The sequence below is a fragment of the Spermophilus citellus genome, assembly GCF_964194105.1.
Source record: "Spermophilus citellus genome assembly, chromosome: 14".
In the NCBI taxonomy this organism is placed as follows: Eukaryota; Metazoa; Chordata; class Mammalia; order Rodentia; family Sciuridae; genus Spermophilus; species Spermophilus citellus.
The window spans coordinates 6,567,440-6,639,528 of record NC_138194.1 but is presented as its reverse complement, the minus strand read 5'-3'; the positions used below and the strand labels follow the sequence as shown (position 1 = coordinate 6,639,528).

Sequence of the window (72,089 nt, the reverse complement as noted above, 5' to 3'; positions counted from 1 at the left end):
AAGCCAGGGCGCCGCAGTGAAGGTCAGCAGAGCTTTCCAGGCAGGGAGCAGCCTGGGGGACATGGTCTCGTTCTCCTGGGGCCTGAGAGAGATGTGCTGGGGCAGTGAGAGGTGGGTGATGCAGAGTGGCCCCGTTGGTCCCCAGGGGAGGTCGCGTGGGCGGGAGGGCATACCACCTGATGCCTGGGGAGGTCAAGGGTTGCCAAGATGGACCTGTGAGGATGCTCATGCCAGATGCCATGCAAGGGCAGCACCCCGTCAAGGCGAGGAGAGAACTCACAGGAGGAGCGCCACTCACCGATCAGGTTTGTTTCGGTGCACACCACCGCAGGAAGGCCTTTGCTGGTATGACCAAGATGGAGAACTCTGCCACACTAGACTGCTAGTCTCTCTCCCCTTGTGTCCCTCTGTGAAGGGTGATGTGCTCTCAGGGCTTGAGCCAGGCTCTCTGGAAATGCATCCCTTGACTGTGGGGTGCGTGTCACCGCGGCCCCAAGCTCACCTCCTGTGCATGTTGCTCTGACTTTGACCGTGGTTGCTGTCCCCTGGTTGTGTGGGTAGGTATGAGCCACTCGGTGACACAAGGAGGAAGGGGAGGCATCTCTCCGTCACGCGCTCCTCTCCTGCAGGGTGGAGTTTTATCACAGTGCATCCCACCATATCTGTATTTTACCTGCCGTGTGTCAGCTGCTATACTAAATCCTAAATCAGCCACATAGGAAAATAAGGGTGGATAGTACAGCCCAGCGTGTCCATTTCTATTACATATTTGCTGTGGTGATTCAGAGGCTTTGGCCTCTTAGGCACCGTGGAGCAGAGGTTAGACTCTCTTCACTATGGGTCAGGGTATTGCTGAGCTCTCGTTCAAGTTTGATACGATCAGTTTTTAAAATTAAAAAAATGTAAAGACTTCCTTTTTCTTGTGAAAGATACAATATATGTTTATTGCAAGCCATCATCCCCCACATGGTAATTTCTCCACCCCCAAGCTGACCGGGATCGGTTGGCTGCATGACGTGTTCCTGTCCCTGTGGACTCCTTGAAAGGGGACACTGCTCACGGATAAGTCTCCTGCTGTGGGCAACTGGGCGCCCTGTGGGTGCTTGCCTCCTCGCCCGTGTGCACATCTGAGCTGGTTTGTGGCTTTCCTGTTGTGAGTCTTTGAGGGACAAAATGCTCACCACACCCCCTTTTTCTTTCCTTGGAACAAAGTCTGAGGTCCGTGTTTGGTGCTGTAATCTGCACCCGTGTTAGGGTTCTTGACGTGTGCCTCCTTTCTGCACCACAAGAGAAAGCACCTTCTGCTCCTCTCACGGCCGATGTTGCCCTTCTTGGTCAAATTCTGTGGGTGTGAAACATTTCTCATTTTTTTCCCACGCTACCGCTTGAGCCACATCCCCAGCCCTAGAATCTCACTCTTTATGACTTAATCAAATCTACTATTTCCTGGATATCATACAGAAAATAAATAAATGATAGGCTTTGTATGACTTTACTTAGCTGTGTAGAATCCACCATTTGAGAAAATAATATCACAAAAGAACTACATGCAGTGAAAATGTAATAGAAAATAAATATGGCAGAACCTTTGCTATAAACAGATGAATAGAGGCTGTTTGTTTGTTTTTCTTAAAAACAAGGTGGAGTGGTATCATTTACTATTAGAAAAATTAATCTCTTAGACTAGAAGGTTAAAGTAATTGGTATTAAATATTAATAAAATTTTCCAAATTATCTGCCTTCCATTCATAACTTTCAGCATTGGAAACTGGTTGAATTGAATATAGTCTACTGAATTTTAATATTTTCCCCAGTTATATTCTTATCATCAATAGCCATAAAATGTGATTCATCTTTATGCATAGAAGTTAAAAAATAATAATAGCAAGAGAGTGATCATCTTGATAAATCGGTAATATGGAGATGATCTTTATTGTATGAATTGAGGAGATGAGGATAAAGGCCATTATGTATTAATGAATTTAGATCAGATGCCAAGTACTTTCTTTCCCCAGATCTTTTCATGGCTAGTGTTTTAGTAAGCTTTTTTGCTGTCATCACCAAAATACCTGACCAAGACTAGTTTTAAAGAGGAAAAGTTTATTTTGGGACCTATGGGTTTAAGAGGTCTTAGTCTATAGATGACCAGGTTCATTGCTGTGGATCCAAGGTAAAGCAGGAGATCATGGCTGAAGGGCAAGGAAGAGGAAAGCAGCTCAGGACATGGCACCAGGAAGCAGAGAGACTCTCCTCATCAAGAACATAATACAATCTGTATACGGGGTAAAAATGGGAGTTCATAACTCACTTGAATCAAATGTATGAAATATGATGTCAAGAGCTTTGTAATGTTTTGAACAACCAATAATAAAAAAAAAATTAAAAAAGAACAAAATATTTACCCCAAAGACAAATGCATAATGACCCATCTTCTCCAGCCACACCCTACCTGCCCAGTTAACTGGCCAGTTAATGCCTGTTAGGGGATAATGCACTGATTAGGTGAAGGCTCTCAACCCAAGCATTCCACCTCTAAACTTTATTGCTCACACATGAGCCTTTGGGGAACAATTCATATCTAAACTGTAATTTAGGACTTAGAACATCAACAGTGAGGACTTGGACCAGAGATACACCTAATATTGTGTCCCAAATATGCTTTGATCATGTGCTCTCTATGCCAATTCTGATTTTCTTTCTCTTATCATGGACTTATCTTACCTGAAAATAATTATATAATTATAATTGCACGTGATTTATTTTTCCTTTTCACATGAGAATATAAAATGAGAAAATGAAGAACTATTACCTTGGTAACCACAGTGTTTAAAATATAACAGAAATTTAATAATATTCATAGAATATATAAACAGTTTGAACAAAGAGCATAAACTGAGCAAAACTAAGTTTCATTTCCTATTTTAAAAGGCTCTATTAAGTGCAATATCTCATATATTAAATCCCTTGTGCTTATTAGAAATGTCATCTGCCTTAAACTGTGGAAGAACTAATCCTGTAGATCAAACAATTCTCAGATAGCTGCTATGATAAAAATACATATTTAAAGATTCAGAAACTAAAATCATGATTACAAATTTGCAATTCAGTTAAAATACAATCTGCCTTTAGTAAAAAATTAAAAATATTGTAGTTTTCCAAATGCATAAAATGATGCAACAATCTTGTCCTTACAAAGAAAATCACCTTTAGCAGTTAAAATTTACTAAACACATCTTCCTCACTGTCTTCCTAATTATTCCCACCTTCTACTTTTATTCTAACTGAAGACTAAAAGGAAAATATACATCTGCCTATAGCAAATAGACAGTGTAGCTTACAAACATAGCCTCTTGTGGAAACCAAACAAAAGGGAAATAGAAAGAAGAGTTTGTATATGTTAAATTTCTAATTAGAATAATTTACTTATTTCTACACATTCAGTCTCCTCATGAGTGCACTAGTTGATCTTTGCACTGTGGCCTTTTTCCATTCAGAAAATAAATTAGGGTCAGGGCTCCTAGAGTTTTCAGCTGTTTTTATTTTGCACCTCATGCTTCTTTCTCCTTTTAATTCTTATTTAATCATGCACTAGCTATTGTTTTCCATCGCTGTTACAAAGCCTTTATTGAGTACTGCCTAAGGCAACAGTGAATAAGATCTAAGTTTTTATTAGAATAAATATCCAAAACAAATGAGGGAAATTAATAAAAGGACATGATGCTTTCAAGAGCTTTGATTTTTTTGTTAAGAAAGCTAAGTCATTAAAAACATGTCCCAATGGTTGTTATGGAAACGGATTGAACTGGAGAATACAAAGGGGAGATTGATACTTCAAATATCACATCATGAGGAAAAATTAAATTTGCTGAGCAGCTTAAAGTAATGTATTAACTTTAATCATATAGTTACTGAACAATGTCAAAACATGATTATTCACAATAGCAATAATTGATCTAATATGTTTCTTACTCGAAGAAATCTTTTCCTCTAAGAAGTCAAGTCAGGAGATTACATTCATAGCTGCTCTTTAGCAAAGTGTGTCGTGTCTGTCTGCTTAATTTAGATATAAATTAAATTGTGAGCATCTCAGAAAAATACCTAGTTCTTAGTTAACCCTACAATCTGCATACTATTTAGAACACATTGGTTTTTAAATATTTCATTATCTGAGGTCTAATGGGAAGAATCTAAACCCCAAAAGGAGAGGCCCCTGGGTGTATGTGGAATTGAGGAATGTTGGTTTAAAAAAATATCAAGTTAATTGAAAAATATCAAGCAAAATATCAATTGATTTTGCTTCAGAATAAAAAATTGCAGCTGGAAATTAGTGGAAATGGCCAACAAAAGTCTGCTGAATCCAGAGTCTTTTCTGTGTAACAATCTTCTTATTCAAAAGATAAGTGGGATGAATTCATTAGAGTTCTCATATAAAATTATCTCTCTAAGCCCAATGTCAAAAAATATAATAGCATTTTAATGCCTATGTTATGCAAGGGTTTAGACGTATATCTCAAAAGTTCATAGTAACTTTGAAAGTATGTATTTCTGTCTCATTATATGGACAGGGAAAGTAAGGTTTTAGGAAGATTAGAAAAGTGACAGAACAGGAGTCCAGGGTTTCCCAGTCCTCTATGCTGCTCCTTAGAGAATACTTTTGTTCATTTGAATAGTTCATATTTGCATGATGTAACACAATGAACCTACCTGCAGTGCACAGTCTTATTAAGTTCATTATCAACCACCTTTCCAGATGGCACTGCCTAAGGAAGAAATAGCTTAGTATCCAGTGTTGTGCACTCTTAAGTTGCAACGTGGAGCTCCAGAGCTGCGTGTTATCATGAAAGAAAACAGGGATAAATGAATAACCAGGGAACTGAATGATTGAAACTAGTCTCACCTGAAAACATTTGAATCACAATCCTCATCCAGTTTAGGAAATATCTTCATATTTTTTTTCTATCTTTTATTGAGAGCCAGCTACATGCCAAACACTATTCTATAGGACAAATATACACGATTACAGAAAAATTTTTTTTAAAAATGTTTTTATCCTCAAGGACCTAATGAAGAAAACAAATAAATAGTTCAATAATAAGATGAAGAATAAATAAACAGTATTAGATATGGGTATTAGGATGGGTACTTACCCAAAGACCAGCAAATTTGGTGACATAGGGGGTGGAGGAGGAAGGGGCATTCTGTGACTTTATACAAACTATTTACCTCTATCATGTACAAATTAACTTCTGTGCTATTTAATTTGAAAGACATGTTTTACCCATTTGGTGTCATTAAGTAAAAGGAACAATCTTCAAGAATTATGATAGAGAAATTCACTTAAACAAACACAAGTTTTTACTTTCAACAAGTAGTATTTCATAGAATTTATTTTCTTTGGTATCTAAGAGGTGATCTTATATATGCAGTCTATAGTAACGCTTCTAATAACTTACTGATTCTATTGAGAGAACAAGGGTCTTCCCAGTTGAATAGTGAAGAGGAGCTGTGTGTCAAGCACCCTGGGAAGGAAAGAAGGACATATAAGAGTATTCAACTTTGCTCATTTGACAAAACAATGGAAAAATAATACAATGAAAGCCAATGTAATGGTTTGTATGTAATGATAACCTGGATTTGGCTAGGCAGTTGTTTTTGCTGTTAATTAGAAAGATAATAGCTTTTCTAATCTCCAATATCTTAATGTATACCTTCTATCTTTCATAAGGTAGAATTCCAGTAGTGGACCGAGCAAGGTGTTTAGAGTTGATTAGAATTGGGTGCAGATTTTGATCCTGCCACACATCAACTACCTGTTCCAGAACAGTTGTTTTAAATTCCACTTCGTCATCTGTAACATAAAGACAGTAACACCATCCATGCTGGGTAACTGTGCGATAGTCTTTGTAGAGTACCTGGCAAAGCAATTAAAATTGGAATTGTCAATCTGACACAATGTCAGATACAGTGTGCTTGTAGATATCTAAATTAAGGTGGAAGTATGAAAGAGTCTTCATTCATTCCCTTACTCTGAATTTTGATAGGCTAAAATTCTTAGGGTTTTATAATTAATATGAATACAGGAGGCATAAAATTAAACAAAATACAGTGGGACTGCATTGTTAGCAAAATAGATGTGAGAGTAGGTATAAAAAACAGGGGAGGGCTCTAAGTAGTTACAGTCTGAGAATCCATTGTTGTAACAGGGGTTTTCCATCAGATCCTATAGCGGACTTCAGGGCATTAGAGATGACTCCATGTTTCAGGTAGAATTGTACATGAAGTTGACTCTTCCGGAGGAAGGGGGTCACAGACTCCATGACATGTAAGTAATATCTTTGACTTTCACACACACAGCAAATGTTTTAAAAATTAATACCTCTTTTTTCATCTTATATAGTGGGTCAATAAATAGAAAGCATTGGTGTTTTTAATTATGAATCTTGCATCTCCCAAGTTATGTGTGCATGTTGGCAGAGAGTAGAAACAATTAGAGAGCAGGTGAATGTTAGAATAGAAGTTCAACAAGAAGAATAGGTGAGTCTTCTTTGTAATAAGCAAATTCTGTAACTCAATGCTCAGAGTAGGTGTTCATGAAAAGAAATGTAAACCCATGTACCTTTATAATGACATATTTCTTTGGGTTTCTATCTTAGAACTCAAATAACAAATGATTTATATCTAAAAATTTCAAAGATGAGGATGAGGTTTTAAAAAAAGAATAAATGAAAAGCATAGTCAATAAAAATTATGGCGAAACCTAAAAATCATACAGTTTGCTTTCATTCATTATATCTAATGACACTCTCATAGCCCCCTACATTTTCTTGCAAGCCTGTTGCCAGTGGCATAGGGGGAGGTGAAGTTGTTTGGGGAAACTTGCCTTATACTCTGTTTGGCCAAAGGAGCTTGTGTTCTGTGATGCTGGAGCCACAAATGGTGTTTTCTCATGGAGGTGGGTCTGTAACTCAGTTGCTCTATTTTTTGATCTAGTAAAAGAGACTCTTTCCCAGAGCCCTTGCAATATGTGAGAGATGTGAGAATTTGAAGCTTCCATTTTCCACTTTCCTGGTCTTTTGTTTCACAAGAGACAGTTTTTCCTTGATTTGTGGAATTAGTTCTAAATGAAATTGGGAAAGAAATGAAAAGTTAGAGGGAGCTAAAAATGAATTAATGCACATTTTAATCCTGTTAACCAAATTTTTATTATTGATTTTTAGTTTACATTCTTTGAACTTTCAAATATTTCTATCTCATGGTGTTTTTTATTTACCTCATCATGCATGATTTATTTTTCCACAGATTTATCAGTATGGACGACTGAAATGATTTATGTTTAGATTTAATGCTCTACAAATATTTACTAAATGCCTACTATTGCCAACTCTATCCTTGGCGTTAGCCACACACGGTTCTTGAATTCATGGTCTAATTGGAGAAATGTCACTAATAAAATAACCAAACATGCAAACAAACGTATGGAATTAAAATTTTGGTAGATGCTAGAAAGGAGTGGTGATTGTGCTAAAAGTGTATGCAAAGTAAAAACTTAAAATAAATGAATAAAAGAAAATAAGCCTATCTTGAGAAAGTACTTGTGTTGAATCTGAAGGTACGGAAGTGTGGCCCAGAAGGAGGAAGCCTGTGGAAGGACATACTCACTCGAACCTTTGCTGACAGTGTGTAGGAAAGCCTAGAAGACCATTAAGATTGGAGCAGTGGAAGGTGGTAAATTGCAGTTCAAGATGAAGCGGGAGAAGTAGGGCAGGAACAAGCTGGACGGAGCTTGGTTCATGAGCTTTCTTTTTATCCCCAACACAGTAAGGAATTTTAGACAGGTAGGTGGTGTGGTTACATTATATTTACATTTTAAAAAGCTCAGCTTGTCTTAAAAAGAATGAAGTGGAAAAAAAAAGATGTGGATAGAATACTTAGGAGGCTATTTCAATATCCCAGGAAAAGATGATGATAGCATTGACTAGAATCCATGCAGATGGTGTTTGGGTATAGAAAGAAGTAGATGCTTATGAAATTTATAAAGCTGACTTTATGAAATTAGTAATGAGTTAAAAGTAAAATGAGAGGGAAAGAGAGCTTTGAAACCACCCTAGCTTTGATAAATGAGTTCTGTTATTAGAAATGATGACTATGTGAGAGAGTGCATATAATGATTAGGTAGAGTTAGTTATTACATGATTTATATGTGCACCCAAACAATTATTATATTTGGTAAATCAAGTTCCATCTGTTGGTTTATTTTATAAAGAAGTAAAGAACACTGAGATGGAAAAGAGGCGTGGGTAGAATGTGAGGAAGATAGTAAAATTCATGTTAGTCATTATTTGTTTGAGGCCTTTTGAATATCCAAAATAAACTGTTACTAGTCTTTGAATAAGTGATGAGCACTTTAAAGATTGGTCTGAGTTTACATATATATACATGTATATGTACATATATACATGTACACATATACATGTATGTGTACATACACACACATGTATATATAAATACAAATGTATGTTGCACGTATATATATAATATACATATATAATGTGTGTATATGTAAACGTATTTATATGTCATGAATCTATGAGTATAAATGCTTTTTGAAAAGAGAGATGAGAAAATGTAAAGCTCTAAAATAAAATCTAGGAAATTTCACATGGCTGAGTAGAGAAGCATGCAGCTCTAAATGAGGCCTAGAAAGAGCAGTAGGGCAGTTAGAACGCAATGGGAAGATTGTGACATAAAGTTTATAAAACAAAGCACTTCAAAAAGACAAAGGAGTCAGCATTGTAGAATGCAGCTGAGAAGTAAGAAGAATGAGAATTATCTATTGGATTCAGAAATGTCAATGTTAGCACAGACCTTATCAAGAGTTGTTATCCCGGTGGAATGTTAGGAATTGAAGCCAGATTGGCATAATTTGGAGATGAGAAAATAGAGATGGTAGGCATAGATAACTCCTTAGGAAACTGGAATCTGAGGAGAGAAAATGTGGAATCAATACTTTTTAATTCCTTTATTCAGGGTTTTTAATGAAATTTTGTTTGTTTTTTTTGTTGTTGTTGTTGTTGTCTTACACAGATTGTGCCTTTTAAAAAATGATGGGAAGGAATCAGGTGAAAGGAAGAGGTCAAATATATAATTAAGCAAAGTTTTGTGATTTGGATATGATGTATCCCCCCAAAGTTCCTGTGTTTATGCAGGAATATTTGGAGGTAAAATGATATGATTGTGAGAGCTGTAAGCTAATCAGTCCATTCTAGTGGTATTTTGTAAGCATGTGGAGCGTGGCTGGAGGAAGTGGGTCACTGGGGTCATGCCAGGGAAAGGGTTCATCTTCCCGGTGACCACTTCCCCTTTCTCTCTCTGCTTCCTAGCTGCCATGAACAGAGCAATTCTCCTCCTTCACACCATTACCCCATGATGGCCTGCCATACCTTGGGCCCAGAGCGACAGAGTTGGCCCACCATACACTCAATCTTTGAAGTCCAGTATGATACCATTGAAGATTCCAATAGAGAAATAAAGGCATAGCAAAGCAGTAAGACAACGTTAAGACCCAAGAGGACTTTAAGAAGCTGGCTTACCAAATGTTACTGGAGGAAGCTCAAGTCTATGTCCAAGTTTTTGGCATCTTAAACAAAGAATTGAGCAAGACATATAGGAGAAGTGGCCAGAATGTAGATCTGTTGAAAGTGAAAGATTGGGCCAAGTGGGAGAGAATGGCTCAAGGTTCCCAACCAGGAACCCAGCAGCTTATATCTGCCTTCCCAAGGGGATACCCATATGGGGTGGTACTTTCCTTGTTCCTATCAATGCTCAGGTGGAAGTTCCCATAGAAACAGGTACATTGACCTGTGATGTGGATGACATCTTGGTATATTCTGCCATCTTGTTATTCCTAGTCTCCTCCTTCAGTGGGAGAGATGACACAAAGCATAGGTGTGTATACAAGTCAGTTTGTGTGATTCGTGCCATGCATAATTATAGCGAATTGGAGAGTTTTTCAGAAAAACAGAATAAGATTTACAGGGGGGTATTTCAAGGCTTTGTAGTTAGGTAATTATTAATTAATGATGGATCAAATCTAACCAGTTTTGAACCTTTCTCAAGCAGTGCTCTGCTGCTTTGTTAAAGGCACAGAGAAATTTGGTGTGTGTGGATCATTCAGCCTTATGGTTCATCTACACAATGCAAAAAGACATGTAGGTACACCTGAATTATGTCATTAAAATTTAAAAAAAAAACCTGGATTTCCAGCTTAATGAAAAGAGAAGTAAGGAAAGAAGTCTGATATACCAGGAAACATTAAGAGCAAGAGCACAGGACTAGGGAGTCCAATTATGTTTTAGAAATGGTTGTAAAATATATGTTGGTATAATAAAGGTGGAATTGGAAATATGGTCATTAGAAATGATGGCAAGTTTATTAGAGATACAGGGAAGATGGATAAAGCAGAGCAGGAGAGAAGGATACTGGGTGAGGTATTCTATTGTGATGATGGATCATTAAGGTGAATATTGGCATCAGAGAGATAAATATGAGCATTTGGTTGAAAAAGATTTTGAGCCTACTGCCACAGTCTTCAGTGAAAAAGGGCGAGTGGGCAGATGTTAATAACGAGTAGGTGCTCTATGTAATAGCATGTTTTTCAGAAAGAGAAGCAATCACGTGGGAGCTTTAGTGGGGAGCAAGAAGGATGACAATCTCTTCCTGACCATGAATTTCACAAGATGGTGAGAAAATAGCCAATGTTCAAGAGACTGGTATCCCAGACCAGAATTCAATTAAAATGTGGGGTTAAAGGAATATTCTGATAAAAGGTATGAGGCATGAATCTTTGCAGGTTTTGGTGGCAGTTGCAGAGGGTATCAGAAAGATTTGGAAAGTGGGATTAAGTAACAGGTTAATCCTTAAAAAGGAGACAGATTAAAACTTGCTCAATAACTGAAGTAAGAAAAAAAAATAATTGAAACATTTGTAAAATAAAGCAACCAAGGACAAACTAAAACATCTGAGCAATTATTTCATTATAAGTATCTTTCCAAGTACTTTTTAAAATGTATGTAAACCTTTAGCAGAAATGCCACCAAATTTTAAATTTTATTTTTAATTTGTGTAAATTTTATTTTTAATTTAACTGAGTGTATATACCATTGGGTGCTATCCTGTTGAAAATATTCTTGAGTGTAACAGATGAAATGTGTTTTACAATTTGTAACATTCTTATTATAGAGTATAAAGACACAGGAACAATTGTACACCAAAGACAGACGATGTGAAACATGAAAGATATATGTAAAATTGTTTCTCAGAAGGGAATCCAGACCCAAAGGGCAATGAAGTGTACAGCAGTATAATTGCAGAGACATGTTTCCAAGATAATTTTAAGTGAATTGTAACTATTGAAGACACATCTAGCTTTTTTTTTGTTTTTAGTTTTGTATTATGAATGTTTTTTAAATATTCTGGTATTTAACATCATAAAATATAAAATTTCAGAGAAGTAACTGAAAATATTCAAAACATGGTAGAAGACAGGATGGATAGGTCTGGGTCTTTATTATGGTCTCTATTCACCACTTAGTAGCTGAAGGTCTTAACTGAGATAGTTAGATCCTCTGAAGCACAGTTTCTCCATTTGTAAAATAAACATCAACATAGCTACTAGGAAGGTTGCTGGGAGGAGTTAAGTGAAATTATGCGGATAGTGTATGACAACGAATCCAACACCCAGGAACTGCCCAGGAACCTCTCCTGGGTTATGCAGTTATCACTGAGCATGGACTCAAGTAGCAAAGGTCCCAACTTTGCTACTTGATAGCTGTGTGGCTTTGTGGGGGTTATCCGCCCACCTCTCCTCTACAAAAGGAGATACAGGAATAGGAAGCAGCACTCTTTCATAGGACTGTTGTCTGAATGAAACAACACATATGTTTTAGAACCCAGGTTTTGCATCATAGTAAGTATGCAATACATATTTATTTGTAAGAGGTTCATTAAAATGATGTATTAACTAGAATATAGTATTGATAAGTTGCCATTATTATTAACAAATTGAGGATGTTTTGTTAGGGTTATCTATTCAAGAAGGTAAAAATATACGAAAGTAGAGTCCCAGTGGATCCACGGGCTATATTTTTTTTTAATCACTCCAAGGTACTGTTTCACTCTTTGTAGATGGTCTAAATGCTTTTTTTTTTGAAGATCAGTATAATTTAGGATAACGATCTGCCAAGAAACTCACCTAGGACTGTATGGAAAGTTCTCTCCTGCCTTTTGGTCAGCTTTAGGTCTTCTTCCCTTTTCTCTGCCAGGTTTTTCCAATGCCTGTGCAGCAGTTTAGCTGTAATTACAAACATCTGGTCCCACTGACTACTCCTTAATTTTACAGTTATTGCTCAAGCTCCCAACACTCCTTTTAGAAGTACCATTTTATTGTTCATTTAGAAGAAATCAGGCAACTCAGAGTGCAATATGGTTGCTGTGAAATAAGTAATTTCTGGCAACCCATAGAGACAATGTTTACTACTTTGTTCTTGGTAAATACATGTGCATTTTTTAGAACATATTACTTGGGGGTAGTATTTACTTTTTTCTCCAGTTATAAGAAGGGGAAAGAGAGAAGGTTAAGATTATTGGAAAAGACGTACAATTTTTATTTGGTTTGCTCATTTTCCCACGCCTGTATTAATTATTTAGTAGATAGTTCTCACAGTTTCAAGGAGGGAAAATAAATGATTTTCTAGAATAACTCTCACAATATTCTTATATCTTATATAATCTGCATAAAGTAGAAATTAAAATTATTAAAATCTTGAGAAGATTAGATATTCCCAAATCTTTCATCACCTTTGAAAAAGAGAGTCTCACTGACTGGAACAAGAAAAGCACAAAATATCAACTTAGTAGAATATGAAGAAACTGGACTTTGTCACTTGATACTTCAGGGTTGAAATCTTACCCCACTATATGATGAATATGTAATATTAAGGAATATCTTCTCTCTCAGCCTCTCTAAAGTAGAGGTAACAATACCCATCAAGGTATACTTTGAAAATTTAATGCAATCATAAGAATTATGTACAGAGTACAGTGCATTACTCATAAATTTTCCCAGAATTTTCCTTTACTTATTAATAGGCTTACTTGGCATTAAAAAATAAATAAAAACACATTTCATTTGTACATATGCATATTGATCATCACTGAGCAATTTGGGAGGTTTTAAGTCCTAATTTAAATGCATTATGAGGACATGCGATGGTTTAAAAAGTAGTTAAACCTTCTCTTATCTTAGAGCAAAAGTATTGCTCATGCAAGATTTAATGTAGAATGCCATCTTTTACTTTGCCATTCTAACCTAGCCATTAGTAAGCACTTCACTTTTCTGGACAAACAAGTCAACCATTTTCTGTTTTTATTAATATGTCTGAAGTTAGCAATTGCAGCCTTTTCTTTCTACCTTAATGTTTTTAATGATGCCGACTATTTTCTAACATAAATGCACTTTTACCAGTTTCAAAAGCCAGTAGAAAAAAATTTTCAACTTGTGTAAATTTACTGTATTCAAAAAAGAGATTCTGGGCTGGGGATGTGGCTCAAGCGGTAGCGCGCTCGCCTCGCATGCGTGCGGCCCGGGTTCGATCCTCAGCACCACATACCAACAAAGATGTTGTGTCCGCCGAGAACTAAAAAATAAATATTAAAATTCTGTCTCTCTCCCCTCTCTCTCCTCTCTCACTCTCTCTTTAAAAAAAAAAGAGATTCTAACATTTTATAATATTATAAAATTTTGATATAATTTCAACTTTTTAAATATAATTTCAATATGTCACAGTTATATAGTGTAGATAGGATTTTCTTTATTTTTTAGTTAGTTATATGTGATAATAGATGCACTTATATACATTGATATATCATACATAGATGGGATATAATTTCTCATTTTTCTGAGTATACATATTGTAGAATCACATTGGCCAGTCACCTACATACATACAGTAATAATATCTGTTTCATTCTACTATCTTTCTTATCCTCATATCCCCTGCCTTCCACTCTTTCACTTCCCTCTACCTAATCTAAGGTAATGCTATTCTTGGGTTTTTTTTTTTTTTTGCATTACAATTCTTAAAACACATATACACCACAATTTTTGTATCTCTGTATATAAAGTATGTTGACACCCAATTCAAGTCTTCATACATGTACTTTGTATAATGATGTCCACCACATTCCACAATCCTTGCTAATCCCCTGGCCCCTCCCTTTCCCTCCCACCCCTCTTCCCTATCTAGAATTCATCTATTCCTCCCATACTCTCCCTCCCAATCCCACTATGAGTCAACCTCTTTATATCAGAGAAAACATTCGGTGTTTGTTTTTTTGGGGATTGGCTGATTTCACTTAGCATTATCTTCTCCAACACCATCCATTTTCCTGCAAATGCCATGTTTTTTTTTCTTTTTTAATGCTGAGTAAAATTCCATTGTGTATATATGCCACATTTTTTATCCATTCATCTACTGAAGGATATGCTGGTGGGATTGCAAATTGGTGCAGCCAATTTGGAAAGCAATATGGAGATTCCTTGGAAAACTAGGTATGGAACCACCATTTGACCCAGCTATTCCTCTTCTCAGACTATACCCAAAAGACTTAAAAACAGTATACTACAGGGACACAGCTACATCAATGTTTATAGCAGTACAATTCACAATAGGTTTTTCTTTATAAACAAGACAACTGGAAAGAAAATAAATGGTTTGCACAAAGTTACATAATATCTTTAGACTATAAATGGATTCTGTTTTCTGACTTTTAGTTCATCACAATCTCTATTATGTGACAAAGTTTCTTCACTCTGAATGATATGTAACTACAGCAAACAATTTCATAGTTATGCTAAAAATATTTTCCCAATATTACTTATTGACCTCTAGGATGTGTAGTATTAGTGATTAGCTAGTTTATAAGTTGATTTTTAACTAAAACTGCTTAATAATCAGAATCTTGTGTATGAAAAAATCAAATGATTAAAAGGAATTTATGTATTCACATATGTGAATATAACATGCTTTTAGTTTTGTTCCTTTTTAAAAAACATTTTTAAAATATTTTTAAAGTTGTTTTGACCCCAGTGCCTCGCTTGTGCTAGGCTATGAGCACTCTACCATTCTACTGCTGAGCCACAATCCCAACCCCTCAGTTTTTCTCTTTACTCTCACTCTAAGTGCAATTGACTGCTGGGTGCAGTGGTGCATGCCTGTAATCTCAGTGATTTGAGAGGCTAAGGCAAGAGAATTGCAAGTTCAAAGCCAGCCTCAGCAACTTAGTGAGACCCTAAGCAACTGAGCAAGATCCTGTCTCTAAATGAAATATTAAAAAGGACTAGGGTATGGCTCAGTGGTTAAGCACCCCTGGGTTCAATCCTGGTACTGGAAAAAATACAATTAACTACTTACAGCTTTGTGAAATCAAATGTATCCTTCTGGTTGGGTTAATAAAAATGCAACTGTGTATTGTCCTGAGGAAATTGAAGGGCAGAAGGATAAGCTCATGGTTAATAATTCTTATTTACAAATGAACTACAAGAATAATAAAGTATTTGAGCAGAACTGAGGCAAGATAATTAATATACAGAGCAACTAAAATGAGAGGTTTAGAGTCAGTATTTTGGAGGGTCAAAGAGGGGTTTAAATTCCAGTTTCTCCACTGACTACCTCTATGATAATTGACCACTCTGGTTCTTAGATTCTTTCTCATTGAAACCATGGAAATTCATGGACTTGAAAATTATTTTGACTGTGTTCAAGACTCAAATACACAAATGATCAATCATGGAACTTTAAGCAAAACTAAGTCCCTAATCCTAAGTCTACAAAGTTCTGAAAACTCAATGATTTTCCTAGATCATGTGATCATAATACCCCACCCTTTTTGAGTTGACACAAACTCCTTACAGTTTTTACTTACCCACTTAGTATGAAGAATTCTGTTTTGCTGCTAATATCATCCTATATCTGGTTATATTCTTATCCAGTTTATGGCTCACGTATCATATTGCTTTCCCAAATAAAATAAATAAAAAATTCTGAATTTTAAAGTTCACTTAGTCTCAAAAGTTTTGAATCGAATACTGTAGCTCTATAGCTAGTATCTGTAAATCTGTAAACATGAGCATCTTCATTGAGGAAATGAAGGTAAAACTGCATGAGTGTATTAATCAAGTTTCAACAAGGAAATAGAGCCAATAGGTGATGTAGTATTATAGTCAGGTATTGACTCATGCTATTATGGAGACAGAGAGTCTTACCATCTGCCTTCTGTAACCTTAGAACCTAGGAAAGCTAATATAAATAGCATTGATTAGCATTTGGTTCTGAAGACCTGGGAGCCAAAAGTATCAAGAGTGCGAGAACATCACTATCCCCCCGCTAGCAGTCAGGCAGGACCATTCAACTTTCTTCCACGTAATGGATTGCATGATGTCCACTTATACTGGTGAGAACCATCTGCTTTTTCCTCAGCCCACCAATTCAAATGATAATATCTTCTGGAACCCTCTCCAGGACACCCATGAATAATGTTTAATCAGCTATCTAGGTATCCTGTGGCCCAATCAATTGACACATCAAATTGACCATCACGTTGATTACTAAATTGTTATGGAGAGAAAATGACATCATCTATGTGAAGCACAGTGCCTGGTAATGGTAAGTATTAATAAATATAAATCCTTATCATTACACTAAAGCTTTCTCAATTTCTAGGACTATAGATTCATTCTAATAAATTTTCTAGGCTTTACCTTTGTCTATAATTGAATTAAATTCATTTTTCCTCCCAATAAACCCTATCAGCCAAGGCAGCAGAAACTTGATTCTGCTGTTCCCCATCTCCCCTCTCTATTTGGTTAACATTGAAAATATTTAGAATTTTTCCTTTTGTTTTCTTTTATTCTTTGCAATCAGGACATCTCCAGAATAGCATGGTGGAAGAAGATGTTTTCAAAGTTACTTTTATCATGATTGTAATTACCTTTTAATTGTCTGTATGTTATATTTATCATCTACTAAAATAGTGAAGTATGAAAGACATTTTCTTAAAACACTCATGTTTTGTGTTTATAAAAGTAATACAATCAAAAATTTCCTTAATTTTTAATTTTGAATTCAAACAATATTTTGTGAATTTTTTTAAAGTTAATTATAGCCTAGAAAAAAAAATTTCTGCTATCAGAAATTATTGTCATATGAATAATGTGCTGAAGAATTTCAGGGACCAGCTAGCCATTATAAACCCAGAAAATTATAGGCTAGAGGGGAAGAGATGGATTCACCCACACACTTTGTTTCTTAGGGCTCAGAGAAGCAGTAGATCAGATAATTTTTGGATAAAACTTTGTATTTGCTACTTTTTTTATATACCAGGGATTGAACCTGGGGCCATTTAACCACTGAGCATATCCCTAGCCCTTTTTATTTTATTTTCTTTATTTAGAGGCATCGTCAGTAAAAGTCCATTAGGGCCTTGATAAGTTGCTGAGGCTGGATTTGAACTCACAATCTTCCTGCCTCAACCTTCCAAGCCACTGGTATATTTGATACTTTATAAGAGAAGATTAAAAGAAAAAAAATCATGAAAATTCAAAATATTGTTGGTCATTCTTAAATTTATTTATGATTAATAATTTTTTAAAATAATATTTAATTACAGATTGTAGAAAGCACCATTATCATTCTGAGCTTAATATTTCTAAGATCTTTAATTGGTTCAGAGTGGGGCATCCTGAGATTTGCACATTGAACTGTCCGGGATTCTCGTTTTTGTTTTTGTTTTTTCCCCTCCTCTTTCCCTTCACTTTGTACAACTTTGGCACCCTCACTTTCCTATATCACCAATGAGGTCTAAATTCACAAGGATAATCCTAGAAACGAATTCTAAAGGGCAAGGTTCCTAACATCAGTCTTTCCTAGTTATATCTTGGTGGTCAAACAACTGGAGTTGTTTCCCAGTCTAATTTTGCATAGAGATTCTCAAATAACACCATTTGCAAGACACATTACCAAAGGAATTTTGAAACTTAACAAAAGTGTGATTTGGGGGGAAGTCATTGAACAAACAAAGATTACAATGTGAGAGGACGAACTTCATTGAAATCTATAGCATTGCTTCTATTATTTCAATGTTTTTACTATACAAACCATCCTTAACATTTTATTTTGTTTTTATTTTAAAGTGCTTTCATTTTGACTACAAAATGACCACATATATATCACATATGTGTATTGCTTGACTTTTACATATATATATATATATATATATATATATATATATATATATTGGGTTAATATATTTATTTATTAACCCAATGTATGTTATATGAAAGAAATTATATCTTTTGTGCATAATAATATCCCCAGTGAGTAGTATTCATCTCCTGTAGTACTGGCTTTTCATATAAATTGTGACCTTTTCCTCTGACTTATTCTGAAATCATGGAAGACTTCATAATGGAAGAGAGTAGGACAAATAGCAATTTAATATTTTCAATTCTTGTGGAAATTTTCTCCTACCAAAGAGATGGGCAGAAATGGTATTTGTGAGTCAAGTACTATTTTGAAATAAATAGAAAAAGTGTGAAATATTATAGAAGCCATTATAAAATGCAAATAGTACAGCCGAGTGGATTAGACAAGGAGATCTCAGCTGAATTTTCTTGAACCTATTGCTTTATAAACACTGGTCAATGTTTTTCTTCTTACTCTCAGGAAGACACTTTGCACACGTCAGAGCTAGGCTAGTCTTAAACAAATCATGATCCTAAAGTTTCCCCAATTTTTAAAAGGCTTTAATAATCTCAAAGCATTGGAATTCTAAATTTCAAATTGTTTGTTGTTAATTGTCATGCAGGATAGGGTTAGGTAAAGAGAAGGAGGTGAAATGAACACTGAGACTCATACTGCAAAGGTATAAGAAGGAAAGAAAGAAAAGAAGGGAAGAAAGAGAAGGCTTGAGGTGTCTGAGTAGTAGAGATGATGCTAGGCTCTGAAGCCCCGAATTTCTACTAGATGGTTGAGCTATTCCACTCTGACCTCCAGCCAAACAACACAGTGCTAACATGGGCTTAAAATGCATCCCTATTGTTCTTTCTTTACAATGCCATTTCTCCATTCCACGCTTCATTTGTACTCATTTTAGCAATGCTATTTCTAACTCTGAAAAACATTTTTTTTTTTTGCGAATCAGTATTAAATTTCCAAAACATACATTGAAATGCCTTTCAATTAATATATTTAAAATTTTGTTGAAATGGAAGCATTTAAAATTCAGGCAAAAGAACTTAACACTAAATAAGGTCAGTCACACTGGGCAGGATTGCCGATTGTGTACTTGAATCAGAAATGCTTATCTAAGAAAGCCAGGTAGTTACCATGGAGAAAGGATGTTCCAGACAGCATGTGATTAGTGGAATGGACATTTTATTTTATGTGGGCAGGAGTTATTATTGGGTTTTGGTTAGCTGTGAATTTCTTTGCAATTATGTTGCCTCGTTGGAGATAAACTAATGTCACTTAGTATCTGCATGTAATTTTTTTTTCTCTCAAAATACTGTGTCACAAAACAGCACAACAAAGCTAGCAGCCCAGGAAATGTGTGTAGGAGTAAAAAGAAAGAATACTAGGGAAGAGCCTGATTTTTGCTATGATTACCAACATAATCTGTGAGTAATGACTAAAGACAATGCTGTAATTCAGAAACAAAAGTTTAGAAAATACTATTAGAAAAATGTTGATTCTTCACATGAAACAATTGAAAATGAAGCTAGCAAATAGTATGGAAAAAATACAGAAAAGCATTAAAAGTTTAAAAAAGAAATTCCACGTATGATTTCACTGTTTTGAATTGACTTAGTTAAGTACCATTTTATTTTATGCTTCTTTCCATTTTTGGTCGGCATTTTTATTTAATTAAAATAAATTTCATATATAAAATGCTCTACTTTTATTCTTTTTATGGAAATAAAGGCAATTCCATAAATTACGAATTCTCCATTAGTATCACTTTAATAGCTAAATAATATTTATCAAATGGGTATGTCAGGTTTTATTCCCCAATATTACTATTGTGAAATGTTTGGATCACTTTTACAAATATTTTTAGACATAAGAATTCTTTTGGTAATTTTTAATTATTTTCTTGCGCTAAATTTCTAGAAATGAAGTTATGCTAGATGGGATGAAAATGGTAAAAGTCATTTGGAAAAGAGTACTAAGTTCTTTCAAAATTGCAGTTTACATATTTGTAAAAAGCATATGAATACCCATTCCACAAGTGTGTTAGTTCATTTTTGTTACTCTTGACAGGTTCTACTGCTCTACTCTGAGGCATAAAAAAAAAGGCCTATTTGGCTCACAGCTGTAGAGGAAAAAATGGTGCCAGCTTCAGCTCAGCTCTGGTGAGGACCTCATGATACATGGGACCATAATGGCAGGAGCACATGTGGGGACAAGAGATCACATGGTCAGGAGGACACAGAGTAATGCAGAATTTCCAGCTTGTTCTTATAACTACTCCCGTTAGTGAACTAACTCAGAATCCCACAAGAACTATTATTCCCTTGGGTCTGGAGACATAGATCAGTGGTAGAGTGCTTGCCTAGTGCACAGAAGACCCTGGGTTTGATCCCAGGACCAACATACAAACAAATCCACACTCTCTCTCCACTGCCACAGTGAATACCAAGCCTTATTGGTCAAGTCAGATACAACACAGAGCAACATGAGTTTGTATATTTGTATATTTGACTATAAGCTAAAATTCATTTTGCATTTCATTTTATTTTATGTTTATTAGCCATTTACATTTTCTCCTTGGAAATTGTTCACGTGTTGCCCCATGTTGCTACTGACATTAGTGCTATTCTTTAAATAACCCCTTTGTGAAAATTTTAGCAAATATTATTCTAGATTTTTAAAGGATTTTATTTGAAAAACTGAAGCACTTGCTATTTGCTTTGTCCATCTTATGTGATATTTAATTAGTTGAGAATTTAATATTTCTTTAGTTGGGAATGTTTCCATTGTGAGTGACCACACTGTTTTGGACAAAGGTGGGTAGATCTGCTGGTCCATCAAGTTGGGAAGGGGACATACCTGGGCAGGAGAAGTTGAGACTGAATGCCACTAAGATGCTTTCTTCTCTCTCACCTCCCTTCCACTTGCCAGTTTCATTTTCTCCTTGCAGTCAGCAAGTGGTCAGCAGCCATTCATGCCCTCCCAGCACTGATTCTAGAGAGTACATCCCTCCCTTCTAGAGCCTTCTTAAGAATGGATTTCAGTTGTCACAGCATGGGAACATGCCAAAGGATAAGGTGGGTCTGATTATGCATATTAGAGGACTCCACTGGCACATATGGTTTCATGCGGGGGGCGGGGGGGGCATAGATATCCTCAAAAGGATCTAGGACATATCCTGTAATAAACACAGGGAAAAAAAGATACTGGATTGACAAAAAAGAAATTGGGACTCTGAGGTGGGTTGAGACTTTTCTTAAATGTTATGTTGGAATCTGTTTCCCTGTTTGGGGTTTACAGGGCTTCAAAAACATGCTTTCAACCCTCCAGCTCTTCCCTCTCACCAGAATGTGGAGCCAGCTGAGAAATACAGTAGGGCATCAGACAGATGGCAATTAACATATTGATTGTCTTGCTTATATAATGCTTTTTGGAGAAAACAGCACACTTATTGCCCAACAATTGGGTTCTTAATGTGGAACTTTTTAATTGAACTTATACCTTCCTGTTTCAGACCTGCACCTAGTAAGTGCAGGGCTTTTTTTTGTAAGATTAATACTGGATGAATGGCATATCTAAGTACCTCCCAAAGACAGGCAGATCCAAGTATAGAGGGCATCTCCCCTGAGAATGAATAGACTGAAACTGAAATTAAGATCTCTAGATATCACAGGATTGAGTGGTTGGTGCAAATAGATTTCTCAGAGTTCTTAAAACAAACAAAAACCTCTGGGTCAAACATTTTGACAAGGTAAGAGAAGAGCAAGGGAAAAGAGGCTTTTCTGTTGCTGAGCCTTGTGTCTGTGTATATGCTATGGCCATTTAAATCGATATCAGTGACCATCATTACTCGGCTCTGCCATCGTCACTGACATTCTGGCATAGGATATGCAACTACCTTAATTTTTAATGGGGCATCATGGTTCAATGTCTTCAAACCTATTTCCTCTACAGCATAAAGAAAATTTGGAGTCTGTCTTAGTCTGGTTTGTTGCATGAGGGAATATTTGAGACTGCATTTTTTAAAGGGATTTATTCAGCTCAAAGTTCCAGAAGCTGGAAAGTTAGGATCAGATTGCTACATCTGCTTCAACTCATGGCAGAATGCAGAAGGCAAGAGGACGTGTGGGGAAGAGGCAATAAACAGAAAACCTTGCTTATAACAACCCACTCTTGGGGTAACTGACCCAGTCCCATGAGAAAAGCTTTAGTCTATCCATGTGGGCTCTACCTTCATGACCCAACAGCTTCCCACTAGGCCCTGCCCTGCAATACTATTACATCAAGGATCAAACCCATCACAGATTTTGGTGGGAACAAGCCGTATTCAAACCACTGCAGAGCCAAATGAATGATCTATAGAGCCTGATGTCCTCATGTTTACTTTCATCTAGGACTATCAGATTGCAATTTAACACTATTTTTCATGTTGCCACAGCTGTGCACTAAAATAAAAATCTAAGTCTAATATTTGAGTTCAAAAATATCATTGCCAAAAAAAAATATCATTGCCAAATTTTGCCTTGCAACTTTGCTTTGGGGTTTAAACACATTTGCCTTTATATCTTTGAGAAGCCATGTCTTTTACAAAGTTGTTGTTTGCTTACAACTGAAATTGCATTTTTTTAAAAAAGTGGGTATGTATATTAATTGTATATATTAATTGCAGAAATCCATATTGCCTTATTTTTTTCTACCTTTCAATAATGGTCCAGACACATTAGCTAGATTAAACAACTAGCTAATGTGTCTGGACCATTATTGAAAGGTAGAAAAAAATAAGCTATTTAAAGGCTTCTTGGGTGGGCATAACTTTTTCACAGTCTCATCTCCAGGTTGGAATCATTGCAATTTCCAAAAGGGGCATAGTTTTCAAGTCAGTAATTTGAAAAATAGAAGACTAAGAGCAATGAGAGTTGGACATGCAGCCAAAAATGAAGACAAGACAGAGAGTAAAATAGGAGAGAATGCCTGGAAAAATGATGAGATGCAAATGAGACATGTCTACATTTTTGTGGCTTTAATGCACCAGAATATAGACATTAGCACACATTTTAGATCTTCATGAATGACTGATTCAACTTTGCATGAATGTCATTTTATTATACTTATAGGTCTTTGGAAGATAAAACCTCATCTATTTGACCCTCAATTATTCCCAGAAGAGGTGGAAAACCAGGAAAGTTTTAATAATATTGATTTAGTCTAGTGACTTTGCTTAATATATAGTGTAGTTATTGACTACTGATTTTCTTCCAGGTATTTTTAAAATTCTTTCAGTTCGATGTTCCTATTGAACAGTGGTCTCCAAACTTTCCTGTGCATCAGAATCCCCTGGAGAACTTATTAAAACATGGTGCTCTTTCCCAGTTCTAGTCTTTGATTGGAATAGGTCTGAGATGGAGCCTGAGAATTTGCATTTCTGTGAAGTTTCCGGATGATACTGCTGCTGGTCCAAGAATCAACTTCTCAATGCTGTAGAAAATTGGTTGTGATTTGGAACTGGAGGTACCTGATGTGTTCACTTGTCAGAAGTTTCAGTTTGGGGTTTTAAAGGGAGCTAAGTCTCTGAGTGGTGGCTGCTTATTCATGAAAATTTCTGAGATCTATGTGAATATGGTTTTATTAGCAGGTAAAGATGCCTTATGAGTATTCCTGTTGTGGTTCTATAGTGACCGTGCTGTAAACAGATCATTTATTCTACTGTAATCTCAGTTTGATTCAGGAGCTGATCTTCAAGGACTATCTTTTCTCAGTGTATCTTGCACCTTGAACATTGACTTGTGTAGAAAGGAATGACTGAGGAAAATAAATAAAAGCAAGTCTGTCATGTCAAGAAACACATTTTTATAAAGTAGCTATTGTTTCAGCTGCTGAAATCAGAAATTGAGTGCTTGGTTTACAAATGATTTCAAACAAGAAGATGGTCTCATATTTCTGTAAGTTTCTGAAGGCACCTATATAAAAACATACTGAAATATATTCTTGACTCTTCAATTGGGATCAGACACTAATTTACTTTTTTTCCTCTCCTAACCCCAAGGATTTGAAATGGAAAGATATGAAAGACTAGTACATTGAGGGAAAAATACCTGATTTCACTTTCAAGCAAAACGCCTACCATCACCATTCATTAACAATATAATCATCTCCTGCAGCTCTGTGCTTGAGCTGTATGTGTAATAGTACCAGAAAAAGTGTGTGGTGCAAAGCTAAAGGTCATTTAACACTCTCTGGATTTAATTAAAATGCAAAGCTTAAAGACACATATGGATTCAGATCAGGAAAGGGACTCTTTAAGTACATATTTTATATTGAGAAAATATTATTTTAAAACATTCAGAAATAACTTTCCAATGATGTCTAGCCACATGGACCCTCTTTCCAGAAATTTCATCTAGGGTATTTTAGCAAGAATTCAACAGACTTAATAGTACAGGCTGTCTGAGGAAATACTTGAAGATTAATTCGGATGAGTCAAGTAGCAAGTGGGTACCTTTACCTCTCCAACAGGTTGAATATGACCATCTCTGCCATGTGAGTGTGACAGGTCTAAGTCACCATTGGGATAGGCAGGATACTGACTCCCTAACACCGTGTTTATTGTGACTGTGACAAGACACAGGATAACTTTAACTGATCCACCCTTGGCGCTCTCACCAGAACACAGGGCTACATTTTGTTATTTATCTTTTCTTTTGTAAAAACAATGAGGCCTCCTCAGTAGCAATAGGTGCAAAGCTGCAGAGCACAGGCCCTGTGCAAATCAACTGAAATTTTGGTTAATTGTTTTCTCTCAAGAATTGAATGTGTTGAATGCATTTTCAAAATTACTTTTGCTTTCCAATTTCAAACCTTTTCTCGCTGATACAAAGAAATGTTCATAAAAATGCTCCTGTGGAAAACATAGCATTGCAGCAAATGTGGGTTTTTAAAAAGTAATGATTTTGGTAACCACAGTTATCTAAAAATACAAATATGCATACATTAATTAATGAGTTAATATCATTAAATAAGTAAATTACAGTCTTTTCAAGTGTATCTGGTTTTGTTACCATACTGCTTTCAGTATTTTGAATACCTGTTTTGTACCTAGCACAGAGCTCCACATTACCAATTTACAGTTTAGGTTCAGAGGTAGAGCGCTCGCCTAGCATGCGTGAGGCACTGAGTTCAATCCTCAGCACCACATAAAAATAAAATACATTGTGTCCACCTATGAATAAAAACAAATATTTAAAAATAAATATATATATGTACACATACACATATGTTTGTGTATATATGTTTGAATGTATATTTGTGTACGTATATATATATATATATATATATATACACACATATATATACATATATATATAGAGAGAGAGAGAGATAAAGAGAGAGAGAGAGAGAGAGAGAGAGAGAGAGAGAGAGAAATTTATATATCTATCTGTTTAGTCCTGCCATTTTTATTTAAAGGAGGGAACCACAGATAAAGCAAAAATACACTAGAGCTTTGATAGAGGATAGACACCAGATATTGAAGGTGCGGTCCTATTAAGTAATCCTTTAAGGGAATGGGTGTATTCCTTATTTTTTGAGGGATGAAATAGGGAAAAAGTTCAAGAAATCTAAAGGTAAGTGTTAAACTGGCAACTAAAAGTCCACCAAAACTCTGCAAACAACTACAGTCATTTACACCTTAATTATCTCCTAAAATAGGATTGCTAGTCTATGTGAGACTTTAGATTCAGAGGTCTAACAAACATTTAGCACTTCAGCAACCTAAATTTTAAAATTGAAAAAGAAAAGAAAAAGAACTCTCTCTGAGATTTAAAATTACCCCACTGGTAAACTATCTACTCAATACTTTCCAGTAATAAAAAAGAAAAAAAAAATAAGAACTAATACATGAACAACATGGATGAATCTCAAAACCTAACACCAAAGGAAAGAAGCCGGTCACAAAAAGTATATGTTTAAATATTCTATTCGTATGAAGTTAAAAAACAGGAAAAAGTTCATTGAAAGTGATAGAAGTCTGACTACTTGTCTAAGGAAAAGGAATCTACTGAGAAGGGGAAGTAGGGAGCATATCAGGGTGCTGAAAGTAGAGAATATTTTGACTTAAGTGAATGCATGTGTGTACACATGTGTCACCCTTCATTGTATCTACCTTAAGAGTAGTGTGCATCGCTGGCTGCATGTTTCACCTTAGTGGGGAAAAAAGTAAAAACAAATGACTATAAATAATCCCAGTGATTTTTAGAAATACAACTTAAACTGTTTAGGCATAGTATCTTCTTCTTCTTCTTCTTCTTCTTCTTCTTCTTCTTCTTCTTCTTCTTCTTCTTCTTTTGAGAGAGAGAGAGAAAGAAAGAGAGAGAATTTTTTAATATTTATTTATTTTTTTTAGTTTTGTGTGTATGTGGTGCTGAGAATCGAACCTGGGCCGCACACATGCCAGGCAAGCACGCTACCGCTTGAGCCACATTCCCAGCCCCATAGTATCTTCTTAATAGAACAAAAGTCAGAGTTTACTTAGATAACTTTGGAAAACTTTTAAGTAGATATCTAGGGAAATTTTTTTAAGGAAATGGTTTATAAATATTACAGTCTGTCTTTATATTGGCAGTGTTGGGTTATTCCTAACAGTCCATTTGAAATCCTCCCAAGATCATAAATTTATGGATTATCTATGACTAAAACAGAAAATTTAGGATTCACCCTTCATAATTTCTGGGTTAAAAACAAAGCAAAACTACAAAAACCCCAGATAAATCATGGAGTTTTGTGGGGTTGTTTTTTTGGGTGGAGGATGTTTTCTTTCAACAACAAAAGTTTTTATTTTCTCTCTAATTCCCCAGTCCCACAGTGATGGTATAACAGATTCTTTAAGAATTGCTAATGGAAAGAATGTGGAAGTTAGAGACTGTCTTTTGTGAATGCCAGTTACAGACAGGAGCAGTCTTAGGGCCTGGTGTTCTTCCCCTTGAGTATTTCAGCTCACAGTTCAGAAATAGTCTACAGTATCTAAGAGGAAAACAATTGATTTCAGAGACACCTCCAACTCCTTGGTCATTACCTGTTTATTGGCTTCTGTGAGAACTAGCCTCATTCCCTGGGGTGTGGAGGCCTACAGCACCTTGCCCCATGTCTTTCCCTGATGGAACATCTGAGAGAATATTTTCATTTAAAAGATTTGCAGTTTCTTCTAGCAATGATTCTTGAGGGTTTGTAGAGTCTGAAGACTCTATTTTAGGAAAATCAGTTTAAAAAGTAACACATGAAATAATTGTACTTGGTTTCTTTCTTAAATGAAGTGAAATGGAAGTCAAATATATTTCATCACAGAAAATAGGCTACAATTATGTTTTATATATCTTTTTATTATCCCTAGAATTCTCTCTGCTTAACATATAGATAGACAATTAGAGACAGCTATTTTAAATTATTGTTAATGGCTGTAAATTATTATTTAAAATATTATTATAGTAAAGAGAAGAGATCCTTAAGAATTATATGTTGAGTATATTAATAACATATATACCAAAGGAAAAATATGTTAAAAAGATAGCATATGCATGCTATTATATGCTATAAAACACTGGTTTACAATTGATAATAGCATATAATTAAAAATTTAAAATAAAAATAAGAAAAATCAAATTAAAACGTTTACATTTCTTAAACTCTCAGTCACTAAAGAAAGAAATGGTGGTTAATACATTGTTTAAAGTTTTCTAAAGATATTGAATGTTTTAAAGAAATTTTATCTAGAATCTAATTAAGAAATATCAAATATTTGTGTGTGTATGCATTAGTATTTTTATTATTAGGTCTCGATTGACTGAAAGTAATATGACTTTTTACATACCGGTTCACAATAGGTTAATTTAACAAAGAATTAAACCTACTTAAATTATTTGTACTTTAACAAGTATTCTGACCACTTTTGCAAGCTATAAAATGTACACTATTCCTCTTCTTATTGGATTAGGAATCTGCCCTTACAACCTCATTTAACTTGACTTCCCTGTGGGCCCTTTTTCCAAATTTCTCATTGGACTAGGGTTTCAACATACAAATTTTGGGCGGGGAGGACACCATTTAGTCCATAACACTCCATAGGTACTAATATTCATCCTCTTTTAAAAAACATTCATTCAACCAAGGGTTCTCAAAACTTCAATTAAAGGTGTAAGAAACATAAATTGACAGTTGAAATTTGCCGCAGTCCGGCTGTAGCAAAATAACCCGGGGGGTGACAAACAACTTGTGTACATTGATACAACAGGGGTGGGAGCCGTTTATTGTAGGACAGGAGGAGTATATATACATTCCACACAGCATATCTTAATTAACATAAACTAGATACAGCAGTCAACCAATAAGGAATCTCCACACTTATTGGTTCACTGGCGTTACTTCACAAACCACTCCCCCAGCAAAATGCCAGGCACCATCTTGACTTGTTTACAGACCCTAATGGAAATTCACAGACACAAAATATAAATTGAGAAGCTTCTCATGAGTGTAAACAGAATCAAGAATAAAGACAGCAAACTCAGACCCAGAAAGACACACGTCTACAATTATTGGCACAGAATATCAACCATGTATAATAAGTTAAGAGAAATAAAAGAGAAACTATAGATCATAAATAAAGATTTATAGAAGACCAGAAGACTTGAAAAAGAATCAGTGAAACTCTAGAAGTAAAAAATGATAATTGAAATTTAAAACTCAATGGATAAGTTAAGGAGCAGATTGAAAAGATTAGTTCAAGAAAGTTTGGAGAGCTGAAGTAGTAAACCAAGGATCCAAAACTTAGCACAGAAAAAAATAAGTGTAAATTGTGATGTGAATTAAAACTAAGAATAAAGTAAAAATGTCTAACATGTTTGTCTAGACTTTAGGAAGGAAATAATAGAGAAAAGGGGATATGGCAATATTTGATGAGATAATATTTGGCAGCTTCAAAAATTGTTGAAAAATATCCATCCCACACAGGAAGTCCAGATAATCAATCAATCAATCAATCAATCAATATCTAAGTTATGAGGTTAAGAATAAGTAGAAATAAAATATTAGACAAAATTGTCATAAAAATTATGTGATGCAATCAGACCTAAAGCATCTCTATTACTCAGGTAGATTCATTGATATGCTGCATACTTCACTAAGTATAAAGGTAAAAGCTATAGAATTACTAAAAATGAGCTGTACAAATACAATTATCAAAACAGTGGAGAGAAAATATTAGAATGGGGGAAAGGAACAAACCAAAATAAGGCCCAAAGTTATGGGAATACATATAAAATATCACAAAAGATAAAAGTGAAATATACTTAACAAGTATAAGAGAAAGATTGCTAGATTTATGAAAAGTAAGTAAATTAATACAGTGCTGTGCTATTTTTAAGATCTGCACCTTAAACTTAAGGACACGGGAAAGTCCAAAGATGACAGCAAGAAGCATGTACAGCAAATACTTACTATCTCTCTACCTTTCCCCTGCCCACAGAAAAGAACAACAAACTGTCGTGGCTATAATAATGACAAATTAGACTCAACAGCAAAAATATATTGCTAGAGAGAAAACTGACTACTTACTGACAAAAGTTTCAATTTCCTAAGAGAACATGATGATTACAAATTTATATCTCTTAAATAACTTTCAAAACTTGGCAGAATTACCCACAGTCATTGATAAACCCATGGAATAAAGTAAAATGTCTAACACATTTCAGTAAATGACAGATTAAATGAAAAAAATAAAATAAACTACCAAAGTCCTAAATGTTATAATGTAAAGACTAACAAGACTGAATTTTTAGAAGTACAAGTAAAAAGTAGTTAGAAAATATCATAAAATGTCTGGGAATTAATCCAACCAAAGATGTGCAGCATCTATGTTACAAATTATAAAATTTTATTGAAAGGCAATAAAAGAAGCCTAAATGTGATTGAATAGGAAAAATCAATTTCACAAACTGACATTTTTATGAATTTGATTTACAGATATAATTCAATTTCAATCAACAGAGATTTTTCTGAAAATTGATAATTTAGGTCTAAAATTTATATGGAAAAAACAGGTAAAGAACTGTCATGACAGGTTGGAAGAAGATTGAGATCAGAGACAATAGTCAATGTACTGATAGAATGTTCTATTGTTAATTTTAATGCTGGATTTAAACATGTCTGTTTTACCATTTTAGCCCTCAAGTTTATTTTATATACATTTTATGTTCATGTGCTCTATTTAACAATAAATTCTTTTTGGAAATTCATACAGTATAAATTTGAAACTCATTTATTTGTAGAGTCAACAACTAAAAAATAGCATAACTTAGAGGTATACATATAGATTTCTTACTAATAGTTACTTACTTTTGAAAACTAAAATGCATTTTAATATAAAAATAATACATGTCTAATTTAGATTATTTGGAAAATATGAAGAAATGAATAAAAAAGTCACTACAACCCAAACCATTCAGCTTGACCACCACGAATATTGCTATATGTCTTCTAGTCATTTTATCCATGAAGATGTGTGTCTGTTTGTGCATTTGTTTGTAAACTTTGATAAAATTATTGTATTATGTATTCATCTTGTGTTGTTTATTTTATTTGCCATTACAAATTAATATTTAATGTGCTTGGAACCTCATAAACTAGATTTTTTTAAAAAAACAAAGGTACAGTGAAAATTATAATTGCTCAAGCAATTCTTTCAAGAAATAGCAATATTTTACAAAATAAAACTAGAAAACTCAGCAAAGAGGGCTAATATAGCAAGGAAAATGCCTAATTGTAGGGAATATGTATTTTCAGCTCCCCCTCCCCCACTGAAAAATGGCAGGGGATAAGAGAAGATGCATATCTCATCCATTGGGTTTAGTCTGAATTATAATACTTCCTACTACATATGACACTGAATTTGTTAGTTATTAAACATACTCTACTGTCATGTATATCTTTAAAGAACAAATTATAAAACTAACAAAATCTTTTATAAAAAAGGAAAACCAAAATACAGTACAAAGGGTTTTCCTCTGTGCTTCCCTTACAGAGACTGTTCCCAATAGTTTGCATAACAGATGCCATTATTTCAAGTCCTGAGAAAGGGAATATTATATTGAACTTAATAGTGTGACCAAACACTTAATACACTATGCTTTCATCTCATTACTAAAATCAGAATTATCTTCAAAGCCAGGGAATCCCCTGAGCAGTGTTCCAAGGGAGAAATTTCTAGCAGGTTGACAAATTCTTCCTTTGAGGTCCATATCTTTTCCTCCAGCTCGCAGAAGAGAATTACAGGCCTTGGGGTGGATCTGGTCCCCAGCAAGTTATTTTATAAATCCTCCAGTGCCAGTACCAATTGAGACTTTTCTACATGCTTATTTTCAGTAGGTGAAGTATATTCCTGTCGTCGCCGAACTAGAAAGAGAAGGATGGTATTTGCATTGCCACGTTCCAATTCTGCCTTTGCCACTTATTGGCTGTTTGGTCACCATCAGTTTCTCAGCCTCCTCGGATCTCAGATTTTCCTAAATCTAGGAGATACAGATGGGTAAGCCTTCCTAACTAGGACTGTACTTTTTCAACTTCCCAAATGAGAGGTTGAAATGGAGTGTCAAGGCCACCAGGCGCATCCCCACCCTAGCAGCGGCTCCGACTGGCTCAAAGCTCGGGGAGGAGGGACAGGGCGGGAGGAGAGGAGCGTATTCTGACCAATCCTGTGGCTGGCGGCACCGCAGTTCCCGCCTCTGGGTGGCGTGCGCGTGCATCACGCACCGCACGCTCAGCACGCTTGCTGTGGAAGCGCGGCGCAGGCCCAGCCCTCGTCGCCGCTGCCATTTTAGCTCCTGGTTCCGGCAGCAGGGTGTGGACCGCTCCCTCGAAGAGTGCGAAGATGTCCAAGCGGCACCGATTGGACCTGGGGGAGGATTACCCCTCCGGCAAGAAGCGTGCGGGGACCGATGGGTAAGCCAGGCCTGGGGCGCGAGGCAGCAGCTCGGGCTTTGTTGGGGTCCGGGCGGGGAGCGGGCCACGACCGGCGTGGCCGAGCAGGTCGCGGAGCCCGAGCCTTTGTTTTCTTTGGGGCTCCGTTCAGCTGCGGTCCGGGCGGAGCGGCGCCGGTTAGGCCCGGCAAGGGCGCCGCGGATGTTGGCGGGGCCGGGTCGGGAGGTGGAGAGGCCTGTGGCGGCCACCAGGGCGCCGCCTCCGCCAGGCCCAGCCTGCCAGAGCCATTTTGGACGGAGCGGGAGCGGAGCGCGGACCTCGTGGCTTCGGTTCCCGACTGAGGCCTGGCGAGGGTGGGGGAGGGCGCGGCGAGCGTTCGCGCCCAAGGGCACCGGGTTCAGGGCCGAGGGCCGGGAGAGGGCCTGGGAAGGGGAAGGCGCCGGGCCGCGAGGGCGGGGAGCGCGTGGGTTCTCGTGTGGGCTGCGGCGGGGGTGGCGGGAGTTGAGCGCGGAGTCCGGGGGCAGGGGGAGCGGAGGCCTGCGGGAGGAAGGCACCGGAAGGCTGCCTGGTGGGCCGGGGCCGCGTCCCGGAGCCTAGGGGCCCAGCGTGGCGGGAGAGCGCGTTCCTCCGTCCATTCAAACACTTCGGAGTAGACGGCAGGCAAACTTCCGTCTGCCGCCCACTCTCCCGCCATCTCCTTTATTTCCTCCTTTGGTGAAGACGGTGCTAGGGCTAGGAGTTGGCAGGCATACTTTTCCCCCCTAAGTTTTTATTTGAAGGAGCTTTTGAAATACGGAGACTTATTCAAGAAGTGGTTTTCTTGCTCATGGCAAAATATCGCCATGTGGAGGTTGAGAAATACAAGATTCATAGGGTTCCGGATTCCTTTTCCTTAGCCATTCTCTAAAGGTAACGAGGAATTTAGCAATTAACTTGAGGAATTGTATCACAGTCATTTTCTGGTCCAGTCAGTGTGTGTTTTCACTCTTGAAGAGCAGAATTCTCTGGGTAATAGGCAAAAAGAAAAACCTCAAACAAAAGTTCGAATGTCCAAATACCTTGCATAATTTCATCAGTTTTCCACGTAATCTTTACTGTCAAGGTGGAGTATAAATCAGAGTGGGATGTACTTTTTGATACCTAACGTATATTTAATTGTAAATACAGAAATATTTATGCTGTTTTATTTTTGTAGGTTTTTTAGAAATTATGATATTAGGTATAGTAATCATACAATAACATAATAACATAGCATCTTAGACTGCTCCCTCAAAAAACATGAGCACGTTTAAGCTCTGTCACAGACCCTTAGAGTTGGAAACAACTTTCAAAAGAGTATAATCAACTCCATTCAAGAAATGAGAAATGGAGACTAAAGAAATGAGAAATGCAGATGGGGTGGAGTTAAGTGCATTGTGCAAGTTAACAGTTTTATAGTGGAATCTGGAATGCTGCTTTTTGAATTTCCACTCTCTGACACACAGTCTGATACTGTACTTAGAATCATTACAGCTTGTTTTAGTGACATTTATAATAGCTTGGTAAAGCAGGGAACACTTGGTTCTTGATTTCCTTTCAAGTAAAAATAAAATTGCTTGTCGTTGGCTAAGATGCAGCTAATATCTCCAGTAAGAGGTCAGGTTGGATCAAAGTATACTGGAGAATTGACTCATCAGGTTTATTGTGTATGTGCACCATTTAAAAGGGCTTTCCTTGGGATTAATAGTCTCATGATACACTTAGGTGAATGCTCCAAAACAGATATCCTAAGTGGATTTTTTGGGTCTCTGATTCCCCATAATATTTGAGATTTGCCTGTATTGTGGAGTTCATCCATGAAATAGTGCTTAAGGTCTGGATAAATTCTGGAGGAAGTTTTCAAACTAACTTCTGTGTCATTTGAGTGCTATTTCTCACAGGGCTAGTTTTCTTTAGCAGTGGACTTCTGAAGTTTTTTATGGCTCAAGGCGTGAAATATCAAATTTCCCCCATTTGACAATTTTAAGTAACTTGTTGAATGACCAACAAACCTGTAGTGTTTTTTTTTTTTTGTTGTTGTTGTTGTTGTCGTTGTGTTTTAGTGCTGATAGTTAGGAGGCGTATTTGTTTGAGAGCACAGGCATATCACTTTTGTGAACTCTTTTGTTAAACATGATTGTCCCATTTCTCTAGTACTAAAAAGGGAGGGTCATTTATTTAGTGGGAGATTTCATCCATGTTCTTGCTCGTATACTATATAAGGGTTTATTTACTCCTGGCATGTTTTTGTTTGGGAGCAGGTGGAGAAGTTATAGGTCTCTTACGTATTCTGCCTCTTTCCTTTTTTCCATGACCCTATAGAGTCTTCAATATAATGTTACTAACAACAAAACAAACCTCTATGAAGTGTGGAAAACACACTAGATGTTGGCTTTTCGATATTTCCTGATCGATACATTGGTTGTTTATTATATACATTGGTATAATACAAATAGAGCACATAATGTACACGTGACACTTCCAGACTTTTTACATGTATAAACACATTTTTATGACAGTCCTATATGATAGGTGAAGAAAGTTGCAGAAACAAAACAGAAAAGGCAAATTCCTGGAAATCTTCGAAAAACATTTTGTGATGAACAATTTTGGACAGTCTTGGCATTTTTACTCATGACTATGAAGTATAATATGAATATCAGTAGAATCTCTATTGTGTGCTTTTAGTTTTGCTCAGATGTCAGTAACTATCCTTTTCATTGGCTGTGTAGTACTCCACTTGTAAAGGTATATCATAACTTACCCAGTATCCTGTTCCTTGCTGTTTAGGTGGTTTCCCAGTTGTCATTTTATAGGTTAAAAGTATCATGAACATCCTTATGTATACATATTTGCACACTCATGGGATTGGAAGCTTGTGGAAATAAGATTGCCAGAAAAACTGTGTGTGTTCAAAATATTCTGATTTTGATGACCAGCTTATATCTTCATTTGCAGCATTTTAATACCTATTATCCCTCCTGAATTTTAAATCCCCTCCACCCCCCACCATACCAGAGATTGAACCCAGGGCTGCTTAACCACTGGGCCACTTCCCCAGCCCTTTTTATTTTTTATTTTGAGATAGGGTTTTGCTAAGTTGCAGAGGCTGGCTTTGAACTTGTGATCCTCCTGGCTTAGCCTCCTGAGTCACTGGGATTACAGGCATGTCCCTCCATGCCTGGCTTTAACATGGTAATTCTAACTTTAAAAAAAAAAAAAAACTTTAATAATAACCAACATTTACTGGGCATTTTCAGAGTTAGACAACACTTTCTCGTGTTAATTCATTTAATCTTTTTAATACCTCACAAGGCATTAATAGCTGTGTTTTGAGATGAGAAAAGAAATACTGTTATATAGCTACCTTAAGTGCTGAGCCAGAATTGAGCTGAAAAATTGTATAGAATCATACAATTTTTGTGCTTGACAAAAATACATATTTAAAAAAGAAAATATGCATAAGTACAAGCCTATACATATTTATGAAGCAGAGGGTTTAAGTTCCCACTTAACAGACTTAATTTTTATTCTTCCTATCCTATTGAAGATAGATAGCTTGAACCATAAGGCAGTATTTCTAGGTGATTGAATTGTTTTCTACATCTGCCTCTTTCCTTTTTTCCATGACCCTATAAAGTCTTCTCTGTTACTTTCTTACTTTAATCTTACTAATACTTTTCACTATGCAAATTAATAAATTGAGGCTTACACCTTACCTGTGGTTATACTCCTTTTCTTTCTATACTATGATTGCCTTCATTTCTTGGTCAGCTCCTAATCTTGTGTCTTCAGAATGTATTTGATATTTGCTTCCTGTGTTGAGTTTTTTTTTTTTTTTTTTTTTTTTTTTTTTTTTAAATGAAGCTATGGATGAAGTTGGTCTCTGAAAACCAATCTTTGTTGGCACAGGACTACAAGAGTATGTAATACATAGTTTACTTCTTCCATAATCCCTCTTCCCCCCAGTTTTGTAACTATTGAATTTTTGGTCCATATCTTAAGTATGTGATATTATGTGAGAAGTACAAGAGGAATTTATTAAACATTTTCTTTTCTCCCCCATGATGGTATGAGTATTAGAAACAATCCTTTTCATTTAGACCAGATGTTCTTAAAGAGTTCACTCTAGTTATGTGTACCATTATCTTTCAGATGGCTACTCTGAATTATTTGTGACTATAGTGCTTCTCACTTGGTGAGCATATTTCTGCTTGCCCAATTGTAAACTATTCCCCATCCACATTTTGGGCTAATATGAATGCTTATTAAATATGTTGAGCACTATGATAAGGTAGAAGGAGGGAAAGAAAGCAGGTAGTTGATAGCATATTTCAAAGATAGGTCAGGACTCTAAAATTTTGAATTGTGAGACTTCATTTTATGGTTAGTCATTTTTCACATTTTCTTTTGGTTTTGAGTAAAACTTTCTAGCTTGTATACCCTATAATTCTGTAGCATGTGGACATTGAAATGGAAGAAGGAAAAAAATCACCTGTTTAAAACAAGGATTTTCCCCCTTAAGTCTTTTTTTTTTTTTAATGGAATAGAATGGCATATTTTTAGAAGGAAAGGATCCGATTTGATTGGTCAGCCTACCATTTCTGTAAATGGACCATTCTGACTCAGTGCTGGGTTTAGTATTTTATCTTTGGTCTGTCAAGAATTTACTATTGCCCCATTGATGTACCATTATGGAGAATGACTGCTCTTTCTCTGCTACAGATACTTACAGCACAGGAAACTTGTACTCATTTGTGTATTGTGAATAAGGAGCAATGACACATTTAGCTTCCTGTTGGTCCTCATTATTTTTAATCTGGGTCCCAACACCTCGTGGCAAGTTTCTTTGCTACAAACTCCTTCTTTGCTATAGGAGTTTGTCTGAAATAAAGTGGATTAGTAAAATGAGCAAGGAAAGATTATTTTATTTCTGTCACCAGGCCCTCAGAGGCCACCAGATACAGCCCTTTGTCTTGCTGCTTGTCAGGTTTCCTCACCTAGATTAGTTAAGGTTATCATCGTATTGGGACAATCTAGTAACTAGAAGTAGATATCATAATTGACTACTTAAAACTGGCCTAAGTTTAATAAAGTGGCTGCCTGCATAATTTTAGCATTTTTTAAACAGCGGTAAAATGATGAAGCTAGTTTTAATTCTGCTTTATTTCATTTATGGTTGGCCAGTATATGCGGATTTACCTTTTACTTCCAGTGTTTTAGTATCCCCAAAGGCTAAATGCAAGAGTAGACACTGAAAGCAAAGGAATAAAAGTGTTTTAGAATTTTCGTTTTTCTTGTAAAGCAGTATACACTTACTGAATGAAATTGAGGAAGTACTGGAAAGTATAATTAAGAAAGCAAACTTGCAGATAATCCTCTAATTCATATTTGTATTACTTGTGATACTGTGTGTAACATTGTACTGTGTTCTTTTCATTTAGCATTAGAACTTAAAGCAAAATGCAGCTTGAAGGAGAATCTAGGAAAGATTGTGGGGCTGTCTTCTTTTGCCCAATTTATTTCTGTCTTCCCCACTCCAGCTGCAGTCTCTGACTTCTGTTGTGGAAATAGGAAGTTTTTTTTTTTTTCCTTAGGATGTCTTAACCTTATGTTGAAGTTTGTAGTAAGATAATTTGAGGCATCATCAAGGAAGGAAAAAGTTTATGGTGGAGTGTGGAAAATTCTTGATTGTTATTTCTAATAGTTATGTAATTCATTGAAATTTTACATTAATTTTTTCATTAGGTTAGTGAACATTTGTGCTCTTATGACTGTAATATTGCCTCGAACATTATGCTTAAAATTTAGAATCTGAATTCTAAAATTTTTGTTCTTAGGAAAGAACGAGATCGAGACCGGGATCGTGAAGATCGGTCTAAAGATCCTGACAGAGAATGTGATAGAGGAGATCGAGAGCGGGAGAGGGAAAAAGAAAAGGAGAAGGAGTTGCGAGCTTCAACCAATGCTATGCTTATCAGTGCTGGATTACCACCTTTGAAAGCTTCCCACTCAGCTCATTCAACCCACTCGGCTCATTCAACACATTCGACACATTCTGCTCATTCAACACACACTGGACATGCAGGACACACATCACTTCCACAGTGCATTAATCCATTCACCAATTTACATCAGTCATTTGTGCTGGTTGGCGAGACTGGGTCTGGTAAGACAACACAGGTGAGTTACTTTTTCTTTTTTCTTTTTATTATAGTTGTTTGGAACTGAATATTACCTATTCTTTCACAAAGTAGAAGGCATATGTAGTCATCCCTACCTCATGCCAGAACTAATAAGACATTTAGGATATTTTTCAAACATGGATGAGTCATTATTTACTGGGCTTCTGTTAATAGATATGTAGGCTTCACATGGGCAAGTATGTTTGTAGAAATGGAAACTTGGATATCATTTGCAGTTAAAATACATGTAGCCAAATTGCCTTCCCTTCATAAGTAACCTGTCAGTTTACCTTTCCATAAGCAAGTGTGAGAGCATGTTTGGGAGTATCACTGGATTGGAGTTTTTACAGATCTAATAGGTGAAAAAAATAAACCTGGGGTAATTTTTAATTTGTGTGTGTGTTTCCCTGAGTGAGGTTAACTATCTTTTTTTAAGTTATATGGACTGCAAGTCAATTTGAGTATTTCATGGAGGCTTTTCGAAAACTACTACAGCAACCAAAATAGAAAAGCTTTTATTGAAGACTGAACTTTAGCGAGAACTATTTTCAAGTGAAGGAAAACTTAGTGCTGATGTTAGGAAAAGAAACTGTAGCCTTTTTTTTTTTAATTAAACAAAATTTAAAAAGTTTTAGAAACGTGCAAGTCTATAACTCTTAATTATGCTAATCTATTTCATTAAGTCCCATGTTTTTAAATTTGCAAATATTTCAATGAAATGGACACATGTGCATTCAGATACATTGGAAATAATGTAATACTAATTAATTATATCACTATACTAATTAAATGCTACATACTATATTTTTTATAGATGTTTTACATCTAATACAATAGGACAAAATGGAGCATTGTCAGAGTATTTTAAATAATTATATCAACTGTTTTACTGGTTTGCAGAATATTAACACACCTGTTAATTAATCAGGCATTGTGTACTTTACATGTATTATATCATTTTAAGTTTATATACAACTCTGCAGGGAAAGTAATCACATTTTATGGAGGACCAGAATGCGGCTTAGATTAATGAGAGAACTCTGGTTTAGTGGGCTGCTCTGGGTTAAATAGTTTCTGGATTTAGGTAAGTTCAGCATTAACAGTTTTGTCCCTTTTCAATAACCAGTTATATTTATTTCATACTGCTGTTCTGTGGTCTGATGTGGTTCAGAGGAGTTTTTATTAGTAGTTAGTGTGGATAACTTAATCGATTCAAGGCACAAGATGCTTGTGATGATTTGGATTACACATGCTTTCAGGGGTTACTTTATGTGAATATTGAAGACTGCAGGGAATTTTGGGGATGTGAAAGGGAAACTAGAAAGTTAAATCAGTAAATTTCATCCAAATGCTTTTTAGTATAGTTATCAAACTTGGACACAAACCTAATAAAGAGTACTTAGCAGTTGTTTTGGTTATCCCTGCCTATCAGAAAATGAAATCAAACATAATTTGAAATAATGACTTTAACTTTTGAAAGAGCCATAGAAAAGACATTTTGCATTGTGCTTGGTGTGCACATACTATGCCTATATTTCAGAAATTAAAGCTAGTTCAGTCAGGAAAAACATGAGTGAGGGTACAAGTTTAGAGAAGGGAACACTGCACACTTTGACTAGTGTGAAGGGTTGGTGGGGTAGGTGAGACTGGAGCCCTAGGTTGAGCCTTACTACCTCTTGCCATAGGTAAGGAAGCCATCAGAGTTTTTAATTGGAGGGGAGTGACACAAATTTTTATTAAAAATGTTCAGTCATGAAAGACCATATAGGAGATCCTAACAAGTTTTGACTTTGTATGCAAGGTTAGTGGGAATGAGGAACAAAGAATGGAGTCTGTTTTTTTTTTTTTTTACTGCCACTGAATAGGGAACATGAAAGAATTAAAAGAACTTGAAGGAAGGTGAGAAATGGTTTTGCTTTGAACTTGATGAATTTGAGATACCAATAAAATATTCATTATTCAGAAGGAGGTGTGACTACCAGGTTTGGGGGTAGGAGCTAGAGTTATAGGATTGACTTTGTTCTGTTGCAGGCAATGTTGGAATTTAAGAGAATAGAAAAGGCTACTCAGGACAATATATAAAACAAGGATTAGGTTTTGGGAAAATAGCCTCAAGTGGAGGAAGGAAGAGCAGAGCAGATGCCTACTTTGAGCAGACCAGTCGCCCACATCTTTCAGGATATGCATCCCTTCCAAATTATATTTCCTTAGAAAGTTTGAGTAGATGCCTTATCATAAGCTGTTTTGGGAACCCTTAAAAATCTCTGAAACCCTTTCCAGGGTCCAAGAATTTCTTAGTATTTTTCATACAAAACAAAATATTGCAGCATACTGAATGTAGAGACAGAATTGAGGTTTCTTCCAATAAGCTAGACATGAGAGATATGTAAAAATAATAAAATGTGCTCTACTAGCCAAGTATTATTTTATTTGAAAAATATACATTTTAAAAATAGAAGATAGGTTGTTACTAGTAATTAGTAAACAATTTAGCTGCTTTTCAGTTTTAACTTCCAAATACAATAAATGTATTAATTGTTTGGTATCCTCATTTATTTTAACAGTATAAGGAGTTCTAAAAGAGAACTGCTAAATTAACCAAAACTATATATTTTTAAATTATCAATTTCACTGGAGTGAAATTTTTAAAAATGTGAATAATCTTGCCTTAAGAATTACGAATTAATTTTAAGTATTTTTAATTTGTAAGTCAGTACTTTTTGAGGATTGGTAAAATGAGGGTAGATAATTAAAACCTCATAAGAAGACCACTTAACATGGGTCTGTTGATTTGCAATACCAGGAAGACTCTGCTAATTTAGTGAAGTATTTTGTTCATTTAAAACCATGTAAAAATATTATTATGTTGTCTGAGAAGCAACATAATCATCTTTCATTTGTTTCTCCAGTTACAAGTTATTTCCAAATTAAAAAGTAACCTAACTAAAATGTAATAATAATGCAATAATCAATACTAGTTATCAGATGTCATTGTACACATGGTGTACCCCAAAACCCCTTGTTTTTTCTATAGCATTAGCACCTGATAGGCTTTTGGAAGCTTTGGTGAAGACAAATCATGTCCTTGTAGCAGTAGATTCCAGTTTTATGGGATGGTCATTTGCTTTTTTCCCATGGTTCTTTTACAGTTAAGTCAGTCGAGAAGAACCATAAAATGAGAGAATCTATGAGTGTGTGGATAATTAGGAAGGAAATATGCTGTCATCCTGACAACCATCTTGTGGTTGAGATTTTCTCTTTCCCCTTTTCCCTTGATTGACCTTACTCAGCGAAGCGCTATTGCTGTAAGCCATATTGAATTTGAGACTGGTAATTACTTTAAAGATGGTACCTAAAGTGTTGCCACTATGCATAACATTCCTGAAAGATGAATTGGAGTACTAGTAGGTGCTAGGATTTGGCTTCTGCTGGCTTACAGAATTTGAATTGAATTAAAAGATACTTGTGCAACAAGGGAATATTTTCTACTTGTATCTGCATATTGTAACTCATTGTATGAATTTTGATGCTGTACTTATTGGAAATTAACATTTTTGTTATTAAGTAGAATTTGTTTCAAGTAGGATTTTTTTCATTGGGTAGACAAATAGTTAATGATGGGACCACTTAAACACTGGTGAGCATACCAAGCAAAGCTTATGTGGACCTAGCGCACAGAATGTAATCACATCACATCCTTGTTACACATGACCTCTTTTTGGATATTTTTCTATCTAAATTATATATGTTAAAGGAGTTATGATATGTTAAGTTTTTGTTATAAATAATTCTCTGTCACTTGCCTAATTGAATTTTATTTTAAATTATTGGAATGAGATAAAAGTGCTTTATATTAAACATAGTTGATATGCGGCAGAATAGAATTAATTTAAATGTGAAATTATTTGATAGATTCCACAGTGGTGTGTGGAGTATATGCGATCATTACCGGGACCCAAGAGAGGAGTTGCCTGTACCCAACCCAGGAGAGTGGCTGCAATGAGCGTGGCTCAGAGAGTTGCTGATGAGATGGATGTGATGTTGGGCCAGGAAGTTGGTTATTCCATTCGATTTGAAGACTGCAGTAGCGCAAAAAACCATCCTTAAGTAAGTACTTTATCTTTAAAAATGGATGCTTTTTCTAATTGTAGCTTTTCTGCCACTTGTTAAGAATTTTGCAAGTGGACACTCAAGTTATAAAAATTTAAAATTTGAATAGTTCGAAGTAGGCCACCTTTGACTTTTCAGGTGACATTTTAATGTGGATTCTTTTTCTTGGTTATAATATATGTTGCTTTTTAGTAGAAATTGAAGTTGACAGATCAGGTTTTAGTTGCTTGAGGTTGTATCTTAAGTGAAAATGTTCCTATAAAATGTGTAGTTTTAGTAGACATGCTCTGAAATATCATTTAAATATGATAGAAATAGAAAAGTAAGATATATCTTAGTGGTCTGGGGATGTAGCAAAGGTAGAGTGCTTGCATGAGGGCGCAAGTTCAACCCCCAGTCTTGCCAAAAAGAAAAAAAAATGGATTTATCTTTGTAGAAGGACAGCTAATGTTAGAAAGAATGATGTGTGAGTAAGATGGGATATGATTTAATTGTAGGCAAGGGACTTTTAATTTTGCAGATCTTGATATGCATACATAATGAACTAAAAGGCCAAATCTTGTTATGTAATGTACTCAGGGCACCTGAAGGTGTGTTGGTTCCTCTTTATAGCTGTGGTACATGTGGTCATACTGGTCTTTTTGAATGTTTTAACTTGACAAAAATGTTTCTTCATTTTATATAGTTGCATTCTGCACAAGTGGTATATATTTCCGGATAGTCATTTCTTTAAAAATCTCATTTTTTTCCTTATTGCTTTTGTTTATCTGCATTTATATGACATTTAAGTTATTTAAAAAGCTTATTTCTTGATGGGCACAGTGGCAAATGCCTGTAATCCCAGCTACTCTGGAGGCTGAGATTGCAAGTTCAAGGCTGTCATGGTCATGGTATTTGCCTGTACTGTGAAGTTCATCCATGAAATAGTGCTTAAGGTCTGGATAAATTCCGGAGGAAGTTTTCATACTAACTTCTGTGTTATTTGAATGCTATTTCTCACAGGGCTAGGGGATCTAGCTCAGGGGTAGAGCACTTGTCTAGCATGTACAAGGCCCTGAGTTCGATCCCCAGTACTGTAAACATAACAAAAAACCTGTGTCACAATGCAATTTCCCGGGCTGGGGATGTGGCTCAAGCGGTAGCGCGCTCGCCTGGCATGCGTGCGGCCCGGGTTCGATCCTCAGCACCACATACAAAGATGTTGTGTCCGCCGATAACTAAAAAATAAATATTAAAATTCTCTCTCTCTCCCTCTCTTTCTAAAAAAAAAAAAATGCAATTTCCCAAAGTTTTAAAAAAAGACATGTTGGAACAAAATGTTAACGTGGTCAGTGACATGAGTCTTTGTTGATGGATCTATCTGTATCCATCTATAGGATTAGGAAATAAATGAGATTCTTGTCTCTTTTTTTAAAATTTTATATTTTATAGGTATTTTAAAATGTCTGCAGAAGTATACTAGTTTAGTGAACTCCCTGTGTTTATTATGCATCTTCAACCTTGTTCCACCTATATCCCAGTATTTTCCCTGTCTCATATTATTTTGAAACAGAGTTTAGGTATCATGATTTCATCTTAAAATATTTTCGGTGTCTCATTTTCTTAAAATATAACTGTCACAACTTTAAAAAATCCCTTCAAACAAAATATTCAATCACTTCATGTTTTGTGTCCAGTTTTCCTCTAGTCTTTTGAAATATATATTTTGTTTCAGTAGAATTTGATATACAATTTCATTTTTAAGAGCAATTGAGCTTTAAAATGCTTTGGTCTCCTTAACTTTGATTTATAAGGGTTTTTTTTTGTTGTTTAAATCTTAATCTTAAGTAAATAAACTTAGTGATCACATTATTCATTGGTTGTTTGTAATTACATTGTAATTGACAATAATTATGTGAAATCGTAGCTCATTTGATACTACTGTAAAGTACAGATAATGTCTAGGACTTGAAAAAAATAGAGTAAAATTTTACTTGTCTTTAGTAGGCATACCTTTCTGACATTTGATTCGCTGTATCATATTTGGGCAAGTTACAGTTAAGATTGGAATTTAGAAATCAAATGTGAGAAAGTTACCAGTATTAGAGGTGTGTATGTGTTTGTGTGTCTGTCTAGTAGGGAGTACGCTTGTGCAAGATTTTAAGTTTTTAGTAGGGAGTGACAATATAAATATACATAAGTAAAACATATGTTTAGCATTGTGATGTTTTCTTGTGGAGCAGTTCCCAAAGATTATCTATAACTAAACCTCTTCAAGAAAATTTATTCCAGACAGGGTAAATTTATTAATGTTCCTCCTTAAGGTAGTAACCAGTGTTGTTTTTAAGTGACACTATATTAGTAAAAGGGTATATATTATTTTAAATTGCTTTAAAAGGAAACGTTAAAATTTCCAGTGTAATTCTTATTTAATATGAAGAGGACTAATGTCAGTTTTGACTAATAAGAATACTTCATTAAGAACAGTGGTTTATGATTCCCTTGGTGTATTTCATAGTCACATATCAACCCATTAAGAACCCACATGTTATAAACATCTAAAGTTGTAACTGACTGAAATCAGTTATATAGTTAAGTGGGTAGAAAGAATGCATTCATCAAAATATTCTCTGAAGATTCTGCTTGAAGGACTCAGAATTTAAGAGTTTTTTTGAGAATAGCCACATTGGTGTATTTTTTAATTGTACACAGAGTCCAAGGTAGTTTCTTCATGGTTTGAGATACATATGGATAGATGATGAGTCTAATATTGTGCTGTTTTCAGAGGATCAGATTTCATGTAAGTTAGTGCGTACTCTGGTTTTGAAGTCGTTAGTAGCTACTCAGTCCCAGTGGACAAGTTGCTAAATGGTTTTTGTGTTCTGTTAGGTATTTGCTTGTTCCCATCCTTTACTTCTTAAACTTATGCAACATATTTATTTTCCTGTTGCTGTCTTAGTTAGAAACTGGGGGGGGGGGGCAGCCCGATTGAGATGGCTCTAAAGAAGAGAAGACCAGATAGCAAAACACAATGATGCCATGCCATCATGCCATGTTTGTGACTGGTCAGTAAAAATCTTAATCCATTCTCATGGAAAGGAGAAGGTATCGATGGCATCTAGCACTTCTGCTGTGGATTTTAAGAAGCATTTTGTAGTTGGAGTTCTACAGGATTTATTTATTTATTTATTTATTTATTTATTTATTTATTTATTTATTGTGCTGGGGATTGAACCCAGTGCCTCGTGTATGCAAGGCAAGCACCTTACCTACTGAGCTATATCCCCAGCATTTGCAGTTGTACATGATTTAAGAAATTCATCACTTTTTTTGAGGCAGATGAGTTTTTTGTTTGTTCTTTTGTGGTGCTGGAGATTGAACCCCAGAGCCTTGAGCATGCCAGGCATTGCTCTACCACTGAGCCAATTAATTTTTAGGGAAGACAGTGGCTTGATAATCTTTTGCCTGTGAAGAAACACAATATTTGGTTGTTAATTTGGTAGCCAGTTTCATTGTTATTTTAGGGGATATGCCTTTTGTTTTATTCCAAAGCTGCAAAATTACTGAGGTGTTTTGATATCAAGGCAATCCACTTATGTACCATGTACCATGTAATGCTCAGTCATTCAGTCATTTAATTGAGTACTTTGTGTAGGTTGAGCAGTGCTAGGTATAGTAACAAAAAAGAAATCTGGTTCTTGTCCCCATAAAACAAATCAAGTATAAATATAAAATTTTCAATTGAGATAGAGTCCAAAATAGAACATATGGAAGTATGCTTTGAGGATTCAATTCAATTTGGAAAAGAGAAGTGTGTATTTAAATAAAGGCCTAAAACAAAAGTAGTACCAGCCAGAACAGGGATTGGGGTGCAGAGTGAGTGCGTTCCAATCAGATGTAACAGTGGGTTTTTTTTTTTTGTTTTGTTTTGTTTTTGTTTTTTACACTTTGTTTTCTGAATGGAAAAAATCATGACCTTTTACTTGAGAAGGTCCTACAGTCCTATACCTACTGTATATTCGTAAAATATCCAACTGATTTGTCTAAGTCAACCTTTTCATATCAGATCAATTTTAAGATGTTAAAGGACTAGTTTGTGTACCATGTATAGATGATTGAAGATAGCCTTTTTGGTCTTTCTTGCTTCATTAAACCATAAACACAGGGAATGGGGTTTGTTTCTGTATCTGTGTGTACTTGCCATGCACACAACAAATAGAACCTTTGTTCCTTTTTAATCTGAGGAAGTTAAAGTCATAACAGGAGTTTGAAATTTTGTCACTATGTTGTAGAATTTGGATGACTTAAGCAGCATAGTCATGACAAATGGATAGATGATTCATGAAAAGACATTTTCTCTGACTTTGTTAAAATTTCTTTTGTGAAGATGGGGTATAGTATATATAATTTGCCTTTCCCTCCCTAAGTTTTTCCATTTGGTGTGTCAGATTCATTTGAAATTTGGAATTTTACAACACCAAGGACCCCATCTGAGAGAGTTTATGAACCAGAGCAGCTTTTAGAGAACATGTGTGTTAGCTCTGTAAGACTGTGTACCACCTTGAGATGTTTATCTGGTGTGTAACTTCAGGGCAAACTGCTAAAAAGGCAAGAAAAGGTAAAGACAAGAAGATATGGTTGAAATGTAATTGAATGACTAGAGAGATGAACAGTCTGGGATTTCAGGGTGTGATAAACTGTCCCTTGGAAAGCTTGAGTGAGATAAGTTTTGAACAGACCAGCTAAAGAATGTGTTTCCATACAATTTGGATCATAAACATGTAGAATTTGTTTTTAATCTAAATAAAATAATCTTTGTAGGCAATAAGATGAAAGAGAATACCAGAGTATTTTAACAAACACAAGCTTAATAAAAACACTACTACAGTAAGGAGCTGGAGGGTGCATTAACCTTTAAGGTGGGCACTGTCATTGTAAGGCATGGCCATAGCAGATTCTTTCATGTCCCTGGCAGATTCTTTTTGTGCCCCAGGAAACAATAAACTGAAGCAGTTCTGTTTAAGGACTACTACAGAATTTCAGAGTGGTTGTTCAACAGGCACCCTCATTTAAAAATAGATGATTTGAGATGAGAACTGAAAGTAAGTAGATCCCAGAACACTGCCCCTGGGGTCACAGTACCTAAGTTGTGTCCTAGCTCTGCCACTTAGCAGTATGATTTTGACTGTTAATTAACCTTCCTGTACTTACTGCTTTTTCAGAAGATGGAAATTATAATAACTACCTTATGGGGTTGTTCTGAGATTCATGTTAATTTGTATGTAACCCTTAAGAATAATTTTCTGATACTCAAGCAGTGTTTCACCCAGCATTGCTGCTGGTAGTGGAGATTTCCAGCTTGAGAAATTATTGGTTCTTATTAATTAGCTAATAAAAACAAGAAAGGAACTTATAAAAGCAGTTTAATGAAGTTCCTTTTAACACAGTAATTGAATTGTAATTGAGAAGGGTTAATTGAATTCAAACTTGACATTGTCGAATGAATGAAGCCATATATTCTTCTAGGGCTTGAGGTCAGAAGTGAAAACAGGTGTGGTAATTTAAAGACAAGTTACAAACTAATTTATTGAACATCTGTTATGTGGGTAGACATTGTTCTCATTCAAGTATAGCAATTACATTATGGGAGTAAAAAATCAAAGTGGTTGGTTACCACTTTAAGCAGTTCTTAAACAGAAACAAGAAAGTTATTACCCTAGAAGTAAAAATTTTTTGGCTTGGGCTGGGGATGTGGCTCAAGCGGTAGCGCGCTCGCCTGGCATGCGTGCGGCCTGGGTTCGATCCTCAGCACCACATACCAACAAAGATGTTGTGTCCGCCGAGAACTAAAAAATAAATATTAAAAATTCTCTCTCTCTCTCTCTCTCTCTCTCTCTCTCTCTCTCTCCTCTCTCACTCTCTCTTTAAAAAAAAATTTTTTTGGCTTTTGTTAATTCATCAGATGTTAACTTGATTTTCTACTCTTGTGTATAAACTTATACACTTGTAAGGGATTAATTTTAGAAGGCTTTCTTTGCACAGTGTGACATCTTAGAAAATATTGAACAGAATTGATACATTCATCTCAGCTTTCTGTAAGTGCTGTGGAGAAGGTGAAGGCATTTCCTTCAACACTTGTGAAAGTTTGAAGAGTTGGAAATGAATGTTGGGAAAAAATTTAGTCGCTTTACTTTTTATCATTGATTTTTTTATGCTTTTTTCTTACTTTTTTTTTTTTTTTTTTTTGCTTGATTTGGTATCTGGCTCTGAAACATAACTAAATATATTTTAGCTGTTGGCCATAACAGAGGTTTAAGTTCTGGTGTCTTAAACATTTTAGCTAAGAATGAATCCATACATGTTGCAAAGGGTATTTGATATATTCTTTTTGTCTAGTTTATTGTATTTAGAACAGTAAAACAAGAGATTCCAAGGTGTTGAAAATACCACATCTTTCTTGTGATCATTTACATACAGTAGTTTTTACCGTAATCAGTATTATGGTGCTTTTGTGGTTATGGTGAATGGTGTTGCTCCTACAGTGTAATATTGTTGCTGAGAATGTCAAATTGAACTTGAGCCTATGTAAAACATCCATAGGAATGTATGGGTCCTGTTGAAATGCTGAGTCACTTTGAACTAGTAGTTACTATGGTGTCCTTATGTTGATTATGGAAAACAGTGGTATGAATTATGATTTAAATCATTATGATGAGAATATTTATTTTTTCACCAGAAATATGGTGTTAAATACATTGAGTCTTCATTGATATATTTATATCCAAAGAAGTGGTTTGATTTTTTTTAAATTGGTTGTGATATATATACACATACACATAAAATAAATGTGCCTTGTCTGAATGTCTATACCTTGGTTAGGCTATTAATCAGGAGATTTTAATATTCAAAAACAAAATTTCTTTTCATAAACTGCTATGTTCACATGGATCAAAGTTTATCTTTTATATCATTAATTTACATTCCAGTAAGCCTGTTATTATAAAGTCAAACCATCCTAAATTGGGGCCTTGGGGCCTGACTGTAACCATTCTGTCTTATGATACATATTCAAGTTAACTATAATGTAGTGTGTTAATCTAAAAACTCAGTGGCAGATAGAAAATTTATATATACCTTAAATGTCTATTTTTATTTTAATATAAAATTTATCTATACATCAGTTTATTAATATTGGGTCAACATCATTTTGTTGAGTGTGGGCCCTTTGTTTAGAATTCAATTTTGCTAAAAAAAAAAATTAGTTCCTTTAGCAAGGCCTTCAGCAACCTAGTGAGATCCTGTCTCAAAAAAGAAAAAAAAATCTGGTTCTTAAGGTGGATTTTAACTCGGAATACTTAAAAAAATACATAAGTGTTGCTTTTCTGGAATAGGAGAGAGAATTCAGTTTTGAAATTTTAGAATTCTAGACCCCTTGCAATCTTTAAGAATTGTCTTCCACATTTGATAGTTTGTGTGTGTGTGTGAGAGGCTCATCTTTTTCATTTTTTCTAAAGTATGCAATACTTAAGGTTCATATGTAGAATTTCTCTTTTCTGTGCTTAGAGGCTATCATTTCATGTCAAATGTAATAATTTGTAATTTGTCATAAAAGTGGTAAGTTCAGTAGTTGATAGAAATGCAAGTTTCATTATCCGAAACAATATGGCCAAGAAACAAATGAGAAACTGGTCAAAAATTGCATTTAGTATTCAAAGTGCTGATTTTGTTAAGAGCTCCTACAAATCAGTAAGAAAATGGCCAACCTTTGAAGTCATCCAATAATTTCTTTGGGTGATGTGGATGCATGTTTTAGATCTTTAGATACAATTTTGAGTTATCTGCATAGTTAGTTATACCAGAGTATAGTCTATACTTGAAAGGCAACCAAACTCTTGACAGTATGGGAATAGCACTGACTAGGATTTTCAGAACAGATTTTTTTGTTTTTGTGCTGTTCGATTCTTCTAGAACAGTAATATCAAGTTGTTTCACTGTTTTTTATTAATGGTTGCTTGGCATTTTTTATTGTCTTCTAGTTTGACTAATCTGATTGGTTAATATTTTGCAATTTTTGCTATTAGAAACAGTTGGTGTCCTCAGCACCCTCTTAGAACTTTGTATGCACAGTTTTTACACATTGGCATATGTGAAATGAATTCCCTCAGTGAAATTGGTTGGATCAAAGGTTTTGCTTGAATTTTATCAGCCTTTGCCAGATTGCCCTTCATGAAGATTTTATCTACTCCCACCAGTAAGGAATGAGCAGATGAGTGTCTGTTTCTTTGCCTTTCCTGATATAGCTTAGTAAAATTTATCTTTAGTCAATCTTGTAAGTGAAAAATGTAGTCTCCTTATAGTTTTAATTTGCATTTCTTTTGTATGAAATTGAGCATCTTATAGGTATGTATTAGCCATTTGTATATTTTTGGGATCTGAGACTGATGCTTTTTTCATTTGTTGAGAAGGATTGCTATCTGGTTGGCAGCAGTTTATAAGGTGGTATTTTGAAATGCATATCAAATTTCAGAAAATTGACAACATACAGTATCACACAATTGATAAAATTTGGTATTTGGTTTCTTATCTTTCTGTGGTTGGTTCTTACTGATTTGTAGAAGCTCTTAACAAAATAGCATTTTGGATATAAATTGCAATTTTTGACCAGGTTGTCATTTATTTCTTACAGGTAATGAAAAAACTTTTGATTTTGATCAAGTACTGAACTTACCGCTTTATATGATGTCCCAGGCTTTACAACATAACCCGCCCAAGCTTGTTTTAAGTTATTTGATTCTTATATTCTACTTTTGTGTTTTTATTTTAAGCATCTTTGCCCAATCTGGATTTGGTTGGGGAGGAATTCATAAGGTTTAGGGTAATTTCTCTTACCACTCCTTTTGCCACCTATACCAAATAACATAACATTGAGCTATTGGGCCTTACTTCCCTGTGTAGTTAATTTTTTTCCACTCATAGTTGCAACATTTAGTCATTGACACTAAAGTGAGGAATAATTTATATATATTGTTTATTATTAAATTTTTAAATGACTTGTTTGGTTTTCTTTCTTTCTTTTCTTTTTTTTTTTTTTTTTTTTTTTTTTTTTTTTTTTTTTTTTTGTAGTGCTGGGGATTGAACCCAGGGTCTTGTGCATGCTAGGCAAGCACTCTACCAACTGAGCTATATCCCCAGCCCTTGTTTGATTTTCATTTAGAAAAATATGAATGTTTTTCTTAGTTTGTGATTTTTCCTTAAGCCAAAGGAATGGGATGTTTCAAAAATTTAAAAATACATGAGTACAAAATTATAAATAATATATGTGAAGGATATAATGCATTACTATGCTTTGTTCAGAATTGGTGATGTCATCTGGCTGGATCAGAATTGGTTAGTTTGTAGTTACTCTTTCTGCATGTAGTGATTGTAATACTGTTAAGCTAGGATGGTGCTATCAGCACTTTGAGTTTTGGGTTTATTTCGGTAATTAAACAGTGCTTGAATATCTGAATTATGAGTTAATTCAAGGGAGTCTGATGCTACATTAGGTATCTATTTGTTTAATCTGCCTCTTGTTTAACTATTAATTTAGACTAAGTCTTAAACTTTAGCAAGAGTTTAAGACTTAAGTCTAGTGTATAGAATTTAACAGTTCTGTTAAAACACAGATTGCTATGCCTCACCTTCAAAATTTTTGATTAAGTAATTCTGGTGAGGCACAAGTTTTCTGTTTCTAATAAGTTGCAGATAATTTGTATGTCTTTACGTGAATAGATCATTTCAAGTTTGGTTGTCTTATAGCATTTTTGTTTACTTATCCATTTTTAAAACTTTAGAATTATGACTCATCTTTTAGCCTGGGTAAATATTTATTACTAGTAAGAAAGGTAGTAAAACTTGACTAAGGTAAAGGGAAATGGTCTGTGGCTTTTAGGACCACCAATATCTTCCTTGTTATGTCTTTTATGTGTTATGTGTCAGGTGGATTGATCTCGATCTCTCTCTCTCTCTCTCTCTCTCTCTCTCTCTCTCTCTCTCTCTCAAAGGGTTTCTTAAATTTAGCAGTATAGAAAATGATCAAGTACTCTTTTTTTTCTTGCTTTAGTCTTAAATTAACAAATTTATTCTTTAAATTCTAGAGACCAGGGATTCAGAAGCATTGCATTGACAGAGTTGGTTCCTTCTGGAGATCCTGAGAGAAGAGCCTTTCATTTCATGATTCTTCCTAGCTTCTGATGACAATTAGCAGTCCTTGTTATTCCTTGCCTTATGTATCTCCAGTCTCTTTCTCCATCTTCACCTGGCTACTCTTTGTGTCTCAAATTTCCCTCTCATTTCTTCATTAAGGATATGTGTGATTGGGTTTAGAGAGCACCATAAATGTTTGCGATCTCATGGGAAGATTTTAACTTAACTACATCTGCAAAATTTCTGATTTTTAATAAGGTCACATTCCTAGGTACCAGAGGTTAGAACTTGGTCATATCTTTCTATAGGTACCTTTTTGTTGATATACATACATGTAGGTGTGTTCCTTTATAGTAGTTTTTAGGACAAGTGTGCTAGTGTAGGCGTGTGCTATCATAGTACACCTAAGATTGGGAATCAATATAACATATAAACTAGTTTTAATAAGCTATTTAACTGGTTTTGAGACTCTGGAAAAGTTAACTGCTATTATTCAGGTGTTTTCATTGGAAAAGAAGAGCACATTTGACTCTCTTGACCTTCCAACCTTAGAACTGCCATTTTTTGTAAAATCTGTTGTTCATACAACAAGCTTCACTTGTTAGTAAACTTCACATATTTTGTGATGTAGGAGATATTTAACTGCAGCATCTCATGGTTTGTATCACTGGGTGATTAATCAAATTAACATTGAGGAAACATTAGGAATTTTCTCCGGAATTTGAAAGACAGGGTTTGAATGTGGTTGACCATTTAATTTAGTACTTATAATAAACATGGTTGTTGATTAAAGCATGACAAATAATAGTTCCATTAACTGATTTGTGATATTCATTTCCTCTTAGGAAAGATGCAGAAGAATGGCTATGCTTCTGTGTATCTCCATGTTGTGGTTGCCTAACGCTTGAGAAATGGGCAGAGGAAAAAAGATCAAAATAGAGTGGTTTTTTAAAGAGTTTTAAGAAATTTTCAAGTTCGAGTTGTATTATTAGTTTTGTGATTTCCCCCTCCCCCATTTTTGAAGTCCAAATTGATGCATATCTTATGTGGGATCATTATAATTGGTGGCACTTTGGTGGTTCCCATTGCTTGTGAATGCTTGCACTTGATCTGGCTGTATATGTTATCGCTTCATTTGAGTATTGTTAGTTATTGGGACTACACATACTGAATTAGCTAATTAAAATGCCTTCAAAAAATGTTACCCTAGGAGTCTCTGTTGAATGAATAGCTAGCTATTGAGTATCTGGAAAGTTGAGAAACAGTGATAGGATATAAATTTTCTAGTATTTGGGCAAAATAGTATTTGCTCGAATGCAAACATTTATTCTTTAAAGCCACAAATTAGTTCTGTTGAAACTAAGGAAGTTACCCACAAATGGATTATGTTTTGCCATTGAGATAATGTGCAAGAGGATTGCCCGCCTTGTGTCAGTAATACATCCAAAGGCACAAACTGCCAAATGTCCTCAAATAGATCAAAGAAATTCCAAAGGATCTAGAGGCCATAGTGTAGCTGACTCATGCACTGTGTTGGACTAACTTTAAGGCATTGAGTCATATTTTAATTGGCAGTGTTTTTTCTTTCACAATCTTAATAAAATAATCTTGTAGGTAATATGTTACCTAGTCCAGGTTGTTGGTTTTTAAAAAATAACACCACCAAAGTAGAAGATAGGAAATATACAATTGGGACGAAATGGACTTGTTTGCCCAAAAATTGGTTAAATTTAGAGTTAAGTTTTAGTGAAGTAAAGAGAGGGATTCACTTCTCTTGTACACTGCCTGCCAGTTTGCTGAACTTACTGCTCCAGCAGATGGCATTAGCTAAAAATATCAAGTTGGTTCATGAAAGATTAGGTTAGACTAATCATGAAAAAAGAGCCAGAGGATGAGATCATAAATGATGATTTCAGATAATTTCTACTGCTTTTAAATCTGTAAATAAAATCATGGGCTTTTATTTACTGAATGAACAGTGAATTCAGCATTTAAAGGCGTATTGTGTTTTGTCCATGGGCCAAACCAAGGATATAATTGTTTTGTATGAGTGTTAGCAGAGTGGAATGGACTGGGAATGAATGGCTGATACTTAATCTACATGGTGCTTTTCCTATGATGCTTAGATTCCATATTAACTGCCTTCTTTTGAGCCATTCCTAATCCTGGTTTCCCTCTCTTTGGTTCATTAATCATTCTTATGTTGTTTGCCTTTTATATTCCACTTACGTATCAGCATTTCCACAGTGCTGTTGCTGCCCCTCAGTCCTAAAACCTTTATGAATGATTTCTTTTTATGCTTCATTAAGGTGTTTTTTCAGGTGGGAAAATGTTAGACGTATTCTCTGTGAGCCCCTTTCAACCAAGAACCTGAGCCTGTGAGCTTTGTTAAGAATTGTTAGGGCTTTACTTTTTTGAAATGTGCATTTGCATGTGGTAACATTTTAGTGGTGTGATGTCTTAAAGCAGCTGAAAATGGTTTATTGGTTTTATTTTGCAGGATGAATATTTACGTCTAAGATTATTTTTAAGAAATTCATTTATATCTAAGTGTCCAATTTGGCATTTGTGTGAAGCGTGTGTGGTCATTGCCTTCCATAATCAGCAATATTTTGTTTTTTTTTTTTTTCAGTACATTGCAGTATTTGAGAAGACTTTATGAAGTATAGCTTGTTTGGTGTGTGCTCTTAAGACATTCTCTTGAAGCTTAATTTTGTAATTAATCTTGAAAAAAACATTTTTTGGGGAAAGTCCTGTCTTCCCTTGTCCCTACCCATGCTGGGGGTTGAATCTAGGGATGCTTTATCACCAAGCTACACCTTTTTCGTTTTTTTGAGACAGGTTCTTGCTAAGTTGCTGAGACTGGTTTTGAACTTGAGATCTTCCTGCCTCAGACTCCCAAGTCACTGGGATTATAGGTGTGCATCAGTGTACCTGGTTGAAGAAGTTTAGTTTTCATTTACCAAATGTCTTTGTTTCATCTCTCTGTTTTCAAGTTTTCTTTTAAAATGAACCTTGACCAACATGTTCTTTGTGAATATAGGTATATGACTGATGAGATGTTACTTCGTGAAGCCATGAACGATCCCCTCCTGGAACGTTACGGTGTGATAATTCTTGATGAGGCTCATGAAAGAACACTGGCTACAGATATTCTCATGGGTGTTTTAAAAGAAGTTGTAAGACAGAGATCAGACTTAAAGGTGAAGTAGTTTTTCTTTACCCATTTAGTTCATTTTGTGTGTATGCATGTATTAAAGTGGGAAATATCCTGATCATTAATCAGCTTTTTTAAAAAACAACTTCTAAAAGTAGTGCCCAAGTACTGCCTATGTTTTTACTTTGATGTGGCTTCATTTTAAACTTCACTTTATTTCTCCTACTTTTTAGTAATGTATTTTTAAACCAAATCTCTCTTTTCTAACCCATCTGATTCTTCATATTCTAACATTTTGTTTTGTTTTTTTGATCATACTAGTCACTCTATTCATCATTAAGTGCAGACATCTCCTTAAAGGATCAGTTTTTATCACTCAGATTTATGTCTGTCTTCCAACAAAAACATCCAGGACGATCAACTCCTCAGAATTCTTGGGTTTTTTTTTTTTTTAACCCCTTCTTTACCACTTGTACCTTGGCCAGTGTTATTATGTTGATTAAGGTCTTAAAACTGTCTGAATAGTTTATATATATATTTTTTTACATTTTTGACCCATAGTTTAGGAAGTTCCCCCTTTTGCTTTCTTGTGTGCGTGTACCATACTTTGAAACTTAAAACTCATCATCTCATCATTCCTTGTTAGTATGTGTGCTGTACAAGCACCATATAAGTACTATCACTGTTAAAAATTATGGATGAGCTGTCAGGGTTTCAGTGGAGAAATCTCATTTAAAATAAGAATTAAGAATTCTAGTGGAATGATGTATGAGGGAGACTTACAGTAAAATTTTATTAGTTTATATGATATATGATTTGTATGGGGCTGTGACCGCATAATCATGAAGTTCTGTACCTGAAAAGACTTTTTTTTTTTTTGCTCTGCCTTTGTACAAGTATAGAAGATCCTTGCTTATTTTAGGATTTTTTTTAAAGATGTGTGTATTAAAGATTATTTGGAAGAAGTGAGAAAATTTACACCTGGTCCACTAGTTAATATTGCATTTTTTCTTTTTCTTTCATGTGGAAACATGTTTTGTTTGAATAAATGTAGCAATAATCATGACATTAACGTGGTTCTCCATTAGTTCTTTCACAAACTTTCATTTGGTATGTTTCAAGGTAATTGTAATTTACTTACTTAAATAGATATTTCTAAATATCTTTGAATAAAAAGCTTTTACTGTACCTCAGTCTTTCTGTATTTCATTTTTAAAGTGGTTTATTTAAAGATCTTTATAGTTTTCTTTATAACTGTATATAGAACAGTAAATCAGTACTTTTCTGTTTTTTTCTTTGAGGCCATGAAAGAACTTAAAGGTGACTCAAGTAATTTACTGTTTTCTTTCAGGTTATAGTTATGAGTGCTACTCTAGATGCGGGAAAATTCCAGATTTACTTTGATAACTGTCCTCTCTTAACTATTCCTGGCCGCACGCATCCTGTTGAGATCTTTTATACTCCAGAACCAGAGAGAGATTATCTTGAAGCAGCAATTCGAACAGTGATCCAGATACATATGTGTGAAGAGGAGGAGGGAGATCTTCTACTTTTTTTAACTGGTCAAGAGGTACCGTTATTATTAGCCTTTGGCCTATCATTTCTGTTAAATGGCAACTTTAAACAATTTGGCATATATTAGCCATAGTTTCCTTATTGTGACATTTTTTTCCTTCATATTGATATATAAAATTTGTAACCGTTTTTCTTTCTACTCTTAGGAATACTTTTTAAACCACTAATACTTTTGTGTTAGGGTTAATTATCCTGAGTGTTAAATGATTTTAGAATTCCAAGATTTAGCAAATTTTATCTTCACTTTGGAAAGGCCAGCAAACTGGGACATGAATTTGCATCACAGCTGCTATGATTTCAGGCAGTCTTCATCAGTTATTTAGCTTGTGTGTAGACTTAAGTGCCAATCAATCATCAAAAAACCTTATTTTGTGTTTCATCTTCCATGTACTCTTTGAGAATTGGGAGGATAGCATGTCTTCTTTAGAATTTACCGCATTTTGATATACAAATCTCAGTTGTCTTGTGTTCTAAATTCTTCCAATAGGGTGTTTTTAGACATGTGTTCTGACGTTCTCAAGTGGCTAAAGAAGTTCAGGAAAAACTATTTGGATAAAGCAATTTTAAAAAATGTTTTTGTAAATGGGTCTTAAAGTTTTTTGTTGAGTTTTGTTTATTTTCTAGAATGCACTAGAATTTTCTAGTATGTGCTCTTTAATGTACATGCAAATCACTTAGACAACTTGGAGATTCTGATTCAGTGGGTCTTAGTGGATCCTGAGAGCCTGCCTCTAAGAAGCATGCTGGTGGTGCTGACTTTCCTTCAGGTCTTAGTGTCAGGGTCTAGAGCAGGTCCAACAGAACTTTTTACACTGCTGGAAACATTCTATATTTGCACTTTTCACTGTGATCGCCACCAAGAAACAGGGCTTTTGAGCATTGCAAGGTGGTTAGTATGAGGAGAGACTAAATTTTAATTGTGTCTAAGTTTAAATAGTTAACACTTACTGACCCACATCCTGTTTTTGTATTTGCATGCCCACTGGTTAAGAATTTCTTTTACATTTTTAAAAGGTTATCTCTGATAAAAGAACCTGACAACTGAGATCTTAGATGAATGAAAAACTTAATGTGTTTTGGCATCCCAAAAGATCTGACTTCTCTTCTGGAACTTTTTTTTTCCTCAGGTGTGGTAGATTGCCCGCTTCTGGAAAACAATTCTTTTAAAACAAAGCAAATTCTTGTCTCTTTTCCAAACTTGCTCTAACAGATGAAGTTTGGGGATGAAATGTAGGAATCTGCATCTTCTGTAAACTCCTGGGGCCAATTTTATGTCCTTTTGGTTTAAGGGTCACTTTTCCACAGGAATAGTTTATAGTATGATGCCTTTGATATGATAATGACAGCCTAAACATTGTTAAGAAAAATTGCTGCCATTTGTCTCGATACCAAAGGTCTGCTAAGCAACAACATCTCTGCAGTAAATGTGAATTCTCATTTATGTTCACATTCTACAGGGATATTTGGTTGATAATTTTTGAGCAGATGTCATTGTTAAGAGCTATGAATGTTGAGTAATTTTTTTAATCTTTGGATTTCTTCTGGTTTGTCTTGATCATTTGTAATTTATAATTTGTTGGCCTTAATTTCCTTTCTTTAGAGCACAGTCTCTTGATGTGGATGCTATATGTATTATAGAACATCAATATCAATGCTTTACGCATCAGATGCATTGTTAATAGTAGAGGTCTATTGGTATTGAATTTTCTTACTTTTTATTTATTTGAAAATGTCTATTCTGCTTTCAGTTTTGAAGAGTATTTATCCTGGATTAGCAGTTTTTGTCTTCTAGCACCTTAAACCTTTCCATTAACTTTAACCTCTCATTTCTGATAAGAAGTCAGCTATCATTTTAGTCATTTTTACCAATGCATAACACACCACATTTTTCTAATTGCCTTCACAACCTTTTTCCTCCTAATTGATTATTTACAGTTGACTCTGATGCAGATAGATGTGATTTGCTTTGTAACTAACCTTAGTATTCACTGAGTTTCCTAAATCTGTTAACATCTTTTTTTGTTAATTTGGGATAATTTTAGCCATCATTGTCTTAAATATTTTTTTATGTACAATTTATGCCTCTATTCTTCTAGAAATCTAATTATATGTATGTTAGGTCACTTTGTACTGATAGTAACCAAGTCTCTATTTTTTTCTTTCTGATTTTTAGACCAGATAATTTTTATTAGTCTATCTCCAAGTTAACTTTTTGCTGTTTTTGCACTATACGATCTGATGATAGATTTGTTTCATGAATTTTTCATTTCAAATACTATACTTTTTATTTATTTTAAAAGAAATTTTTCATTTATATGTTGACACCCATATCTACTTATTCATTATGATTAAGCTTTTCTTTAACTCCTTGAAATTAGTTATAAAAACTATTTAAATTTTTTTTCTGCTAATCCTAACATCTGGGTCAGCTCATGGAACTTTTTTTATATGTGATATTTTCTCTTGTGGTTCTCATTTTTCTATCTTCTTTGCATTCTGGCAAAATTTAATGATATTCTACATGCCTATAATCCCAGCGACTCAGGAGGCAGGAGTTCAAAGCTAATAAATTATGCATGGCACACATTGTTTAATTTTGCATGTAACTTCTTTTTAGTGCATCAATGAGGTTTTAGTGACATTGTCATCCAACACTTGGCCTTTGTTGTTCAGGGAATGCCTTCATGATTTTAATACTGGTTTTCCTATTCAGACTGTGGATTGGGTTTGAATATACTGTTATCAACCACCTGGTCTTTTAATTGCTCATCCCAGTAAACTTATAGTTTGTGAAGCATTTGTTTCTCAGATTCATGACACTGTTAGAACCTGAAGTAGTAGCTGATGGGTATCTGTGAATTCTTTTTTTTTTTTTTTTTTTTACTTGAAGTAGATTGTCTGAAATAGGCATATTCTCCTCTGTGTTTATCCAAACCTCCCTGTCATGTGCACTACAAGTTACAATTTGGAAGTTACTGTATTAAAATTCTGTCTGTTCATGGTTCTAGAAGAGTGATGTTCTCTCCTAAACACTGGTTACTGCAGCAGCATTTTTAATGTTGTAAAATAAGAATAAAGGCTCTGAAGGCCAAAGATGTTAAATTAAAACTGAGCTTTGCTGTAATACTGTTTTCTCTTCAAAATGTGATGGTACAGGAAAGGTGTTATATGAAGGGGTGGTATTGCAGGGGAGCATTTTAAATTGCAGAAGTAAAAAAGTTATAATATTTATAATTTTGATGAGTTTATTTTTATAGGGAAGATTTTTCTCCCCTGAAATTTTTTTCTGGAATAGCAAAATGTTTCCATTATTAAAAATTGAAATTGTTAAAAAAAAAAGAGTTCATAGCTAGCCTCCACATCTAAGGGATGCACTTAGCAACTCAATGAGACCCTGTATCTAAATAAAATGCCAAAAAAGGGCTAAGGTTGTGGCTCAATGGTTAAGCACCCCTGGGTTCAATCCCCGGTACCAAAAATTTTTTTTAATTATATTCTGGTCATTTATAGATGATACATCATAGGAAGTCTGGATTATGTTGTCTTCCTATAAAGGATATTCTGTTTTATGTATCATGCAGGCTAATTACTGGTGAATTGTTTTGATCATATTAGATTTGGTGGTATTATTATTATTATTATTATTATTATTATTATTATTTGGTTCCAGAGATTGAACTCAGGGTACTCAATTACTGAGCCACATCCCCAGACCTGTTTTGTATTTTATTGAGAGACAGGGTCTTGCTGAGCTGCTTTAGCACCTCGATTTACTAAGGCTGGCTTTGAGCTCGTGATCCTCTTGCTTCATCCACCTGAGTCACTGGGATTATAGGCATATTCCACCGCGCCTCACTAGGTTTGGTATTTTTCTTTATTTCCATATTTCATGGTGCATTATACTTGTACATAATGGTGGGATTTGTTGTTATGTTTTCATACATATGTACAATATAGTGGTAAAACTTAGCCAATATCATTCTCGAGTATTTCTCTTTTACCTGCTTTCCTCTTTCCCCTGATCCCTTTCCTCTATTCTACTGATCTCCCTTTGATTGTCGTCAGATTCCTTTCACACACACACACACACACACACATACACACACACCTTTCTTTTCCTTTTTCCTTTCTGGCTGCCACATACATTTTCAGCATGAATCAATTTTGATTTCAAATTTAGGTCTACCATTTTTCCCTTTACTCTTTTGTGTGTGGTTCTTTTTGCTAAGGCTTATTTCTGAACTCTTAATTAAGTACCTGATATATTAGTGAAGCTGCTGAAATCTGACTCTGCTGGAAACCTAATTTCTTCCAACATTGCCATTTAGCATCATCTTCAGTCTCCTTTATAGCAGTCAAACTCTGCTAAGCCTTAAAGAGCAAAATTCCAACCACTATGGTAATCTTGCACGTTGATAATTTTCTCCTTAACTCAGTATGACCACCATCTTACTTGAGCTTCATCTCCCTAATTGTGTTTTGTGCACCAGGCCTACAGTCATGTCTGAAATTAATACCTGAAAATGTTTAGTTTTTCTAGTTTTATACTCTTTTGTGTCAGGAAAACAAATCCAGTACAGTAGATCTATAAGAGTTTCAAGTAAAAATACTAACTTACTTATATCCTTGCCCATCAATAGTGGTACAGGCACTTAGGTGAACTTACATAGAAACTGCAGCATCTTATATACTAAACAACAATTTCATTGCCCATGGAACGCAAAATTAATTGAAAGAGTAAACCCCAAAATGGATATCTGAAAAATAAACTGGTCAAAATTAGGCAATCAGACTTAAATAATCATATATTTTACTAATAGCACTAGCTTAAAAGTATGGGTCTACAATAACTAGAAAAATACATGTTAATGGCTAGAGTCATAAAAGTTTCTATTATGATAGGCAGTCTCTAATGATGCTTTAATATTATATGATAGTTGTGAAATGATTACAAACTAATAATGAACATAATCTATTTGCAGATTAAAATGTTCTTCCCTGTATTATCTACAAAGTTTAGATGCACCTCAAAATGCCCTGGAAAAGAAATTTCTTAAGTCTCATCAAAATGAACTGCCAGGTTTTTTCCTCCATTTGACATGACACAGTGCCAAGATTTCTAGTCCTGAATACACACTTTCTATAGGGAAGAGACATTTATCTTGGCAATTAATAGATCATTTATCTCATTTCATACAGCCAATTTTAGTTGTAAGAAAATAAATGTTTATGTATTTATTCTGCTGACTTTAATCTATAATCTAATCAGGGATCAACAAACTTTTCCTGAAAAGAGACTGATAATAAATATATTAGACTTTGTAGGCAAGTCTTCATTGCCACTCAAGTGCCAGTGTAGCACAAAAACAGCCTAGACTGTGGGTAAATATAAGTTTCTGTGTTCTAATAAAAGTTTGTTTACAAAAGCAAGTGTTATTGTTGGACACCGTGGTGTGCCCCAACAGTCACAACTACTCAGAAAGCTGAGGCAGGAAGATTACTTGAGCCTAGGAGTTTAGGCCAGCCTGGGAAATAAGGAAGGAAGGAAGGTAGGAAGGGAGGGAGGGAGGGAGGAAGGGAGGGAGGAAGGAAGGAAGGGAGGAGAGGGAGGAGAGGGAGAGAGAGAGAAGGGTAAGAATGAAAGGAAGGAGGGAGGGAGGGAGGGAGGGAGGGAGGAAGGAAGGAAGGAAGGAAGGAAGGAAGGAACAATTTAAAAAAAACAGTGTCAGGCTCATCACTGTTCCAGAGTATTAATGTTTATGCTCACAATAGATGTTTGGCTAGGCTGTATACATACATACATACATACATACATGAAAGCAATTTTGTTCTTTTGTTTGCTTTCTTTTATTTTTTCCATTTTTTTTTTTTGTTGATACATTATAGTCATAAATCATGGCAGTATTTGTCGTTACATATTTCCACATGCACAATATAACACTACAGTTTGGCCAATATCATTCCCCAGTATTTTCCCTTCACTCTTCCCTCTCCTGGTCCCTTTCCTACACTCTACTGATCTCCTCTTTATTTTCACTTTCTTTTCCTTTTTCCTCTCTTGCTTCCACATCCGAGAGAAAACATATGCTCCCTTGATCTTATGAGTTTAGCTTATTTTGTGTAACAGAATGTTCTCAAGTTTCATCCGTTTTCCAGCAAATGACATAGTTCACCTTTATGGCTGAATAAAGCTCCATTGTGTGTATATGCCACATTTTATTTATTTATTCATCCTTGATAAGCACCTAGTTTGGCTCCATAGTTTGGCAACTGTGAATTGTGCTGCTATAAACATGGGTATGCATGTACTACTCTAGTATTATGACTTTAATTCTTTAGGATAAACAGTGAGTAGTTGTATAGCTAGGTTATATGGTGGTTTCCTGCCTAGTCTTTTGAGGAACCTCCATACTGATTTCAATAGTTGTTATATTCATTTACAATCCTATAAACAGAGAAAAAAGTGTCCCTTCTTCTCCACATTCTCTCTAGCATTTATTATTGTTCATATTCTTTTTTTGAAGTAGTTGGACACAATACCTTTATTTTTAATGTGGTGCTGAGGATTGAACCCAGGGCCTCGCACGTGCTAGATAAGCAATCTTCTGTTTTTTTTTTTTTTTCATTTTTATTTTATTTTATTTTTTTAGGAGAGAGAGAGAGAGAGAGAGAGAGAGGGAGGGAGGGAGGGAGGAGAGAGAGAAAGAGAGAATTTTAACATTTTTTTTATTTCTTAGTTTTCGGCAGACACAACATCTTTGTTTGTATGTGGTGCTGAGGATCGAACCTGGGCCGCGCGCATGCCAGACAGGCGTGCTACCGCCTGAGCCACATCCCCAGCCCCAGCAATCTGCTGTTGAGCCACAACCCCAGCCCCGTATCGTTCATATTCTTGATGGCTGCTATTCTGACTAGAGAGAGATGAAAGCTCACTGTAGTTTTGATTTGCATTTCCCTAATTGCTCATGATGTTGAACATTTTCATAGATTTGTTGTCCATTTTTATTTCTTCTTTTGAGAAGAATCTGTTTAATTCATTTGCCCAATTAAGCTAGGTTATTTGAGGTTTTGGTATTAAGTTTTTTAAAGTTTCTTATATAGTCTGGATATTAATCCTGTGTCAAAGAGTAGTTAGCAGGGCTGGGGATGTGGCTCAAGCGGTAGCACGCTCGCCTGGCATGCATGCAGTCCAGGTTCGATCCTCAGCACCACATACAAACAAAGATGTTGTGTCCGCCGAAAACTAAAAAATAAATATTAAAAAATTCTCTCTCGCTCTCTTTAAAAAAAAAAAGAGTAGTTAGCAAATATATTTTCTCCCATTCCGTAGGTTCTTTCTTCATGTTACTAATTGTTTCCTTTGCTGTGCAGAAGCTTTTTAATTTGATGCCATTCTGTTTATTAACTTTTGTCATTATTTTCTGAGCTTTAGGAGTTCTAATAAGAAAGTCATTGCCTGTACCTATATGCTGGAGTCTCAAATGTATATTTTCTTCCAAGGATTTGCATAGTTTCTGGTCTAATTCCTGGGCTTTTGATCTCTTTCAAGTTTGTACAGGGTCTAGTCTTATTTGTCTACATATGGATAACCAATTTTCCTGGCACCATTTGTTTAAAGCCTGTCTTTTCTCCCAATATGTTTTTGGCATCTTTGTCAAGAATCAGATGACTGTTAATTGTGTTGGATCTTTTTCTGTGTCTTCTCTTCTTTCCCATTGGTCTATGTATCTGGTTTTATGACAGAGCCATGCAGTGGTTATTTCAATAGCTTTGTAGTATAATTTGAAGTCAGGTATTGTGATGATGCCTCCAGCTTGCTTATTGACTTAGAATTGTTTTGGCTATTCTGAATATTTTATTCTTCCAAATGGATTTCAGGACTGTTTTCTCTAGGTCTGGAAAAATGACACTTATTATTATTATTATTATTATTATTATTGTTATTATTATTATTATTATTTTAAATTTATATATGACAACAGAATGCATTACAATTCTTTTTTTTTTTCAACAGTATTTAGTTTTTTATTTAAACTTACAGCTTTTAAAATGAATATTTCTATAAATTATTTACAATGTTATCATGTCACATATCAAGACCCATGCACATTTTTATGTAAAATATATTATGTATGCATTTATATATTTAAACTGAATATTTTCATCTGTTATATCAATGTTTTATAAATATTAAAGTAAAATTTCCAGTAAAATATCACTCAAGTTAAAAATATTCAAGTGTCTTGTGTCTCAGGATTTGATTCACACATATAGTACGAATACAATTCATCTATTTTTTTTTTCATATTCATTTTTTTTTATTATTTTTATTGATTATTTATCGCATTACATAGTTCATGATATATCATCTTTCATACATTAGACTCAAATTGTGCTTTGAACTCCCATTTTCACCCCAAATACAGATTGCAGAATCACATCTGTTACATATTCGCATTTTTACATAATGCCATATTAGTGACTGTTGTATTCTGCTACCTTTCCTATCCCCTACTATCCCCCCTCCCCTCCCCTCCCCTCCCATCTTCCCTCTCTACCTCCCCTGCTGTTGTTCAATTCTCTCCCTTTTTTTTTTTTCCCTCCCCCTTGCCCCTCATAACCTCTTATAATTTTATGTATCCTTGAAGGTCTCCTACCATTTCCATATGCTTTCCCTTCTCTCTCCGTTTCTCTCCCCCCATTCGTCTTTGTTTACTGTAGTCTTTTCCTCATGCTCTTTCTTCCTGTTCTGTTCTTAGTTTTTCTCTTTATATCAAAGCAGACATTTGGCATTTGTTTTTTAGGGCTTGGCTAGCTTCACTTAGCATAATCTGCTCTAATGCCATCCATTTCCCTGCAAATTCTATGATTTTGTCATTTCTTAGTGCTGCATAATACTCCATTGTGTATAGATGCCACATTTTTTTTTATCCATTCATCAATTGAAGGGCATCTAGGTTGGTTCCACAGTCTAGCTATTGTGAATTGTGCCGCTATAATCATTGATGCAGCCGTATCCCTATAGTGAGCTCTTTTAAGGTCCTCAGGGAATAGTCCGAGAAGTGCGATAGCTGGGTCAAATGGTGGTTCCATTCCCAGCTTTCCCAGGAATCTCCATACTGCTTTTTTATTATTATTATTATTATTATTATTATTGTTATTATTATTATTATTATTTTAAATTTATATATGACAACAGAATGCATTACAATTCATATTACATATATAGAGCACAATTTTTCATATCTCTCGTTGTATACAAAGTATATTCACACCAATTCGTGGGTATTTTGATGGGAATTGCATCAAATCTGTATGTTGCTCATAAAACCAATTTCAAACATATACAATCATATTAGTAGTGATTTTAGTGTCCAAAAAGATATCTACTAAACAATAATTACTGGGCTGGTTTGGTGACTTGTAGTCCTAACTACTCAGAAGGCCAAGCCAGGAGGATTGCTTGAGTCCAGGAGTTGGAGATCAGGTTAGGCAACATAGCAAGACCCCCATCTTAAAAATAATAATAATTACTGATGTCAAAACACATCTTAATCATTATGATAGTCACTAACTCTTCATTGTTTTCCTTGAAACTCTAATATACAATTAGTGAATGTCAATTTAGGACTAATTGTGCTGTTTTATAGTGGAGAAAGCTGATTATAATAGTAAATGAAATCAGCTATCATGAACTGATTTGTGTTTATTTAATTACAATTATCATGCTGATGACTCTACATATTAAGTCTCCACCTATAGTCCCCTAGGTGCTAATTTTAAAAACATGAGTTTTCATTAAAAATAAGAAAAAAACCCTCCATATGCATTTCAATAATTCAAATTGTATCATAATTTGACTATTAACACAAGGGAAAATCAATGCAACTAATTCTGATTTAAATTCAAGATTACACAGTGCAAAAGAGGAAATAGTCTTGGAAAGGGAAGTAGAAAAATGTAAGATACCTCTTAGAGGTCAGAAAAAAGAAATTCAAAAATGTGATTTTTTTTAAAGGTAGTGTTAACTTGAAGTGGAAAACAAAAAGCAAAAAATCTTTGAAGCAAAGTCAGTTGTGTTTACAAGGGCCTTTGAGTTTCTTTGATGTTTTAGTGATTCTGGTTTTTAAAATGTTGATTTGTGGAGGATGGGCACAGGGGATTGAATCTAGGTGCTTAACCACTGATCCACATCACCAGCCCTTTTTTAACATTTTTTTTTTAATTTTGAGATAGGAAATCCATAAATTACTTAAGGCCTTGCTAAATTGCTGAGGGTGACTTTGAACTCAAGATCCTCCTGCCTCAGCCTCCAGAGCCACTGGGATTACAGTGTGCATCATGAAGCCCGGCCTTAAATGTTGATTTTATAATCCTTTGTTTTTAGCTGATAAGAGAAATTACAAAATACAGAATACTTGCAAACTACAAAATATAGTATACTTACAACTAAAGTTGCTTTGTTAAATTATCAGAGTTTAAGCAGTGACTCTCAAACTGGGAGAGTGATACTAGTCTTATCAAGAGAAGTTTAGAAATGCCTGGGGGCATTTTGTTGTTGTTTCACCATGACTGAGGAAACTACTAACTTTTTTTGGCCAGGCCCATAGATAGTATATAACCTTCAGCTAGTAGGAATAGTCCAAACCAAAGTACCAATAGAGTTCTATCAAGAAACCCTGGTGCAAAGAAGTAATCTACCAAGGAAAACACAGTTGCAGTTAAGTAAGAGAACAGAGCAGGTGCTGGGTGCAGTGCTGCATGCCTGTAATCCCAGTGGCTCTGGAGGCTGAGGCAGGAGGATCGTGAGTTCAAAGCCAGCCTCAGCAAAAGTAAGGCCCTAAATAATTCAGTGAGACCTTATCTCTAAATAAAATACAAAATAGGGCTGGAGATGTGACTCAGTGGTCTAGAGCCCTTGAGTTCAATCCCTGTTACCAAAGAAAAATAGACCACCCAGGTGACTTGTTTGTACCAGTAGGTCTACCTAAAATGAAAAGGGATTTTATGCAGTCAAATTGTTTTATTATCCATTTAAATATAATTCTTTATTTCTTTATGTTTGTCAAGAAGTAAATATACTTAAGATAGCAATGAAAAATAATAAAAGAATGACAAGTGTAGGAACCTAATGATGACTTACACTTTTTGATTACAGACTTGAGATTCATCTGAAATGACAATGCAATCCCTAGCTATTGCAACAGAAATCTTAACCTCTGAGTGAAAAAAAAGAGGGATGTTGAGATACCTTCAATCATCTTTTCTCACTTCTGTGTAAGTACCAAGAGAGGTTGGCTAAAAATATTTTAAAACCTAAAACATACTATTAAACTTGGCTTTTCTTTAAAATAAGTGCAAGTATATGATATGGCCTAGTATTAATTTACAATCCCTACTTTCTTATGCTGCGACTGTCTTTAAATGTGCCCAGTTTGAACTGAGATGTGCCATAAGTCAGATATCAAAGACGTATTATGAAGAATGTAAAATAACAGTTATATTTTTATTTTGATTACAAGTTAAAAGGATGACATTTTGAATATATTGAATTATGTAAAATGTATTATTAAATGAAGCTCATCTGCCTTATTTTTTAAAATATGACTTCTAGAAAATTTAATTTACATGTAGAGTTAATATTATATTTCTATTGGTGGTTCTAAGGGATCAGTGAGAAATAAGAGAAAGATCATGTTCAGATTCTCTATTTCATCATTTGGGTTTGATGTCATTCACTGATCCTCTTATGTATTCCAAACCATTTCAAATTTCATGTGGATTTGGGTAAGACTGAGCTTTCATACTAATTGCAGAGAACTTACTTTCCCATATATGTTTGTTCAGTGTCCCCCACTGAGTATAGTCTTCATAATAGTGTTTATGGTCCTGTTTCTAATTTTATACTGCATGCATCAGTTAAAATGCTGAAGATTCAGGAGGGTTTGCTTTGCTTCAGTGTATGCTCTGGTAGACTATATGTTATCCCGAAGAACATATTTTCTCCTCCACTCTCCATGTCTCCTCCAAGAGGTGCTTGTGATCTTCCAAGCACACTTTGGGAGGATGTTATCAGCCTTACTTTGTTTCAGTGAGAAGAGAACAGTTTCCAGAGTAGGAACTATCTAAAAATGTCTCCTTAGTGATGAAAGCATTTATTGCCAAGACTTTTGTTGCTTTGTCAATTGTCTATATTGGCTGTAACCGCCAGGATTTTGCTGTTTAATTATTTAAACCACATAAATGGGCAATCTTTCATATATTATCTCTATTTCTTCTTTAAAAATGAATTATAAAATTTTAACTTTGACCCATATTTGTATAGATGAAATATCTGAGACTCAGAAAAGTTAATGATTTGCCTATAGTCACACAATTAGACTTCTGACTCTTACTACAATCCTTTTGGCTATATTCCTTACTTCTGCTGTTGTTCTGGTAAGGAAGTAATTTATATTTCTGAAAACTAAATGGATAAAGCCCAACAGTGCACTGTGGAAATTGAGATGTGCAGGCCACAAGTCCCCAATATCTGTTCTGCGTTTATTTCAACACACCAAATATTTGACCTCCGTGAAAAGAATGCCAAGGTAAATTAGGCAGAACCAGAAACAGAAACTCATATACATGCCATATATTAGTGGCAATTTCAGATGTTTGAGTTTCTTTCTTTGTACAGTTGAAAGTGGAATAATATTTGTCAGGGCTAGACAAACAGTAGATGCTGGCAGAAGACCTTGCCTTGTATATGACTCACTTCCATTAGTATAGTACACTTCGACATGACTTTTTAATTGTGGGGAGTGCCTCAGCCCTACTGGTCATGCCCAGCCTAAACCTCCATCTTCCCTGGATTTAAGGACAAGATACTTGTTTAAATTCCACTTAAGTTATATGATCCCTTTACTTAAAGTCTAATATTTTATGCATTTTTATTCTATTAAGTCTAAATCCTTATGCTTGATTTTCAAGGAAATTCATAATCTGACCTAAGCACACAAATGTCATCCTTTATAGAATCCTTTACTCTTAGCAAAATGAGATGTCTTTACTGCCCTTTAAACATACTTCTTTCTGCTGAGTCTTTCTTATGCTGTTTAATTCACTTGCCTTTTATTCTCTTTTTAGAATCTGAATCCTATGTACTTATCCAGGTCTAGCTCAAATCCCAAGACTTGTCTCTTATGTTTAACTCTTTAGTGTTTACAATTTGTACCAAAATAACGTTTTAGCATTTATTTTGTGGCAGGGTAGGGCCCTTGCCACCCTCCCACTACACTAACTTTTACCAAGGAGGAAACTGGTGTTACCAAGAAAGACCTGTTATTTTTTAGGAGTTCCCACTCTCGGGATTATAATGAGGATCTAGAGTCACCTCCACCCTTGGAGATAGATCCAAGCTTGGGGTCCTTCGGCACAGGTGTAAAGGTTGATCCATTGCCTAAACCTCTTACACTGGCACAGAAGATGATGTACACACACACACACACACACGCCAAAACTCAGGAAGGAAGGGAGGGAGGGAGGGAGGAAGGAAGGAAGGAAGGAAGAAAGGAAGGGAAAGAAGGAAGGAGACCCTTTGAAATCCATTGAGAAATGATACTGTTCTGATCAATTTGTTGTCATTTTCTGACTTACCATATTGTGACCAAGCATAGTGCTTTTATTTTTATTATTTTTTTTACTAAGACCTTTACTAGGATTCACCTGGTTTATAACTTTCTACCTTTAAATATAACTGAATCTGCTGGAAGGTGGTGGCAGAATCTGTAATCCCAGATATTCAGGAGGCTGAGGCTGGAGGATCGCAAGTTTGAGGTAAACTTGGGGAACTAAGCCAGACTCTGTTTCAAAATAAAAACTAAACTGGGCATGTTGGCACACACCTGTAATCCCAGCGGCTCAGAATGGTGAAACAGGAGAATTGGGATTTCAAAGCCAACCTTAGCAACTTAACGAGGCCCTGAGTAACTCAGTGGGACCTCTCTAAATAAAATACAAAAGAGGCCTGGGGATGTGGCTCAGTGGTTGAGTTCCCAAGAGTTCCATCTCTGATAGCAAAAAAAAAAAAAAAAATTAATAATAAATGAATAAATAAAATAAAAAAGGGCTGGGGATGTATGTAGCTCAGCAGTAGAGCACCCCTGGATATTTGTACTAGGGAGTACCAAAAAAAAAAAAAAAAAGAATTTTCAATGCATATTACTTTTTGTCTAGTTTATTTCATTCAGAATCTCCCTGTTTTTGCTATTATCAATAGTTCTTTATTCTTGCTAAGTATGTTTCCAAAATTTATGATCTATTTTCCTATTGATATACATTGGGGATTTTTTTAAGTAAACCAGGTTATATTTATACAGTGGAAAATTATTAAGCAATGAAAATAAGAAGTACATTCACATTCAACAACTTGGATAAATCTTATAAAAATACATATGGAGCTAAAAAAGCCACATACCAAAGAACACATGTGTATGATTACACTGTATAAAGTAACAAAAGAGGCAAAACTAATCCTTGTTATTAGAAGTTAAAATAGTGCCTAACTCTGGGGGAGCGGAGGGAATAATTAGGGGAGCAATGAGAAAGGGCTCATGAAGGTGCATTTGATGTCCA

The 72,089-nt window shown here is 35.2% G+C and overlaps 1 protein-coding gene across 1 annotated transcript; it reads left to right on the top strand.

Annotated features, from left to right (window-relative positions):
* Positions 1-32,214: 32,214 nt before the first annotated feature.
* LOC308633754 (ATP-dependent RNA helicase DHX15-like) lies at positions 32,215-68,749 on the top strand (the record flags this gene model as incomplete). Its single annotated transcript, XM_081266800.1, has 4 exons — positions 32,215-32,285; positions 55,785-55,944; positions 57,250-57,468; positions 68,632-68,749. The coding sequence occupies 4 exons, from the start codon at positions 32,215-32,217 to the stop codon at positions 68,635-68,637; spliced, it is 456 nt and encodes a 151-aa protein (XP_081122926.1). The 3' UTR covers positions 68,638-68,749.
* Positions 68,750-72,089: the final 3,340 nt, after the last annotated feature.